At 38.7% G+C, this 60,948-nt stretch overlaps 2 protein-coding genes across 4 annotated transcripts; one reads left to right on the forward strand and one right to left on the reverse strand.

The window, feature by feature from the left end:
* The first annotated feature begins 26,814 nt into the window (after nucleotides 1-26,814).
* Nucleotides 26,815-40,480, forward strand: LOC104594278 (Sucrase/ferredoxin-like family protein). 2 transcript variants are annotated; one of them, XM_010254502.3, is made up of 6 exons: nucleotides 26,817-27,465; nucleotides 35,794-35,879; nucleotides 35,966-36,271; nucleotides 36,439-36,522; nucleotides 39,018-39,467; nucleotides 40,191-40,480. In XM_010254502.3, exons 1-6 carry the CDS (start codon nucleotides 27,094-27,096, stop codon nucleotides 40,249-40,251), a joined length of 1,359 nt encoding a protein of 452 aa, XP_010252804.1. In that variant the 5' UTR covers nucleotides 26,817-27,093; the 3' UTR covers nucleotides 40,252-40,480. The 2 variants fall into 2 exon arrangements, with proteins under 2 accessions (XP_088753009.1, XP_010252804.1); XM_088896883.1 differs by lacking the exon at nucleotides 40,191-40,480 and having other exon boundaries at nucleotides 26,815-27,465; nucleotides 39,018-39,578.
* An 837-nt stretch (nucleotides 40,481-41,317) lies between these two features.
* LOC104594277 (SEC14 cytosolic factor-like) lies at nucleotides 41,318-60,695 on the reverse strand. Of its 2 annotated transcripts, XM_010254501.3 has the most exons (11): nucleotides 60,318-60,695; nucleotides 60,204-60,232; nucleotides 58,818-58,901; nucleotides 58,633-58,686; nucleotides 51,926-52,003; nucleotides 51,687-51,740; nucleotides 48,925-48,984; nucleotides 48,757-48,852; nucleotides 45,609-45,710; nucleotides 45,336-45,416; nucleotides 41,318-41,965 (listed from the first exon to the last, which is right to left on the reverse strand). In XM_010254501.3, the coding sequence occupies exons 1-11, from the start codon at nucleotides 60,370-60,372 to the stop codon at nucleotides 41,636-41,638; spliced, it is 1,023 nt and encodes a 340-aa protein (XP_010252803.1). In that variant the 5' UTR covers nucleotides 60,373-60,695; the 3' UTR covers nucleotides 41,318-41,635. The 2 variants fall into 2 exon arrangements, with proteins under 2 accessions (XP_010252803.1, XP_088753010.1); XM_088896884.1 differs by lacking the exons at nucleotides 51,687-51,740; nucleotides 51,926-52,003 and having other exon boundaries at nucleotides 60,318-60,639.
* Nucleotides 60,696-60,948: the final 253 nt, after the last annotated feature.

Consider the following 60,948-nt stretch of genomic DNA (forward strand, 5'->3'; position numbering starts at 1 on the left):
CAACCCAATAGGGATAGAAGGCTAAGTTAAGATTTCAAAGAATGAAGCACAAGAGAAAGTACCAAAAGTGGAAAGGGTCCAAAATCTGGTGTCTTCCTTATCAGGATTTAGGAAGACATTCTCAATGATGGCTAACAAAGGTAACATGCTGTCTAAGTCTATATCCCTAATTGCCCCTCGCAGGCCAAAGTTCCATCCAAAACCAGAAGTGGAGTCTGAAGGAACCAAGAAAGAAGAGATAGGTTCATTTTTCAAGTTTGACAGAGCATATAATGAGGGAAATTTGTCATTCGGAGGTGAATCCCCAACCCAAAGTTGTTCTCAGAATTTTATTCGGTTGCTAGAGTTTAGACCATACCTGATCCAAGGGGAAAACATCAGAAGCAGATTGTAAATGGATTACCAAGGAGAAGCAACTGTAGCCCTTGCCTTGATTCTAGAATTTATCCCTTTCCAAAGTAAACCTCCACAATCATTTTCCCAGCAAAGTCATATTCCTCTTCTTGATGTTACCAATCCCAAGAACTCATAGTTTTTTACACCTAGTTACCACCTCCCAATTCACCCTATGATTTCTCTTCTCCTCTCTAGTTTCCTTAGAAGCCTATTGTAATAAAATAGGTCTTTGTACTTGTAGGTATGATACAAGTACTCAAGGTGAATCAAATAGCATCAGTGTACATTCTTTAGATGCCAAATATCTTTTGGAAATCCTAGAAGGCATTTTCGATGAAGAAATTAGAAAAAAGTATTTGCTCACAACAGTGCAAAATAATAAAAAAAGGATAAAAAACAAAAATCTAAAAGAGATTTGTTTAAAAAAGAAAACATAATATCATATAATGAGATCATGAAAAGAGCTCAAGACAACACTTCATGCCTTCCTACATTGAAATAGAAAGCGTAGAATATGTGAAATTCATGGGACTGGATGAAGAATTCATATATTCAATTGAAGACATCAAATATAAAAAATGGTACTCAAAGGTAACCATTAAGATTAAAGACTTTAGCTTTACAAAAGTAGCCTTAATTGATTCAGGTGCAGATATAAACTGTATTTGATAAGTGCTTGTACCTTTTAAATATTTTGAGAAAACCTCTCAACAAGTAAATGCGGTAGACGGAAGGAATTTAGGAATTAAATACAAAATTCCTATAGCCCATATTTGCAATCAGGGTATGTGCTTGAAAACTACTTTTCTTATGGTAAAAAACTTAAGGCAAGATGTCATTTTAGGAACCCCTTTCCTCTTATCAATTTTACCCTTGCCAAATAGATCCAACAAGAATAACAACTAATATAGGAGAAATAACAGTCACCTATAAATTCTGTCAAATACCAGAACAACCGCGATAAATACTCTAAAAGAGAGTTTATAAAACAAAGTCAAATTTATCTCCGAATTACAAACAGAAATAAAAGAAAAGCAATTCGATAGATCCCTTGAAGAGCCAAAGACCCAATTAGAAATCGAAAACTTCCAATCAAAATTAGATAATGAAGTATTTGTTGAAACCCCAAGTGCATTCTAGCATAGAAAAAGACATGTAATGGATCTTCCTTATGAGGAAGGATTTAGTAAAGAAAAATTCCTACAAAAGCTAGGCCTATTCAAATGAATAGTAGACTATTAGAAATCTATAAAAAGAAATTTAAAATTTATTAGCTGAAGGTCTAATTAGAATAAGTAAATCTCTATGGAGTTGCCCAACGCTTTATGTGGAAAGCGTGGTAGAAATTGAAAGAGGACTTCCCAGGTTACTAATAAATTACAAACCATTAAATGAAGCCTTAAGATGGATTAAGTACCCCATTCCTAATAAACAGGATCTAATAAATCACCTATATGACACAAAATTATTCTCTAAATTTAACCTAAAATCAGGATATTGGTAAATTCAAATAAATGAGAAAGACATGTATAAAACTGACTTCATAGTTCCATTTGGGCATTATGAATGGAATGTCATGCCCTTTGGCTTAAATAAACACCCATTCCAAATTTTAAAGGATTACGAATGAATTTTTTAATCCTTAAACCCAATTATTATATATAATATATTATATAGTAATATGTAATATACTATATAATATAATTACTATAATATATAGTAACATAGTAATTAAAATATAATATTGTACATGTATACTACAAAACATGCATGGTATATATATTGTCATTATATTGCTCAATAGATGGTACCTTTCTCCCTAAAATGGAACCATATGTGCATTTTACATTTTTATCACTATGTGATCCTTTCATCTACTTAAGGGAATCCTAAAGTTAAACGTCTTGGTTGAAAACGGAATTCAAGAGAAAGCCAAAATTAACATAAACAAGCTTTCCCATTATATTGGTCTAAGTAGTTTTCCTTTTACTTGTGTAATGGTGATCATTATTTTAGTTTGCTCCTTCCCTCTAGAAGAAACTAACCAAGAGACTAAAAAAATCATTATTAATTCACTACTCATGAATGCATTTTTATCAAAATTGAAAACACAATAACATAAGTAATAATATAAACTAGATAAATTTATTAAATCTATCTTTGGAGATCTTTGAAATTGACGAAGTATCAATAAGGATCCAATAGGTCTACAAGGCTAAAATGTTATCTTAAAATGGGAAAAAATGTCAACCTAAAACCTAGAACAAGGATTCCTCTAGAAATTCAATGTGCCCTCAAGTTAATCAAAAGGGTAGCAAACTATAGTGTATGAAAAAAGATTGAACCTTATTTACTACTCATTTTTAAAAAGGAAGATTTCTATTAGTATGCTTAAGGGAATAACACAATATTTCCACTAATTCCAACTCGATGGCAAGGTCATAATTCCCTACATTTGAAAGTTGAAGTGTTAAACCTCTCTAGATTTTCACTGTCTACATGTTAAATTTCTAGCCACAAAGATTTAATAAATTCAAATGAAGCACCTGGGATGTTAAAGATTTGTTTATCTGGGGGAATACCTAGCAACTTCCCCAACTTGATGCAAATAAGAGCACATCGATAAATCATAAGTAAATTACCATGTTTGAGAACAACAACATGCTTGTCATCTAAAACGTAAGGTGAATTAATTACTAGAAACATAAATTAATTATATACCCTAAACAATAACAAATGAGTAAAGAGTGAAAAATAAACTAAGAAAAAATATGCATGGCATGATTGTAAAAATTGACTTTGAATAATGCCACATGGCTACAAAATTTATAATTATAATTGACAAGAGACATTAGCAAACAACCAAAAGAAAATGTGGTATACAAACAAATTTACATTCCCAACCTCTCCTTTGTTGATCAATATCCCAAATCCCTATCACCACGGTAGTCAAATTCCCTTTTCTACTTTTAGTAGTGTAATAGACACATTTGATCACCTAGGCACTTAGGCATTGGCCTAATAACATAAGGACCTCTAGGTTGTCAGGATATTGAGCTTACTAGTATATTCGTATATTGAGTCAATATATTGAGACAACGCTATTAATATATTGACTTAATAATATCATTTAACAACTGTCAATATATTGACTTAGTTTGGTATATGTTGACATCGATATACCAATATATCGACATCACTATTAATATATTGACTTCGTTTAGAAATTTTATCATTTAAGTTCTTAGAAATACTAATGATATGAAGTGGTGTAATTAAGCATGAGTCAATTTGTTAGTGGAAATGTCAATATATTGAATCAACATGAGTTTTCTATTTGTATACAACATGAGTTCTGTTTAAGAATTTTTAACATGAGTTATCTCTTTAAAACATTTTTGTTCCTTTCTATTTTTTACAATTATTGAGTGGTCTATATTCAACATTTTTCATAGAATGAGTTTTCTTCTAGCACGAGGTATGTAATAGAAAATAAACTGAAAAGTCCAAACAAGTACTATTCGCATAATTTGTTAGGCCATGTAATATATATTTGTGTACTTGTTTTATATGAAATTCTTTTATTTTTTAGATATTTACTAAATTTTAAATGAAAAAGAAAATCCATGCTAACAGTGTAATTCTTTTTATATTTTAGATGTTTAGTATATTCTTGCACTATAATCGAAGCATGGCAGACCTAGAACCATTGATCCACATAGGTGGTGATGTTAGTGTTATTAATGATGTGGATGGTGATTGTAAGCAGTGAACTTTTTTCTTTTATTTTTATTTTCCTCTCTCCCTTGTGGGCCCCACCCCCTTTCCTTTTCTATTCTCACCCCCTTCCTCTTTCCCTTTTTCTTATCTCCTCCGGCTTCTCTTCTTCTTCGTAATCCTCTCCCCATCCCTACTTTTTCTCTCCTTTCTCCCTTCCTCTTTCCCCACCAAATACTCCCCTTCCATATGCACCATTTCTCCTCTTACCTTTTGGAATTAGGCCCCAATGTCCCTTTTTCACTTAGAATTTTTATTTAAACCCTAGGGAGTTCTAAGATCTAGGATGTTTTTCTTTCTTTCTCTCATATTCCAACAAGAGCTATAGAAATCTGCAAACCAACAAAAAATAAAGAAAATCCACCAAACTCTACCTCTTTTCGATTAGGGCATCTCACTTCATTTATTTGGTTTCTTTATTTCACTAGGGTAAGCATCATCTTAATCATTCATCCGGTTTCACAACAAAATTGTTTCACAACCCACCATCTCCTAAAACCACTCGAGGTGTTCAAACACGAGATGGACAGAGATGCAACATTGGCGTAACTTGGCCACACTTCCCATCCCACCATTTTTTGCAAGGGGAGGAAACCACATACCAAGCTGCATTGAATGATTGAATCACCACTCTCCTCCAATAAGAGAAGTCTTAAATCCTTCTCATCTATTTTGACTCTTATGAATATGCTACATCTTAATTTTATTCTCATATTATGCACACCATAGTAGTTTAACGAAATTGATTAACACACTGAAATGTCTAAGCCAAATAACTAGAATATCATTAAAACTCAGTTATTTGATTAGTTCATTCATTTTTTAGTTACTTAAATGATATCTATTAATTGGTGAAACTTATGTTTGTTATTTGCAAACTTTAGGCTAGTCTAACATTATGACCATCATCAATACAATCTCATATAAATTGTCTTTTTAGGTTGTTTTTGTCATTTTTTAGTGATTACGAAAAGCTATACAAACTCTTGTTAGTATCTGTAGTTGATTCATAAAGTTTCATTTGCATTTTCTTGGCTTCTGATTACCTTTGTATAGATCTGTCATGTCTTTGTGAAGTTCCATTATATGTTGAGACTTTCATATTAATTCTTTTGTCCTCATTAACTAATTTAACCTTATCTTTCCTATTCTTAAAATCTTTATTGCAAAGATTGCATTGCCGAATCATTATTTCGTTAAAACTACTCCTTGTAGTTCGTTTCCTTCATATTTCTACCTGTAGTCTACTTTCATTTTTATTACTATTTGTAATTTGTTTTCATTATATTTATGTTTTACGTGTTCTCATTTCGCTTCACACCAATTCCAATTCCTTGAACTCAACTTAGAAAATCCCACCTACACCACATTCTCTATCAATCCCCTACTCAACTAATAACTATAGCCAAAATGGAACCCAACTCACCTATAAATCCTCTTTCCACACCTTAGGCACAATTACCTTACTAAATCAATGCTTAGTTGCACTAGCCACTGAAAATTTAAAACTCCGCCAATAAATCCAAAATCCACATTTTACACAAATTGATGGATGTGCGGGGTTGGTGTGTCTGGTTTGATTATGCAAACCTCCTTCATAATTTCATTCAACACAATATAATCCAACACCTACAAATCAAATCAGACACACCAAAAATAAAATTTATAGAGTATACCAATATTGCTACTTCCATCAAACACCCGGACACTTTGTAGGTAACTGTAACACATTTAAATACTTTATCTAAGATTTAGTTGAAAAAAAAAAAACTCTCAATTGACATCCCCCACCTACCACTCACTCTTCCACCACACCACAAAACCAATTAACCCTCTCCTAATCTAGGAATCTTTACAAGCTCATTCCCTCCACATCCAATTGATATAAACATGGATCAACCCTCACCAAATTAACACTTTAGGAATCCATCATCTTGATAGCCACACCACCATATCAGCATCCTTTCACTACTGCCCTTCCCACATGCCTTATTTTTATAGACCCCCAACCCCTTCCCCTAATTCACAATGAACAACCACACATATCCCACTTTTCCAACTCCAAAATTCAAACACCTATAGAATCACTTCTAATGACATCTTAACTCACACACATGTCTATTCTACTTTATCTCCTTCTGATTTACATGCTTTGCTTGAACCCCTATTCACCCTTAATTCCATTACATTTATTCCTACAAAAAACATAAAACATAATGAACCCGTTTACATCTCAACTAGAATTCAAAAACAAATTATCAATAATGCTTTAGTAGATATTCAACACTCAACATTTGCACACTTAATACATTTTACAAATTAAACATAGATACAACAAACATTAGTGAATGCTCTATAGCCATCATCACCTATGACAACACCATTAGATACCTCGTTGGCACTATTTGGCTTCCATTGCCCCTTAATCCATCACATCATTTTCTATATTCTAAACATTCCTAACTACTTCCTATAGCATGCTCTAAGGCTGCCATTGGATCCATGACACTAGTGCCATATTCATTAATTTACATCAATGTATCAAATTTCCCTTTAAGATAACACTATAACCATCTTAGGAGACTCTCCTTTTATCATTAACATTAGCCACATTCAACCTAGGTACCAAAACATAATCCCACACACTAGCACAATTATTTCTTCTCAACCTATAGTTTACCTCCCTTCTATTACTTTATCTTCTCAACCCTTAACCTTATCTTCTACACAGTCCACTCCCATAGCCCCTACATATCTGCTTGCTAATGTTTTCTCTCCAACCCTAATTGCACTTGATACTACTCAACAAATTACATCTCCAACTGATCTAGCTTTTGACCTTTCCACACTCTTTGCCAACTCTCCTCACATCATTCACATGATCCACACACACACACACATATCCCAGTCTACCTCCCCTTCTTCCTCCCTTACATACCCTACTTTCTTTGTCCCTCCCCATCTCTCTTCTTGTCTACCACATGCTTCCATACAGGGCAACCTCTCTCTATTTGCACTTTCTCACAAATAAGTCAAAACCCCATTTCATATAGGTTCTTTGTCACTCACTACACACAGTTAGTGGCAAAAAGAGCAAAATGTAAGCAATAATTTTTTTTTCTTTTATTTTTATTTTCCTCTCTCCCCCTATAGGCCATGCCCACTTTCCTTTACTCTTCCTACTCCCTTTTTCTCTTATGCTTCCTCCTTCCCTTTATCTTCTCCCTTCTGGCTTCTCTTCTTCTTTGTAATTCTCTCTTATTCCTACTTTTTCTCTCCTCTCTCTCTTCCCCATTCCCCATCAAATCCCCCCCTTCCATATGTGCCATTTCCCCTCTTTCCTTTTGGAACTAGGCCCCAATGTCCCTTTTCACTTGGAAATTCTATTTAAACCCTAGGGAATTCTAGGATTCAAGACTTTTTTTTTGTTTTCTCTCATATTCCAACAAGAGCTACAAAAATCAACAAATTAGAAAAAAAGTAAAGAAAATCCACTATACACCACCTTCTTTCAATTGGGGCTTTACACCTCATTTCTTTGGTTCTTCATTTCACTAGGGCAAGCATCATTTCAGCCATACATCCAGCTTCACAATAGGGCTATTTCATAGCCCACCAATTTCTTAAACCACCTGAGATGCTCAAACATGAGATGGACCGATACGCGAGACTAACGTAACTTAGCCATGCTTCCCATCCCACCATTTTCTACAAGGAGAGGAGATCGCTTACCAAGATGCATTGAATGATTGAATTGCCACTCTCCTCCAATAAGGGAAGTCTTAAATCCTTCTCATCTATTTTGACTCTTATGAATCTGCTACATCTTAGTTTTATTCTCATATTATGCACGCCATAGTAATTTAAGGGAATTGATTAATACACTAAAATATCTAATCCAAATCACTGAAATATCATTAAAATTCAATTATTTGATTAATTCATTCATTTTTTAGTTACTTAAATGGCTATCTATTAATTGGTCAAAAACTTATGTTTGTTATTTGTAAACTCTAGGCTAGTCTAACATTATCACCACAATCAGTACATTCTCATATAAATTGTCTTTCTAGTTTGTTTCTATCATCTTTCAGTGATTACAACAACTATACAAATTCCTATTAGTATCTATAATTGATTTATAAAGTTTCATTTGCATTTTCTTGGCTTCTGATTATCTCTGTAATCTAGTGACAAAACCATCGTGACAAGAATATCACGGTGGATGGATGACAGTCATATAAGCGCTATATAATTCAATGTTTTGGTAGCTTTGAATGACAATTGTGTAGACCGCCGACCAAAACATAGTTAGGTTGGCGGTCAAAACTGTCGTTTAAAGTAATAATTTATGCCAAAAAAGGATTTAAATAAATAACACTTTTAATACTTTTAGCAACATATTTGTCTACCAAGAAAAATTTTCAAATGACAATTAAAATTGTCGATATAATTTAAAAATCTACTGGGAAAACTTGAAATAGATGAAACACATTATGATTTTAATGACAAACATGACCGATGGTAAAAGATATTAAATGACAATTAAAATTTGTCAAAATTAATGAAATTTGTCAATAGAAATTAAAATAGGTGACATTTTATATGGGTATCCACTTCATTTTTAACAGTTGGGCTTTCAAAAATTGCCATTAATCAAATATTTTTTAGTCATTGTTCAATTTTACACTTCCATTTCTTCATTTCATATTGCTTGAATGTCCCCAACTGTTCCTTGGCTTCCTTTGGTAAGCAATAGTTTTGTGTCTAATAATAATATTGGAGCCTATACTTTTAGAGAGATGGGTTTCTGTCTACATTGTCTTAGATTTTGATTTTTGTGTCTTGTGGTTTTTCCCCCTAAAATAGTGTCTTCCAAGATGTTCCATGTGATTACTCCATCGCTGTCAGTAGTAACAACACAACCTTCTACATCCAAAAATGTGGTATCCTCATCCTCCTCTAAGAAGGCTGGTCTTCAACTCAATATTCGTTCAACCTACAAATAAAAAATTATAAAAAAATGATTCAGTGACAATAATTAAGCATCATTATTAAATGTAAAAAACTTTTATAATTTAAAACACTTACAAATATGGAGAGCCAAGCAACATGTGCTCTAATTGAACTTCTAAAGTCTTTAAAACACCCATAAGGTCACATTAAATGTTCATCTTTAGCAATCGGAACAATAATTAATACTTCATTCCATCCATGTCCCAATAATATACCTCCAACTTTTTTATGTGGGTCCTCGCTAATAAATATATTCATAATATATTGCCAATGTGGTACTTATCAATATATATTTATGTACATTACCAGTAATATTGTCAATATATACCACACGTGTACATAAATATAATATTGTAAATATTGGTATATATTATTGAAAATATATTTTATATATTTATATAAATATATTGTCAAACATATTTATATACCAATATATATGTTATAGAATAATATGTTATGTATAGCTGTCAACCTAGAAGTCAATATATTTCAAACACTCCTTGGATTAATTCAATGATATCATTACACATATTCCATGCTTTTATTTAGTTTGTTTAAATACTAATGTTTCGAGTGGAATATTCTACATACATATATTGACACAAATAAACATTTGTATTAACAGAGATGGAGGACGTGATTCCCCTGTCTTGTGTAGCCCCTTTTAGTTTTATAAAAACAAGGCTAATCATTTTATTTCTCTTTATCAAAATTGAAATACATTGTGCTCCTACAATGCAAAAAAAACCTAATACTAATAGTAGTACTAAAACTTTTACTTCAATTATTTTACCATTTCCTGAGCCATGTTATCACGTATTAAAACATGGTGAAGTAAAGTTAATAGGTAATTACTTAAAGGTTATTATTCTTAAAACTCAAAGTAAGTAATTTTGCCATTCCAAAGTTTTATGTAGGGCCCTATAAATGGGTTTAATTTTGAATTCTCAAATCATTTTTCAATTCTCTCTCTCTCTCTCTGTGTATATATATATATATTATTTGGTTGCAATGCAATTTTATTTGTACTAGTACAAATGCATGGGAGTGCAAATGAGGAAAATGTCTTAATTTTATTTTGGGATTTACTTTATTATGCTTCATGTCTTAATTTACTTCTGAAATCAAACAAAATAAGCTAAAATTTGAAACAAAAATAGGTCAAAATTTACAGTCAAATCATTTGCACTGCCATAGTTTTGCATTAGCATAAATTTATTTGCATTGTAACCAAGCACAACATTAGGCTTAATTTAAAAGAGTACAAATGAAAACATGTACAATACAAATACAAGGCTTTGCACTCTACATATTTGTATTTGTACTCTTTCCAAACTGAGCTTTAAGAATAATATAAAAGTTGCATGGAATTGAGATGAAAAATAAAAAGAACAAAGAAGAGAAATTGGTAATGCCTTAGAAGAATTAAACAAAGTATCAATAGTAGAATTTGGATTTAATCCTCACAAAATTGTTCTCCCACTGTCCTCACAGCCTTTTGGAGCTATCCATTGGGAGCATCTCATTGTATGTTTTTATTGATGGGAAGATTTTCCTAATGTTATAAAGGGATGTGAGAACAGTGTAATCCTAATTCCCAATAATATGTGTTATGGTTGAAGTCAAATGCCCATTTTTCATAAAAAAAAAAGAAAAAAGTGAAAAGTCTTCAAATCTCCCTTTAGTTCTCTAATAAATGTTAAAATCATTTTCTAATTGGACATTAACCTCCCTCATTGACTAACATGGTTAGATAAAAACCATCCCTGATTTATTTTGTAGTATTAAAGGGATATCAATGCTTTGTTGAAATTTCAATAGTGTCCCTATTTATATTGACTTCAACTTAAATGGAACAAACCGCCTTCTGTGACCTACCTTTAAAAATGTGTAAAATGCTCATCATTTCCTAAAGTCAAAGGAAAATGAGAGTATCTTGTACATGCTTCACCTTTATCACCTATCATCCAATATATGTTCAATAGATTGACTATGTGGCAATTGAAAATTCACATCTTGAAACATAATACACCAAAATTCCCTCTAAAATCCACTCTTGTTAACCACAAGTCATCATCAATTGGGGGTGGCTCAGTTAGTATGTTAGCTGGTTTGCTCCAGTATAGAGGTGAATTCAATTCCCGCTACCAGTAACTTTGGGGAGGGGGTTATTAGTAGTGCATATCACCAAATACCAAGAAAAAAAAACACATCAATCATCCAACAATTCTTGTTTGTTTAAAATTTTAAAGGGTAAATTTATGAAACCTCCTCTAATATTTCTGAATGTTGCTAAAACCTCCCCTATGTTTGATAATTGTAGTCATCTCCCCTAAACTTTCTGACATAGTTGCAAGTAGACCCCCTTTGTTAAGAATTCTTTAAAAAGAGGCATGAAAACGTCCAAAATACCCATGTAGTTACTTTTGACCAAATGTTTATTTTCCAAAATTTCTCCTCATATGAATCACTAGCCCAATCCTGACAACCCTGTGGGCAGCCCCATCCTGACAACCCTGTGGACTTCATCCAACTACAACAGGAATGTTCGGCTATATAAAGGCATCTCTCCCTCGAGGTAAAAGACTTTTGGACTCTCAACTTATTTCAACATCCCTTCCCTTCACCATGGTCCAAACTAGTCTATTCTCCTCAGCTCGTCCTGACCGATCGCCCATCTCCCTTACTGACTTAAGCATTAGAGTGTTTGCCCAGGGAACAATTCCTTGGGCCGCTGATCCTCTCTGTGATTGTAGATTACCTCGGTGCACGTCTTCATCCTTCCACCTCGGCCTCGTCTAGTTGGCATGATTTATCTAATTGCATCCGTGATTCGAAACACCCCAGATTTGACAACATTAGATTGACGTCGTCTGTGGTAAACATACAAAAAGCCTATTCCCTATTCTCTCTCTCCAAGCAACAAAAACAATCATGCCTGGGAACACTCCCGACAAATCTGGAGCCCGTTCCCCATCTTGGGGATCACGTTCACAATGCAACTCCCCTCCGCTGGAAGCTCAACCACAAGCCCAAGTCAACCCCATCTAGTTCAATGCTCTACAACAAAAGGTCAACCGTATAATCACAATGATAGAAGCACTAGGACAATAGGGACAAATCCCCCTGGCCACACTCCCAACTATGTAGCTAATCCTCGAACCGAGGACCCCAAAAGGTGCCCTACAAAATAATCAAAGACTAGGACAAAGCGTGAGCGACCCCAGCCATCTCGGAAGTCCAACTCCCAACCTCAGACCCGAGCCAACAACGCTCACACTCGGTCCCACCACATTAGTACTTAACTCCCAACCAATGAACAACTTGGCCAACACTCTCACCACCAGCAACCGTAAATCTTGCTAGTCGAGTCCAATTCCGTCCGAGACTGACGAGCAAAACCCAAGATAAAGAAATCAACAAACATCAGTCAGGCCATTTGGAACACAAAGATCAGGAGTCTGTGGGAAAGACTGGACGAGCTAATGTGTAGTCAAGTAGACTATAGCGTGGCCCCTTTGACAGCCCGTCTCACAGAGCAGTACCCCACCAAGGAGCTGGTTTTCAGGAAAGAGATCGTGGACTAGCTCCCCCCCACCAGGTGACAACCCCTGCAATTGAGAAGTATGATAGGACCTCAAACTTCAATGACTACCTCGAAGGATTCAAGGTGGTGATGATGCTACATGGCTCTTCTGAAGGCTTCATATGCAAGGCTTTTGTTGTGACCCTCTAATGAGTGACCTAAACGTGGTACGCTACCCTACCACTATGGTCTATCGCCACTCAGGAACAACTTGAAGCTCAATTCCTAGCCCAGTTCACCACTAGTCGAAAACATTGGATGACCTCGGCTAGCCTCATTCAAATGCATTAGAAAGAAGGGAAGACGTTGAGGGACTACTGACAAGGTTCAACACTGATGCCCTCCACGTCCAGTGCCTGGATTAATCAGTAGCCATAGCCACCATCATGAACGGACTACACTCGTCCAGGTTCAGTTTCTCCATGGAGAAGAATCCTCTTCCCACTTTGACCGCATTCATGACGCACGCGTAGAAGTATATGAATGCCAAAGAAGCCTAGGCGTTGCGTAGATGAGAGTAGGAAGCTCAACATGACTGAAAACATTCAGATCGAGATGATGAAAAGACAAACTATGATGGAAAAAGGTTTGACTGTCGTGGAGACCGCATGCCAAGGACCCCACCACGGACATATCGTAACTTCACCCCACTTAACATGTCGCGAACTAAGGTGTTTATGCAAATTTGTGACCACAGCTTCGTCTGATGGCTAGAAAAGATGAAGTCATAAGGTAACAAGAGAAACCAGGATAAATACTATGACTGCCATCGAGATCACGACCATGAGACCGAGAGCTGCTGTGCCCTTCGTCACCACTTGGGAGACCTCATCTAATGGGGGTACCTCGACAGGTTTGTGGGCATCAAAGAGCGAAGACCGAAAGAGAAACATGGCCATGCTGAAGCACCCACAATCTAATCCCCTATGACCAGGGTCATTGCTGTCATCTCAGGCAGAATGGCCTTGGGAGGAGAGAGAAGCTCGACCCAAAAGGCCTATGCCCAACTGCACTAGATCAACAATAGGGAGCTAAAAAAGATGAAGCAAAACACCCCCATCACCTTCGCTGATGACAACCTCAGGGGGGTACAAGTGTCACACAATAACACCCTAGTGATATCGGTGGACATAGCCAATTTTAAAGCACGTTAGATCCTCATGGACATGGGAAGTTTAGAGGATACTGCATCCGATGAGGTGTTCGAGAAGCTCAACAAAGGGAAGGAGCACCTTCATCTAATCAACACCCATCAGGTAGGTTTTTCTAGGGGCTCGCTAATACCGGAGGGGAAGATCACTCTACTGCTAATGATAGGTGACAGCCTGAACAATAGCACGATAATGGTGGATTTCATCATTGACTGTATCTTGTCCTTGTACCATGCCATCCTCGATCGACCAACATTGAACGCATTGCGGGCTTCGATCTTAACCTACCATGCCATAAAGTTCCCAATCGTGCACAACGTAGGCGTTGCACAAGGAAAGAAATGCACCATGAGGCAATGTTACATGACAACCTAAGAGGAAGACCCTACAACAACCAAGCCCTTGCCACCGAGAATATAGACCTTAGGGATGAGCTTTGCACACAATGCATCCAATCCATGGAGGACATCATCCTTGTACCCCTCTTCGATGGTGACTCGGAGAAAACTGTCCAGATAGGGTCTCTCCTAGTGGATGGCCTCCAGGACAACATCGTTCAGTTCCTAAGGGCTAATGTCAATGTCTTTGCATGGTCTGCAGCTAACATGTCGGGGATTGACCCCAAGGTCATAACCCATTGACTCAGCACCGATCTGTGCTACCAATCTATGAGGTAGAAGAAGAGGAGCTTTGCCTTTGAATAGTGGCAAACGATAAACAAAGAAGTCTAGAAGCCACTAGATTTTAGCTTCATCCGAATTGGCTCGGGAATGTGGTGATGATGAAGAAGGCCAATGGCAAGTAGAGGATTTGCGTTGACTTCACCGATCTCAATCGGACTTGCCTGAAGGACAATTTCTCCCTGTCGAGGATAAATTAGCTCATCGACCAACAATGAGGTGAAAACTCCTGAGTTTCATGTATGCCTTCACCAGCTATAACTAAATCTAGATGCAACTGGATGACCAGGAAAAGACAACCTTCATCACCAACTGAGGTCTTTATTGCTACAAAGTGATGCCCTTCAAGCTTAAGAACACCAATGCCACTTACCAAAGGTTGGTGAACCATATCTTCAGAGAATAGCTCGGTTGGAATGTGGAGGTGTGCATGGATGACATGCTAGTGAAAAGAAAAAAAAAAGCGGAGCAATACTTGGCCAACCTAGAAGAGGTCTTCGGTTTCCTAAGGCAATACCGCATGAAGTTGAACCCAAAGAAGTGTGCATTCCATTCGAGGTTGGCTCCAGCAAGTTCCAAGGGTTCATGGTCACAAAGAGAGGATTGAAGTGAATCCAAAAAAAATCCAAGCCATCCTGGACATGTAGTTGCCGCGGACGCATAAGGAGGTGCAGCTCCTCATGGGCGAATAGCTGCCCTGAACAGGTTCATGTCAAAGTCCACAAACCACTGCCTCCCCTGAAGAATGTAAACGATTCTTTCAAGAATTGAAACAGTATTTGAGTTTGTCGTCCATGCTGACGAAGTTGAACCCTGGTGATTAACTCCTACTTTACCTCTTTGCTAGGGACGAGGTGGTCATCTCAATCCTAGTAAAGGAAAAAGGCTAGACTTAGAAGCCGATCTACTACGCCAGTAAGGTCTTCACAGATGCTAAGACATAGTACTCAAACATGGAAAAGGTCATCTTCGCCCTCGTAACTTCAGCAAGGAAGCTTAGGCCCTACTTTCAAGCACACAGCGTCCGAGTACTCATCGACTAACCATTGAAGTAGATATTGCAGGGCCAGAGACATCAAACCGATTGATTAAATGGAGTGTAGAGCTTAGCAAGTTTGACATCGACTATGCCTTGGCGCACCATCAAGGCCCAAGCCCTAGCAAACTTCTAGGCCAAGTGCACCTTTTCGGTTCAAGACCCAATCGAAGGACCCCTAGCTTGGACACTCCATGTCGGCGGTTCATCCAACCAACAAGGGAGTGGTGCCGATTTTATACTCCTCTGACCGGATGACATCATTCTCGAGTACAAACTATGGTTTGAATTCAAGGCCTAAAACAATGAAGTAGAGTATGAAGCCCTAATAACTGAAGTCTACCTCGCATGGGACATCAAAGTGAACCGATTTGAAGTCTTCAACAATTCCCAGTTGGTGGTGAACTAAGTGGATAGGTAGTTTGAGGCACGGGAACCCGCCATGGTGATTTATCTACAGAAGGTGTAGGAGCTAACCAGGCAATTCAAGCACTTTTCCATACAACAAATACCTAAAGCCGAGAATGCTCGAGCTGACGCTTTAAACTTGCAAGCTTGCCACAAATGGATCTTGAGAGAACATTTTAGATGGATACCTTAGCTCACCACAACATCTCTGAAGCGGCTTTGGTAGTTCTTTCGATATAGCAAGAGTCATCCTGGATGGACCCAATCATGCAATATTTGTAGAATGGCACCCCAATGCCTGGACCATAGCATACAAAGCCAGGCTACTTCTAGCCCACCATGAAGCAGGATGCAGCCTAACTTGTTTGAAAGTGCGGCGGTTATCAAAGGCACTCCAATCTGCACCACTAGCCAGTGGTCCTACTCACATCGATTCCTACCCTGTGTCCCTTTGCCTAATGGAGCATGGACATCCTCGGAGCCTTCCCTATTGTGGCTAGTCAGAAGAAGTTCATCCTTGTCATTGTAGACTGCTACACCAAGTGGGTTGAACTGAGCCCCTAGAACACATCATCGCTCAAAATGCTCAAGGCTTCCTATGGAGGAACATCATCTGCCGCTTCGACATTCCTTGGGTGATCATCACTGACAATTGATCACAGTTCATTGACAGGAAGTTCAAAGCCTTCTACACCGAGCTAAGAATAAACCATCGCACAATGTTAGTGCACCAACCTTAGAGCAATAGACAGATTGAAGTGACCAACCGAACCATGTTGCACAACTTGAAGATGAGGCTTAATAAACCCAAAGGCAAGTGGGTGGAAGGTATGTCGAGCATTTTTTGGGCTTACTAAACCACACCAAGGAAAACCATCGAAGAGACCCTGTTCAGTCTGGTGTTTGGAGTCGAGGTAGTGATCCTCACAGAGTGGATCCTATACACTCCAAACTGAGCTCTACAATGAAGAAGCAAACAACAAGGATCTACAGGACAATCTTGATCTATTGGAAGGAGCTCGAGACTGAGCACACATTATGATGGCAACACAACAGCAAAAGATAGCCAAGTATTATGACGTCATGGTCCATAGAAGAGAGTTCAAGAGAGGGAACATTGTTCTCCACAAGGTTATCATACCTAAACTTGGTGAAGGCAAGCTCGGTCCCAAATGGGAGGGGCCATATAGAGTAACAAGTAGGGGTGGCCATGAATCGGGCTTCTTATGAGCTATTTGAGCTCGACTCATGAAAAGATCAGCTCAGCTCAGTTTAAATTGAGCTTCAAGCCAAGCTCGAGCCTGATATATAGGCTTGTTTGCTAATCGAACCAAGCTCGAGCCCAATGAAGCTCGGCTCATGATGCTTGCGAGCCTAATCAAGCCTAGTATAATAAATAAATAAATTTTATTATACATACAAACATACATATACAAATACATATGCATATATATATAATAAATAATTTTTATTATATATAATACTTTTATTTTTTATGTATAATAGTAAATAATTTTTTGTATGTAAAATAAAAAATGTTTTATATGTGTAATTTTTATTTTTTTAGAAAAAGCTTGGCTTGTAGTCAAGCTTGAATTGAGTTGAGCTCGAATATCCAAGTATTCGGCTCGGCTCGGCTTGAATCCACCCCTAGTAACAAGGGTGCTCTGATCAAGTTCTTATAAATTGGAAGATCTAGATGGTAGGTCAATACCGAGGAGCTTGACATCGAGAACTAAAGGATGTACTACTAGTAACTGGTGCTAAGCACTAACGGTGGTCAAACCATTTTTGTACTATGCATTGAGAAAAATAAAGAATCTCTTCTTCCTCAGCCAATTGAGTAGATACGACTACTACACACAACACAGAGGCCCAGCCAACCTTTAATGGCCAAGGACTGAGGACCACATCACACACGAAGGCCCGACCAACCTCTAACAGTTGAGCCCCTAAGACCACACAACACAAAGGCCTAACCGATCTTTAACAGTCAAGGCCCTAGGATCACACAAGAGGCCCGACTGATCTCTAACAGCCTAGGCCCTAGGACCACATGGCACAAAGGCCTGACCAACCTCTAGCAGTCAAGGCCCTAGGATCATGACAGAGGCCTTATTAGTCTCTAATGGCTGAGGCTTGAGGACCACGACATGCACTCAGACCTATCCCTAGCTAGGCACAACTGGAATGGCACCCCTGGTAGTTATGGATAGAGGGCGGCTACTGAACTCCGCACTCATAGTCAACCTCGCTAAAAACTCCCGAGCACCTTCCCACCCAAGGTCAAGACAGAGTCGGCTGAAGACCAAGTGCCATTGAACTCCCCACTACGACGTTTGAGAGCTTGGAAGCACCTTGGCCAGCATGACCTCGAGGTGGTCTAATAGGAATTCTCATATAAGGCACAAAAATAGAGTAAAAAAGAAAATAGTTCTCATTCATTCCAAATCAAGTCTTGTATAAGGAAAAAGGTCAGCATTTTGAGCTGTACATCAAGGCAAAAGAAACAAAAAAAAAGACAAGGCTAGGGAAACCATAGTTGTCACTCCTCGTTAGAAATGTTGTTGGCACGGGTATGCTCCTTGGACACGACTGCAGCATCAGGCTGAGCATGTTGCTCTCTAGTGTTCTCCTTGGTGTTCCATGAACCAAACTTCTCCATGACAGGGTCTACCTTGAGGCACAAGCGTAGGACCCTCCTCTCGCATCGAGCAAACCTGGTTTTCCATGAGTCGGTAGCATAGTCATCAAGCTCAATCTAGAATGCCTTGGATGCCTTGTACTTGCCAACTGCCTCCTCCTTGGCTCAGGCCAACTTCGCCTTGGCCACCTTCCGGGCCTTGTCCAGTGGTCCTTAAGGTTATGCACTCACCTTTTCAGCTTCTTTAAGTCGTCGTCCCTATCCGTCGTGGCCTTCTTCAGCTCAAGCACTTCAACCTTCAAATGGAAGTTCTCCACCTCCTAGGCCTCGACCATCTGCCAAAGACTACACATTCAAGGAACCAACATCATCACAACACAGACAGCCTGCAATGCACTGGAGTTAGCAAACACAACAAAGAAAAAAAGGAAAAGGGAGATAAGGTCAAAAAGGATTACCGCCATGGTCTCGTGGATAGTCGCACTCTCGAGGACCTCGCTCATGTGATTGCAAGCCTCCCTCTGAACCTTTGGCAGTAGAATACCCTAAGCCAAGTTTTCAAGGGCGCCTTTGATCTCTAGAGTGTCCCCCGAGCAGACAATCCAGTTAGGTTGGTGTCCCAACCTCCTCTTCCACCTGAGCTAGGGGGGACTATGCTCTCAAGACTCCCCCAGGGAGTCAGTTGTTGTTGGACATGTTGGGGTGCCCCCTTTGAGTCATTCTCCATAACATTGCCTTCCATTAGACCTTGGGCTTTTTGACTACCAAGGAGTCATTTCGCTAGAGCAGCATTTTTGTTGGGTTGCCACCTCCCTCTGTGCGGCAACATCCTGCATACGCCTTACTCGCTCCTCCTCATTTTCGGTCATAATCAAATCTACAAAGGAAAGACAAAGAGAATGTGAAAAGCTTACACTAAGTCAGGACATACAAACCGTGGGCTCCATTAGCATGACGCGAACCAATATTGCAGACGAGGTGTTGTCCTGTACATGCATCCTTACTATCCGTCGTATGGTTGCTATCTCTTCTCTGGAAAACTCAACCTTAGTAGGAGCCTTCACCTTAGTCCTCTGGACTGGCAATTCAATAGGGAACGGCTAGCCCCCTTGGTAGTGCACGAAGAAGAACCCCTCCTTCCAATGTTTCACTAAGGAGGGGGCCCTGATGAGCACCTTGGTGTTTAGTTGAGCTTAGAAGTAGAAGTAGCCATGCTAGTGCTTTTTTAGGTGTAGAAAATATGTAAACAAGGGCAGGGTAATGTCTATTTTATGAATGGTACAGTAATAAAGGAGCCCAACGAGGTACCTAAAGGAGCTCGGCATGAGCTAAACATGTTGGATGTGATGCCACCTCAACACAGTCACAATTCTAGTATCAAGGGGAAACCTCAACCCGGCTATTAGGCTGTGCTCATAAACACAAGTTCACCAGGACGAGTCGAGGTTGCCTATGACTATCCCAGGACACCTCAATTCATATTCCTCGAGAATACTATACATCTCTTTGAAACGGACTAAAATGGCCACCGAACCTTGGAGGGGTACCAAGCTCCTACTCAGACACTATCTCTACATCGACCTTGTTAGTCTCCCTGATGCCGGCCCCCTAAGGAACCTCGACCTCCTCGGCCTTGACCCCCTTATCTTCAGGTCCCTCGACCTCATCCGTGTTGGCATTTGTCTTCGGGACCGTGAGTGTGGTAATCTTTGACTGAAGCCCTAACTTGGACTCACTAGCCATGGAGCTATTAGAACTGGAAGAAAAAAGGACAAAGAGGAAAAGAAAGACATCTAATCGAAGTAGGGACTACAAAACACCTAAAGCATTAGACGAGGACTGAGCACAATCGAGCACCTACTGAACTCCAAGCTCGCTTTCACTCAAAGATGACAAAGTAAAATGGCTAACCCCTCTTCCTATATGGAGGTAGCCAATGGGCGAGATTAAATCTAACCAACGGCTCAAATGCACCATCTGAGCCATTGGTGCATGCAAAGGATGGGTCAACCAACCTAGTTTGGTCCATTGACCCAGTCTGACAAAGCTTTTATCGCCCCAAAGAAAAGTTGAAGTTCTTTAACCAAGGACTCAGTAGCTCTTCCTCTCCACCGCAACCGAGCACTACACTCCTTGACTTTAGAAGTGCGAGAGTGGTATTCGAGCGGTGCCTTAGTTGCCAAAGCTGCCACGTGTTAAGCCTCCATGGTCAATGTCTTCGGACCACATCAGCATGCCACATCGTAGTCGCATCATGAAAAGACATACCGGAGAGGTGGAGTCCCACAAGGACAAGGAGACACGCCCTATCAAGGAAAGGGGGACCTCTCAGGAACCTCAATGAATGGCCTCATCCCGATAACCCCATGGACCTTATCCAACTACAACACAGATGTTCAACTATATAAAAGCATCTCCCCTTCGAGGTAAAGGACTTTTGGACTCTCAACCTATTTCAACATCCCTTAAATTCACCACGGTCTGGACTAGTCTATTCTCCTTAGCTTGTCCTAATCAATCAGCCATCTCCCTTACTGACTTGAGTGTCAGAGTGCCTACCCGGGGAACAACTCCTTGGGCCTCTGATCCCCTCTATGATTGAAGATTACCTCAGTGCACATCTTTGTCCTTCCACCTTGACCTTACCCAATTGGCAAGATTTATCTGATTGCATCCTCGGTTCAGAACATCTCAAATCGGATAGCATCAGATGGTATGTTTAAATCCAGTAGTGTCAACCCAAAGGTATATTCAAGTCTATTTGAAAAACATAGTGCACATTTAAGTTTGATAATTTTTGAAACCTCTTCTAAAGCTTTTGATCATTGCTAAAATCTCCCCTGAAGTTTGATAATTGCAATGACCTCTCCTTAACTTTTTGACATAGTTGCAAGTAGACCCCCTTTATTAAAACACTCTAACAAGAGGCACTAAAATGTCTAAAATATTCATTCAATTACCATTGAGGCTGGTTTCTACAAAAAAAATAAAAGATGCTGAATAAACAACAAAAAAATAGAGAATTTAAAGTTTTAGCTTTACCTTTTAAGTGATTGATATGAAGGGATGGAAAATATATAAATCAATTTCAAAAAAAGAGATTGAAAGGTTTGGGCTAGCGATTCATACGAAGAGAAAATTTGGAAAATAAACATTTTGGTTAAAACTAAATGTATGGGTATTTTAGACATCTTTATGTCTTTTTTTAGAAGATTCCAACAAAGGGGGTCTAGTTGCAACTATATCAGAAAGTTCAGGAGAGGTGATTGCATTTACCAAACTTCAGAGGAGGTTTCAGGAATTTAACCTTTTTTTTTAACATCATGCTTTGAAAGTTAAGGGTGGAATCCTTTTCATAAGGGATATTCAAGAAATAGGATAACTCTAAAGGGCGGTTTCAATCGTTTTATAGTTGGTATTGACACATGGACTTCAAAGGAGATGGACTTTAATTGGTTAGAGCTTCTGTGTGTGGGAGAAAGTGAACAGAGAGAAGGGTTAAGAAATTTCATGATGAGCTTCCAATCATCTATAAGAAGGGGAAGTATCTAATTTAATTCCTTCTTGTTCTACTAAATTATTTCAAGTTTTCTTCTTGTGTCTTATCAATTTCGTTTGGGTCCCTTATCCCTACTCCTTTGGTTAAGATCCCTCATGTTTCATCATTGACCTCTTGAGTGAGGATGTACATGCATTGTGTGGCTACCCAACCCGAAGGGGGGATGGATTGGATATGGATGGAGTTTGGAGTCGCCACCTAAATTTTTGGAATTGGGAATTCAGGAAAACCTAGGATTTTCAATAAAAACAATATTTTTGTTTTCTTGTTGACTCTTTACCCAATGGGGATGGGATTCTTAGGGTCTAGGGACCAAGGTACAGTGTGGTAAGGTGTTAGGCACCCTACACGCGCCCGGTTAAACCAGCCTCTACTTTATCAATGTTTCAAGGAAGATTTAACAATTTTGGGCATAGATTAAGTATATCAATTTATCAAGGAGAAGAACACAAAGTTGCAATTCTAAATATTCAAACAAAATCAAATGCTAAGAAAAAAACAAGCAAAGACAAAATGATTCAATGAACCAATTATGCTAGCAACTAAGATATGCTATGATAGAAAAAAGTGAGTTTACTAGGTGAATGCACTATTTTAAATCCCAAATGCAAGATGGCAAGAAATGACTCATGAATGCGTGAATTGATGAAGGGTAATTAGAATAGGTGAAAATTGAATACAAATTGACAAATGCAAAAATCTCGAAGTTTGATTGTAAATCAATGTTTATGCATGGACAATGAAAAATGCCCTAACTATCCAGACAATGAGATTCATGGGTTGACCAAAGTCCAAAGCAAAGGGAATTTTATGAAGGCAAGCATATTTCGTTTATCAAAATGGTGATAAGAGGAAATTAAATGAAGTAGAAATGAATTCGTAACTAGACAATAGCTTGAGGAGGGGGCCTAGTATGCTAATGTTGTACAGGTCTAAATGATGCTAACCTAAAAAAAGCCTTCTATTGAAATGAACAAGCAAAGCATACCTAGTGTCTTATTTAAAAGAGCTATATTTCCTACCTTGAAAGGGACTTGAAATGATGACCAATCCATGAGACTTAAAAATTAAAGGAAAAAAAAGGTGGTTCAATGAGACTAGATCAACAAATAGCTAAACAAAGAAATGGTGGGCTACTTTTAAATTCAAAGCTTCCATGTGTCCCACTTAAAATCTTAACAACAAGATTGAAATTTAATGCAGAATTCCTATTATGCCATGGATGAGACCTAGTCTAGACTCTAGACAAGTGGCAATATTTGTTTTTCTCTTTTTTATGCAGAGCATTCATTGTCAATCTCAAAATTTTTCTTAGCATTAAAAGGGATGAAATGAGCAGTGTGAAGAGAAGTAGCAAGACTAAGTTAACTGATTGCTAAGTAAAAAAATGTTAATTATACTAATAAGTAAGACAACACTTTATCTATCTGATTCGGATGCATGCTAATGGGTTAATTCTACTCAACCATTCAAAAGAAATCGGAAAATAAGAAAAGAGATGAAACTTGAATAAGAAGATAAACTAAATTGTTTGAATGGTTAAAAAAAAACTATCATACCTCATAAACGATTTCAGCAACATTAAATTTTTGAATCAACAACTTTAACCATGGTTGCTTCCCTAAGTATGTACTGTTGAATACCCTATGCGTCGAGGATAAATCTCTAGTTATGGGATGAATTCCAAGTCATTTAGGAGGTCAAAGACATTGCTTATGTAGCCCAATTGATGTAGAGTTGCTGGTGTATGCTTATGCGTTCTGTTGTAGTTTGTTTGCGAGAATGCTTCACGCTTCATACCATGGATGTAAGCACGACTTGGAGGATTCTCGGGCTGTAATACTGATATGAGAAGAATCTTGGGAGGTGAGAGATGGTGGAGAAAGAGTGTAGGACATGGGTTAGGGAAACTTGGGACTGCTTGGGACATGGAGGGGGTATTCTCTAGGCTAATGGGGGTAGAGATCTCTCCCTAAGCTAGATTGTATCTATGTTAGATTGTGTCTAGGTTAGATTGTCTGTCTAGAATGTGAGAAAGATGTGGTATTTATAGATTTTTTGAAAGGGGAATAGAGGGCTGAAATGGGAGGCAAGAGAAATCAATGGCTAAAGTTTAAAGGGTTTTTTGGAGGGAGATTGATTGAGAGAATGAGCTATCAAGACAGCTTTGGGAGAGATCCTCACAATCAACCAAGACAGAGTGAAAGATTTCACCAATTTACCTAAATTGGACATTCCAAGTTTAGGTGATTGGTTTGATTGATTAGAGGCTATTAACTGGTCAAATCTTGAATTTTTAAGATGCTTCTAGAGGCTGAGAGGAAGTTTTGATAGTGGGATGCCCTAGGTTCGAAGTTGTGGTGAAGGAGATTCCAAACGGAGGGTTTAAATCGAATCTAAATTCGGGTCACAAGATGGAGGGGCTAATAGTGTTGGAATTGGACGATCTTGGTACCATTGGACTTGGAATTTCGAGTTCCATCCATCTAAAAAGTTGGATTTTAGATTTCATTAGGAATTGGGCTCAAGATCGAAAATGATCCCGATCAAACAATCAAAATCTGTTCCGGCTTTGGGTCTTGAGATGAGGGGGTAAACGATGTCAGATTTGGGTGATCTTAGTGTCATCGGATTTGGATTTTTGGGCTCTACATACTTGTCATTTTGGATTTCTGATTTGATGTGAAATGAGTTTTATGATCAAAATGACTCCGAGGATGATTGGAATCAGTTCCCACTTTGAGTCTTAGGATGATAGGATAAACGATGTCGGACTCAAGTGGTCTTAGTGTCGTCGGATTTGGATTTTTAGGCTATATGTACCTATGGTTTTGGATTTCTGATTTGACATGAAATGAGATTTATGATCAAAATGGCTCTGATCAGACGATCGAAATTGGTTCTAGCTTCGGGTCTTAGGATGATGGGGTAAACGGTGTCAGACTCAAGTGATCTTGGTGTCATTGGATTTGGATTTTAGGGCTCTACATACCTATGGTATTGGATTTTGGATTTGATGTAAAATGAGGTTTAGGATCAAAATGACTCCGATCGGACGATTAGAATTGGTTTCGGCTTCGAATCTTAGGATGAAGAGGTAAACGGTATCAGATTTGGGTGACCTTGGTGTCATTGGGTTTAGGTTTCTAGGGTCTACGTACTTATGGTCTTAGATCCTTGTGGCCCCAACTTTTGTAAAATTTTAAAAATACCCCCGAGTCGATTGAAAGATTAATTGAAGTATGCTTGAAGCTCAAAATGCAAGACTAAAGAGCACAAAAATGGGATGTCTATACATTGTAAATCCCAAATTTTGGCCACAAATTCCAATTTTTAATATTTTTATAAATAAAATTAAAACATATAAATATAAATTAGACATAAAATAATACACGTATACATACACTTTTTTGAATATATATAAAACACTGGTTTGCATTAAGTGGTGGCGTGGATGTTTATGCTGACCGGATGTTTTGCCATTCACACCAAAGAGTAATTGAGGATACTTGCTTTGCTAATTGCTACATAGCAGTAAACATTTCATTCAAGATTCAAATTGATGAACACCAATTGTCATGCCCATTAATTATATGAAGCATATGCTCAATAAGTAGAACCAAACCACCAGAAAGAGAAAATTGTGATGCTTCCTGTATTAATAACGAGAATTGTTCAATGGCAGCTATTGTTAGGAATTACCTTTGAAGAGTTATGGATATTAAAGCCTCCTATTTAGGGCACTCAATAATAAACATGGTTAAAGCTTGGGAAGCTCATAATTTGATTTTGAATTTCAGAGACCATTCTATCATCATTGAAGGTGATTTAAAGTTTGCATCTTTTGTTTGTGGAATTTGAGAAGTGCATTACCTTTAGACTTTTATAATCTCAACATCCTGGATCTGTCTTGGACATTGGTTTATATTCATGTTAGCGATTTTTGGGGACGTGCTACCCCCAATTCTTTCTAGACCATAATGGCCGGATGAGTTGGGCTTCAGCTAGTATAAAGCCCTTTCGAACAGTCTTTACAGCCTTGCATTGAAAATATCTCTATATTTATTTAATTTATTTCATGGGAAGATATTCTCAATATAAAGTTGCAAGGGGTTGTTTGAACGGTGTAGGCACCAGGTTGCACTGACTGAAGCCGAATTCGGGGCGGGTCTGTCTGTGCCGGTTATGGAGGTTTTCAACTCCAGAAGGCAAAAAGTGGATTTCTGAAATATCATGACATTACAATAACTAAGAACCGAATGTAACGGAATAGAGGGGAAGTGTTTGTGATGTTAGAAGAAATTACAAGATATTTAATTAATTCCTTAAATCAGGGGGCATTTTAAGTATTTGTCAGAAATTCTCAAAAAAAAATAAGTATTTATCAAAACCCTTAGGGGCAGTTAAAGTAATTTTCTTATTTTTAAGTCAAAGCATTCTTTTTTATACGAACCCTTGGATAACAAGTGTCATAATAATCACGCCTGAAACTGAAATGAACCAAATCCCAATTCAATCCCCACATCAGTGGAGCGAGGGAACTACGCCAGTCACCGCATTCACTCCTCTTTTTTTTTTTAAGAAAAACATCTCCATTAAAAAAACAGAATCAAAACAGTAGAAAACAGAAATTAAAGCAGGGAATCGAGATTCGAGAGTGAAAAAATTGCATATCCTCCACGGCTCCACCTCCAGAACAGCGTCTGCTCTTAGCCCCTTCGCCCCTATCTCAATCAAGTAGAGTAGAATAGTAGATGTGAAAAACAAAAAGCCCAGAAATTCTTGTTGAGGATTTTTCGTTCCCTCACTGCCTCCAACCACCCCAGCTTATTTTACTTCGATGGCAAGTAGCAGAGATGATCCCCTCTCCTTCATTAATCCCTCTTCTTCCCCCATAGCAGTCTCAGAAGATGGATTACTTATTGACCCCAACTCCCAGATAGGCAGCGCCTCCGGGAGCTTTCAGAACGATGGTTTGCTTGCTGGCGATGGAGGAAGCGGAAACAACAGTGATGTTGAGTTTGGCTTCCTGCGCTCTGAATTCCGTCAGAGCCCTCTGGTGGGAACTGTTCAGATCTACGACCGCCATGTCTTCCTCTGCTACAAGAATCCCCAGGTGTGGCCTCCCCACGTTGAAGCAGCTGAGTTTGATCGGTTGCCCAGGCTCTTATCTGCTGCTCTCTTGGCGAGAAAAGGAGAGATGAAGAAAAAGGTGCCAACCCGCCTGATATATTTCTTTCCCCCTTTCTCTTTCTTTTTCTTACGAATATTTTGGCCTTCCTCAAATTGGTTCGGTCAACTGATATCTGATGCATCGTCTGGCCCTTGGTTGGGGTTTTGGCGGGAGTGCAGATAATTGTGGATTTTGGTGATAGAATGTGGATATGGAGTTCCATTATCCAGGATGTGGATTTCCTTGAATATCCTTTTTCTTATTTGTTTATTTTCAATCTACAAAGTCTTTATTGATAGGGTTTTCGGGAGTTGGTTCAGGTTGTTTGGTAGGGTTTTCGGCAGTGAATCAAATTTGGTTTTAGTTTGGATGAGACATAGGGTTTTGATGTTTGATATTTGAGAACCATTACCCTCCCGCTCCTGAGTAATGGGTGAATATCCCATTAACATGGGAAGAAAATAGTTTGTAGTTCTAGAGCTTTGCAGAAGTTGTTCTATGACTTAGGAAACCTGCCTTGTTTTTTTCAGGGTTTTATATTACGGACGAAAGGAGAACTTAATTAACTCCTGCTCCTTGAACCCAGAGTCAGGCTCAGCCTCTATCAGGAATCTTATTAGTCCTTAGCTCATACCAACGAGATGAGAGGAAATCACAGTCTGGATCCCATTTTCCCTTACCTTACAGTTAGGGTCCTTGTGTTGAGTCAGTTATGCACTAGTTCTTTTGGTTGTATTTGTGAAGTGGATCCAACCCTTGTGCTTACTTTGTTTCATAATCATAAATTCATGATTACTCTTTTTTTTTTTGATCAATAACACTTTCATTAATTCATCAGAAGAAAATTTACAAGTGGAAGATAAATGTGTTTATCTTCCAAGAGTCACAAAGAACTTCAAGAAATGAAAAAAGAAAACACAAAGATACAAATACACTAACGTTACAGCTTAGCCCAAAACAAAGAATCCCTTTCTGCCCCTTGTTTTGCTAAACCGTCAGCTAGGGAATTAGCTTATCTTTTAATCCAACATGTCTTAACTTCCATCTCCCGCACCAGCCATTTGAATTTCCTCTTCTCATTATTATAATTCCATAAATCATTTTGATCTTTAGTCAGCCACCCTATCATCACCTCTGAATCCCCTTCAATTATAAGTTTCTTGGTGTTCAATTCCTTGGCTTTTCGGGCTCCTTCCATAACTGCACATATCTCAGCTCTAAGGGAGTCGTCACCCACTCCAATTGGGCCTGAGAATATAGCGGAGATGACCCCATTTTCATCTCTGAAAACACCCCCGATCCCCGATTGTCTCGGGTTTCCCCTACTGCATCCATCAAAGTTTAATTTCAAGAATCCACTAGGTGGGGGGGGGGGGGGGGGTCCAAGCCACACTCGTTACTGACTTGGCCTGCGTGCAATTTGCAATTTCACCCCACTTCCTCAACATGTCATCCACAGTGTAATCTGTGAATATTTCCAAAGATTTTAGCCACTGTACCGCCCTAAAATATATGATAGCCCTCAGATCTGTTGTTCCTCTCTAAGTTTCTGAGAATATCCTGGAGTTTCTTTCTTCCCACAGTGTCCAACATACTGTAGCCCTTAGTCCTCTCCACATTGTCCTTCCCCTTTTTAACCGCCACCTGAAAAAGGAAGGTGAGAAAAGGCCCTGCATGTTTGATGGGGGATTCCAACTGCATCCAAATAAGGAGAAAGCCCAATCCCACAATGACCTCGCGAAGTGGCAAGACACCATTAGGTGAAAACCAGTCTCCCCATCTGCTTTACACAGAACACACCACTGAGGTGACAAGCAAGTATTGGGTTTCTTCTTTTGGAGTAGATCACCAGTGTTGATTCTTTCCAGATAGGCTTCCCAACAAAAACTACCAACCCTAGGAGGTATAGCTCTGCACCAAACCTCACCAACAGGGAAAGGGGACAAGGTAGGACAGGTGGACTGACTTAAGACTTTGAAGAACGAAGCACAAGAGAAAATGCCATTGGGGGTAGGTGCCCAAATTCTAGAATCCGCCCTAGTGGGGTATAAGACAACGTTATCAAGAAGTGCAAGAAGGCTCGAAATACAGTCGAAGTCTGAGTCCCTCAAATCCCTTCTTAGACCCAAGTTCCACCCAATCCCAGAAGTGGAAGAGGACGGGGTGGTGAAAGACGAGATCGGCTCATTTTTCAAATCAGAAAGAGCATACAAAGACGGAATACTTGCCACCCAAGGAGAATTGCTTGTGATCCTAGCTCTAATTCCAGCGTCCCATCCATTGTGCTCCAGCCCATGAATACTTGCCACTATTCTAGCCCATAGCTTATCCTTCTCCATAGGAAACCTCCACAACCACTTCCCCAACAGAGTCATATTCCTTCTCCTAATACTCCCAAGCCCCAAACCACCACACGACTTACTCCTACACACTATCTCCCAGCTAACTCTATGATCCCTCTTCTCTTCTCTCGGCTCCCACAGGAAATCTCTCATTATCTTCTCTAATCTATTAGCAATCTTCACTAGGATTTTAAACACCGACATGAAAAAGATGGGTAAGTTAGCAAGTGTGGCCTTAATTAGTGTAATTCTCCCACCAAGAGAGAGGTAGTTCTTTTTCCAGGATACCAATCTTTTTTCAAACCTTTCCATCACCGGGTTCCAGAAACTCTCTCTTGGGATTATCACCTAATGGTAATCCTAAGTAGTTCAGAGGCCACCCCGAAACTTCACACCCCAGCACTTCAGCACTCTCCCTGATCTCTCCCTCCAAATTCACCCCCACTACACAGCTTTTCCCAAGGTTAACCTTCAAATTGGACATTTGCTCAAACAGTTGTATCACCGACTTTAAGTTCCTGATAAACCTCACATTACCACCTTCACAAAACAGAATCGTGTCATCAGCAAACTGTAAGTGAGTGAGGGGGGTTTCCACCCTCCCAACCCTCCAGCCTCTAATGAGCCCCCTAGAATCTGCTCTGTGAATCAGTTTCCCCAAAACCTCCGCAATTAAAATGAACAAGAAAGGAGAAAGGGGGTCTCCTTGTCTTATACCCCTACTGGCTGGAAAGAAATCTACCACTGTCCCATTCACTAGCACTGAATAATGACAATTCCGGACACAGCCCATGATCCACTTACGCCATCTAGCCCCAAACCCGAATTTAGTTAAAACTTTCCTCAAGAACTCCCAGTCCACCAAGTCATAAGCCTTTTCCAAGTCCAGCTTACAGACCACTCCCTTCTTCTTATCCCTCTTAAAGTTCTCCACACTCTCATTAGCAATTAAAATCTGGTCTGTAATTTGTCTTCCACTCACAAAAGCTCCTTGATAGTGTGCAATGATATCTGGCAGTACCTTCTTCTACCTCAAAGATAACACTTTTGCAATGATCTTATACAAGCTATTAACCAAGCTTATTGGCCTAAAATCCTTCGGGTGGGATGCATCTTTCTTTTTTGGAATTAAGGCTATAAATGTAGAGTTCACACCCGGATTGACAATTCCTCTCCTGAAAAACTCCTCAAACACCCGCAAGAGATCATCTTTCAAGATATCCCAACAATCCTGATAAAAAGCCATTGTAAACTCATCCGGCCCTGGAGCTTTTGTTCTATCCATAGAAAACACAACCTCCTTGATCTCTTCTATATTAAAGCTTCTTTCCATCCTTCTCCTGTTCTCCACCCCTACATCTGGCCAATCCAAACCTTCTACCCACACCCTTCTACTCACAGGCCTTCTTAGAATAGATTTGAAGTGCTCCACATAGGCCCTGGCAATCTCTTCTTGCTGTATTAACTCAACTCCATCTACTACCAATTTGGAGATAAAGTTCTTCCTTCTCCTGCCATCTGCTAGAGAGTGGAAATACCTAGTGTTTCTATCTCCCTCTTGCAACCATTTACACCGAGATTTTTGCCTCCAGCTAATTTCCTCCTTGTGCAGGCAATCCTCTAACTGTCTTCTCAATTCTCTCTTGAGGTTATTGTCATCCTCTCCAAATTCTCCCCTTTCCTCTTTAAAGTCAAGGCTTTCAATCTTCTTCATCAAGTCTCCCTTTCTTTCTTCTGTCCTCCCGAACTCCATCAAATTCCACTCCTTGATTCTTGCTTTCAAGAATTGTAGTTTCTTATGGAATCTCATGCCCTCCCACTCCACCAACGGGTTACACTTATGTCACCACTCCCTCACTTTGTTAGGAAACCCTAGATGAAGTAACCACATATTTTCAAATCTAAAGGGGGTAGGACCTCCACACCTTCTTTCCTACTTACATAACACTATGGGCCAGTGATCTGATGTCACCCTTGGGAGAGCTCTAGCATCCAAGGTTCCCCAATGTTCTTTCCAATCCAAAGAGAACAGGAATCTATCCAGCTTAGAGCAAATGGGTCTAGATTGGAGATTTGACCATGTAAATGTCTTATGTCCTAGGGGAATCTCTTTAAGCTCAAAGGCATCCACAAAACTGTTAAACTTCCTCATGCTTTTTGTCACCCTTTGGTTAACCTTGTTGGACTCTTCCGAGAATCTAATCACATTGAAATCCCCACCCATGCACCAAGGCCCATCCCACAACCCTCTAACATCAGCCAGTTCCTCCCACAACTCCTTTCTCTCTTTGTAGTCATTCGGTCCGTAAACATTTGTGAGCACCCACATATAATCATCCTCTTGCTGCTTAAACTTCATGGAAACCAAATACTTTCCGATCAACTCCTCCATACCTTCAACCACATCCCTCTTCCACATTGTTACAATCCCCCCGGAAGCACCCCACGATGGAGACGCCACCCAGATAATCCCCCTGGCTTTCCATACACTCCTTGCCCATTTGTCATTAAACTCCATTCTCTTAGACTCTTGCAGCAGCACAATGTCTGGGTCATACCGTCTTATTACCTCTTTTATTGTTGCTCTCTTCTTCGCACTCCCAATTCCCCTCACATTCCAACTAAGAATCTTCATTCCGCTTCTTTTTTACAAACCCCTTGCCACCTACCCACTACTTTCCCCCTTTCCTTCTATCTCCTTTTACCTCGAGCTTCTTGTCTCCTTCTACATCTCTCTTTAATCTCTCTACTTCACTCAACCTCCTCTTCTTTGTTATGATTTGCATCTTCCTCTTCTGTAAACTTTCTTTCAACTCGTTCAAATCTTCCAGCCTACAGCCCAACTTCCCTACAAATTCTGCTATCGTGTCTTCTCTCCCCGATTCCACCACCCCTACCCTTCCTACATAATCCCCTTCATCTCTGTCCACCTGCCTTTCCTTCCTCTCCTCTAGTCCCACCTCAATTCTTTCCTCTCTAACCTTCCTCCCCTTAATGTTACCTCCCTCCTTCCCTGCTTTCTCCCCGTAATCCTCTCCATCTCTACCCTCATTCCTTTCCCTCCTCTCCACTAACCCCTCCTCTCTTCCTTCCTCCCCTTCCCTCCTCCAAATCAGCTTCCCTTCCACATCCTTAAACACTCTTTCAATGATTTCCCACACTTTTCCACTCCTATACCTTTCTTCCCGCACCTTCCCACAATCCTTCCTTCCCCTCTCCCCCTCCTCAGAGAGCCTGCCTACTAGCTCGGCTGCATATTCATGGGCTACAGGACATGGTACAGGAACGAAATTTGGAACCAAAGACACAGGAGACACATTAGTAGCACAAACCGAAATCACATGGTTACCTGGGACTGATGGACAAGCTAGAATAGGACTGCTCTCGGCCTCCTTCTCTTGTTCCGGAGGTTGGTAAACAATTATCTTCCTGAGTTGGTTGGGAAGTACTTCTGTCCTGAGTTGGTAAACAATTATCTTTCCACTCTACCCCTAGGTCACCCCTAGATGGCGTATTCCTGCTCTGCTTTCGGTTCTCCCGGTTTTCCCCTTTTGATAAACCTTGCGCACTCTGTGGTCTTGGGAGTGAGATAAGCCGATTGCAGTCTTCACCCTGGAATAATCTTGCAATATTCCACCCTTCCATATCACCTCCAGCACAGCTGCCTTCATCATTTACACTGCCCACGCTAGAGCCATCAACAGAAAGGTCCTCCGATTCATCATCGCCTTCACCGCACTGCACCCATCCTTCAAACTTCTCTTTCTTCTTTTCAGTTCTTCCCCTAGTGAAGCTTGGCTTCGACCTCTCTGAGAAGCCGCGCACGGGGCTAAGCTCCTTCAAACTTCGTCGGGAGACCCACTGTAACGCCCTCTTCTTTTCTGGTTTCCGACGCTGCGCACATTCCCCCTTTTGGCTTGCGGCTGGGGACGATGATAGACCGTAACCGATGTCTATCATAGTCGAAACCCCAGTCACGTGTTTCATTAAAGGCTCACACACCTTTTTAACAAGCTGGGTCAGGCCCGCTGACCTGTTTGGGCCTTTACAAATACCATTAGCAGCCCACATGGGCTTTTGCTTTAGCCCATTCTTAAACACCCGCGAGCTCACGTGACTTTTAAGAAGGTCACACACGTCCAACCCCGGCCCTGGTTTGGTTTTAACAGGTCTAAGTTCGGTTCTTCCTTGGACCAACCCCTTTTCCTTGTTCAAAAAAGTCTTGGTGCCGGTTACAACCTGTGCAAAGGACCTACCACCCTCCAGACTGTTCACTGCTTCCACACGCGAAAATCCCACCCCCTGCCTGCTACCCTTTTGTTTCTCCAGCAAATGTTTTTCCATTTTAGTGAAAGTGCTTTTCTTGTTTGAATCCTCCAACCCTTTCTTGCCACGCAGCTCTTCATCTTCAACCTTCTCATCTCCCTCCCTACGAGCCTCTTTCCAGAGCATCGATTCAGTGGATGAAGCCAGCCACACAGAGTAGCAATGCCCTTCGACTAACACCTCTATCTTCCGAGGAATCTCCTCAGGTTTTACTCCATTCAATAAAATGGAAGCTGAACGAAGGTCTCCCCAAAAGGCACCTCCTAGTGATCCTCCACACATCAAAGCAATGGCTTCAGCAGTTTCTTGCTTCCACAAGTGAAAGTGAAGACCTAAAAGGCGCACCAACACTCCATCTTCAACAAAGAAATCTTTGGAGTTTGATCCCGGACACCATCTTGATATTGTGAAATTTCCAAGTTTAGCTTGAATATTTAAAGCCTCAACTTCTACTCTGTTCTCAAGCAGATCCAGCAAAGCCTTGTCCTTCTCAAAAGGTGTTAAAATAAATGTGCTCTTCAACTTTAAACTTGCTGTTAACAGATCTGCAACTTTCCTCCAGTCAAGAATGGGAGCTGAATCTTTAACTATCAGTTTACTTTCCCAATCACCTCTCTGTATGTTTACTCCCATTCTGTATTTACCTGCCCCAGCTATCACTAAAAAAGTCTCTTGCTTAACATTGTTCGCCATACTGCTAGAACTGCTTATCTTCCTTTTTACTATTGCTTCTCTTTTAACACTCAGGCGTTTCAGCAGTTCACATAAGGCGCCATGAACTGCCTTCCAGCCCTGACTCTTCCTTCCTTCTGGAAAGCAGATCATCTGCTTTCTACCCTTGCCAAAAAATTCTGTCAAGGAGATAAAATAACCTTTAAGGTTTCTCTTACACTCTACAACAAACCTTCTTCCAGTTTCTGAGAGAAGCTCTTTCCAACTATTTTGCTTGCCTTTGTTACTTGCACCTTCCACAAACTCCTTGAGCCCTTCAATTACCCCCACCCCTTCTAACAGCACCATCCCTCTCTTTGCTTCCCTGATTTTCAAGCTCAGCTGACCATTTAATCTCAGTTCCTCAAATAGGAGCTCCTTAGATTCAATCTTCAAAGCTTTTTTCCAACGGCCTACCTCCACAAATTCTCCCATCTCAGTTCCTCACCCTCTCACCCTCTCAGCAACCCTCTCTTTGCTTCACCCTCTCACCATCTCAGACAATGACAACAGACGAAAACACAGTTCCTCACCCTCTCACCCTCTCACCAGCTCAGACAATGGCAACAGATGAAAACCCAGTTCCTCACCCTCTCACCAGCTCAGACAATAAATTCATGATTACTCTTGGTAAGTGGTTAACTAACCATTAGCTGTAAATGATTAGCTAACACCGGTGTTTTTCCGATTGATATACTTGGAATGAATGTCAAAAACTCTAAAGAAGGAAGTTATTCAACTATTTAAAGGATCTTGTACATGTCTTATATTTAGAAAGAGAACTCAAGGTATATCTAGGAAGCCTTGGTGAAGTTTAGCAATGCTTTGGTGGGACATTTCTGGTGTTCCAAGGAGCAAAATGAGTTATATGATATGGTGTGTAATCATAGCTTATGCTTTCACATTTAGTTGAGTTCTGGTTTCCTTTAATTTTATTTCTTTTTTTAATTTCTTGGAATTCATTTACTGTTTTTTCTCCCTTCCAAAGACTCGCTTAACAATATGTGAGGGACACGATGGGACGGAGACATCAAATGGAGATGTATTGATCTTTCCTGACATGATCAGATACAGGTCAGATTAAACCTATTCATTTCCACTTTGTAAGAAACATCAGAAACACTCTTTATTTCAGATTATGATCAAAGTTGGGCTTGTAGGCGGTTGACACATTTTGATGTTGATACATTTGTTGAGGAAGTGCTTGTGAAGGACAATGAATGGCAGCCTGGAACCCCTGAAGCACTAACAGGATCATATGTCTTTGTTTGTTGTCATGGGAGCCGGGATCGCCGATGTGGTGTTTGTGGACCTGCTCTAGTTACAAGATTTAAAGAAGAGATAGATGCACGGGGCCTTCAAGGTCAAGTTTCTGTTAGTCCTTGTTCACACATTGGTGGGCATAAATATGCAGGAAACGTAATCATTTTTGGTCCAAACATGAATGGCAAAGTGATGGGTCATTGGTAAGAGGGTGTTGTTTGTTGATCCATATAGCTCTCAACCTGTTTGTTGCATATACTTTTAAGTTCTCTTTTACCTGTTACAAAAAGTAAAATAAAAGATATTCTTTTTACATACTATCTGCTGTTAAATGTATTTGGAACTGAGTCGTCTTTTATTTCCTCTGAAGGTATGGGTATGTCACCCCAGATGATGTAACTGTTTTGCTAGAGCACCATATTGGGAAAAGGGATATTGTTGATCAACTATGGAGGTAGCATCTATTTTCTCCAAAAATACATATTTCTTTTTTTTTCTTTTATTTCTCTAGTGCTTCTTTTCTGTTTAACTGAACTAAGCCTTATTCCAATTATATAGGGTTGAGCATAGTTGTCAAGGCAACGCCTAGGCGACAAGGCGCCCTTTGAGTGTCGCCTCGCCTAATCGCCTAGCAGTTTTGTACTATGTATTGTAAAATACTTTTTTGTTCTTTATTTTTTGACATTATAATTATAAAATAGTCACTATTAAACTAAAATACTCATTTTGTGTGTTTATATACTAATTTGTTTTTATTATTTTCTTATTTGTTAGGATTTAATCAATAGAAACATTGCTAAATGCTGTATTGAACCCTCAAAGACTTTAAAACCTGAACCAAGAACTTAAAATTTTGTCTAATCAACACATTTTCTACTACTACTACTAGCAGTTTCCTTCTTTTTTTTTTCTTCTCATGAATATGTTGATTTTCTATACTTTAACATGAACTCCATACTTTTCTTATGAAAATTATGAATAATTATTAAGGAAATATGGCTATGGTACCTAGGGAACTACCCTAGGATCTATATTTTTCTATATAAAAAAGTCCATCGCCTAGGTGCCTAGGCACCCCCCTGATGCCCAGCCTCGCCTTGGCGCCTTGAAAACTATGGGGTTGAGTACATGTATCCTATTCCACCATTTCACTTTGTTCAGTGCCATATCCATTGTTATGGGGCCTTAAATCATTTCTCATTACTCGGAACACGTCCTTTTTTGTCTGCCCAAAGCCCTTCTAGACCCTTCAATTTTCAACAAATCAATTCTCAATGCTAGTGTAAATGGTCTTGCCTGCACATGACTGAACCATATTAATCCACTTTCCTAAATTTTATCACCTATTGGAGTTAGTCCTAGGTTCCTTTAAATAAGTTCATTTCTACTTTCCCACTTATCCATCTTAGCATTTGTATTGTTGTATTGCTCAATTTTTTACATGTTTCTCACTGCTCAACCCATCTCCATAAAACATTTCTGGCCTTATGACTGTTTTTATGAAAATTTCTTTTTAGCTTAAGTAATCTTCTATTATGACATAGGATTCCGTATGCAACCTTCCATTTTGACTATCTTGATTTAGTTCCATTGGCTACAAGCTCCTTAGTCTCTCCCCTGTTGTGGATCATTGGACCAAGGTGCCAGTCTGCCAGAAGAGGTCATATTGAAATATCTCTTGGTGTCTGGTGATTTGTGTACCCTTATATCTATTCTTATTATTGTTAAAATTACATTGCCTACATTCCTTTTTAAAACGGAATGGCATATATTCCTTTTTAATCTAACTTATTTTAAAGCCTTTTGTTTCTAAGGCATTTGTCCATAAATCCAACTTTGTGTTTAATCTCCCTCTAATTTCATCAATTAATACTATGTCATCAGCAAACAACATACACCAGGGATTGTCCTTTTCAATATGTCTAGTCAATTTATCCATAACTAGTGCAAATGAATAAAGGCCGAATGCTGAGACTTGGTGAAGTCTATTGTAACTGGAATCTCTAGTTTCTCTTCCATGGGTGTTATAACATTGGTTGTTTTACCCTCATACATGTCCTAGTCAGGTCCATATACCCATTTTATACTCTTTTCTACCCCAAAAACATGAACTCTAAGGCATTGGTTGTCTTTCTAAGAACTCTATCATGTGCTTTCTCTAAATCAACGACTACCATATGAAGATCTCTCTTGTTCTCTGTGAACTTTTCTATGAGTTGTATCGATAACAAGGTTGTTCATGGTTGATTTCTCTGGCATAAAGCTAGATTGTTTCTAATATACTTGTTTCATGTCTTAGACTCTGCTCAATTATTCTCCCAGGGTTTCATATTATGATCATTAGTTTAATCCCACAATAACTATTGCAACTTTGTATATCACATTTGTTTTTAAACAGATGCCATGGTGCTCTTTCTCCATTCATCTGGCACTTTCTCTTTTTTCATTGTCTTATTGAATAGTTTAGTTAGGCATATACCTTTTCAGACTTTTCCATGGTTATTCTAGTCAAGAAGCAAACCTATTACTCAAACCAGAGTTGATACAAAGTTATATATACACTTCGATCTTCTTACTTTTTTTTGCCTTATTCTCCATTGTAATAAGAGCTCATAATTGCACTCCAGATCTGCCACCCACAAACAGTTCCCATGTCCCTGCTCACAGAACACCACTGCCATGTATTAGGAATATCTCCTCGTGAATGATGAGGGAACAGCTTGTGGGTAGCAGATCTGAGCCCTCATAATTGACTGGTCTATTCTTTATCGTCTCCTCATTATAGATCTAACTGTGGTGGACGTAAGTACCATTTTGTTAGGATGTTGCAGGCCATATCTCTTATCAGTTTATTTGAGATAATGCAATTGAAAATTAATTTAAACCTGCATACAATTAATTTATCTAGGCATACATCACTTTGTAATGGAATGTTTGAATGACCTTCAGGGGTCAGATGGGCTTATCAGAAGAGGAGCAGAAGAGAGCTCAAGAGCTAAGGCTTCAACTAGACAATGAAACCAACGGAGAGAAAACCACAAAAGATCGTATAGAGACCAACAGGGCAGATTCCTCTGGAAGTCAAACTCAAATTGAGGTCAGAGGTTGTTGCCAGGGCAGCCAGAACTTCGTATGTTGCCAGAATCCTTCGTTCTCAGAAAAGATTGATGAAAATAGTCATGTTGTGAATGAGGGGGAGGTGAAGGCAGCAGTAGAGAAGAAGAAAAGCAATGACAAACAGGTTTCAAAGGTTGGTTCTAAAGGAGGTTGCACACGCAAAGCCTGTGCAATGCCAACGTGGTTTGAGAGTTGGGAGCGTGAGGATACATATGCTGCACTGGCTGTTGTTTGGGCTGTTGTCTCAATTGCCATTGCTTATAGCTGCTACAAACAGTTGAGGTGATAACATCTTTGCTTTTAGTCTTTTCCTAATTTCTGTAGTGTGCAAGTAATGCCACTTCATTTTCTGGATACATAGGAGATTATATATTTGAGTCAGTGTTTTCAGTATCTGCATTCCTAGTTCCTACTGCATCTATGGAAATTACTTGGTATTTAAAAATAAAAAATGAACAACAATTTTACCACTTCGAGCTTAATATTTTAAAGCCTTAACAAACCCTAGCTATAATTAGTTAATTTCTCCAACCATGCTTTTGACTCTTCACTGCACTTAAGAACACCCATAGCATTTTAGTTTTTCTTCAGAAATTAACCTAAATGGCAGTGGTTTTTATCTAATGTCAGGCTATGAGAAATTGAGAAGAATTACTTTGTTCCTGTTACCGAGTACCATAGCCATAGGACCACAGCTTTTTCCTACAGAATCATACAACTTGGTTATTGCTTCATAGTTATTCTCTTTTACCTTTTGGTTTTGCATTTTATATATCAATCAGCTTGTTGATGTGCCATGTAAAAGCTTGGATTAGCACAACCAGGTCTTATTTTGACCTTTGTCTCAGTTTGGATACAAATATGTACAGTGCAAAAACATTGTATTTGCACAGTACATATTTGTATTTGTACTCTTTCCAAACTGAGCCCTACGTGAACAACAATTTCTTCAAGAACTAGGTGCTAATTTGGAGTAAGAATGTTTTACATTAAATGTGTTTTCAGTTGCTTTCAAGCTCTAAAGCGCTCACGGCTCATCTGTGGCCTCGGAAATCCACTGTGGTGATGGTCGAGGTGGTGGAAATGGAGGGTTTTGAAAGCATTCAATCAGCCAACTTACAAAGACCGGACGAAACCCTAGGGTGGTCCCAACTCCGAAGTTTCGTTATTCAATTCACCCATTGGATGCAATCATGGCCAAGGTTTGATTACAATTTTTGTTAAAATCCCTCAGAAATATTAGTTGAAAAGGAAAATAAAATTAGACAATAAAAAAAATAGAAACAAAAGACGATTTGATAATGAGGCTTTCCGGGGATTTTAATGGAGAGAGTTGAGAATCGAAACTACAAAATATGAGCCATTCTACGAAATATTAACGGAGATCGGATTAACGTCATAGGTGCCAGTTGGGGCTCATCACCATCTGCTCATTGAAAAAGTTGTGATTCCTCCCCTTGCAGCAGCACAAGCCTTTGATCACCAGTCAACAGATAAACAATAAAGAGAAAAAAAAAATGTTGGCTTCCCTTGTGGCCTCCTGGGACCGATTGTTATTAGAATATGCGATTACAATTTTAGGTAGAGGACCTAACCTGCCTAATGGCGATTTACCATGTCCAAATTCTGCTGCTTCATGTATTGCCCTAGTTTAGTCCCGTATTATCATTACTGGTAGAGGCACAATACGAGACATTCACATTATTACTTCATTTTGACAAGTGTATTACATGATTATTGGTATGCATTTAAAAAAAGAATTACAGTTTTCATTTTCTTAACGTGAAACGGAGGGGATGTCAGTGCCTCTATTCCCAGCCAGAACACTCGTTTTAACCAGAGAAATTAAAGAGAACCTTCTCCAAGTTATAAATTTACAATACAGGAGTGAAAGGTGAAATATTGTCACCAGTTTCACAAAACCAAATTTATTTTCAAAACTTCCAACCAAAAAGATGTATGATGCATCATTGTAATCAGGGTGCCTTCTGTTCGATATAATTCATCATATTCTAGTCACAATCCTGGCTGCTGAACTTTCACTGAGATGTTTGCAAGCACAGAATGGCCCCTAAATGACAAAAACAATAGCCCTGCCTCGTAACAGTTAGTAGTTGATGATCACTCAAAGCTTTGAGGTGTATTTGCAGTAATATCCTCACCATTCAGCAAGTATTGGCAGGACAAATTAGATACTGCAGCTCGTATTATATTAACTACAAGTTACAGACTTACAGTTCCTATTCAATTTCTGGCCAGGAGAAGGTTGCAAATTGGCTCAACCTAAGGGTGATACGTCTTGTTACATAAAACAAAGTTGGTCATTCCTACAAAAGCCTGCATCAAGATGGTGCAAGCCGTTGCTATAATAATCCAATTTCAAATGCCCACGGATTGAGAGGGCTCAGTCTATAGTCACCAAATGATTAAGCTCAAGAGCTTACAGATCATTATCCATTCTGATTCCGATTGCTGTTTAAGTTCAAATCACTTGGCAAACGATTGATCCCATTCCGATCTAGTTTGTGGAGCTCAGTCTCTATAGTAAGAGCAATCTTAGTTCCTTCAGGATCTGGCTCTGGCAGATCAACATGGAAAGATCCCATCTTGATTGGTGCAACAGGTTGCAAATTCATGGCTTGTTGATTAATGTAGTTGTACAGTTGTTGATGAAAAACATGGTCTAGGGAAAAACAATCATCAGCTCCGTCAGCAGAATGCCGGGATGAACCAGAACCTTCTCTTCTGCAGAAATGTGGGAGGGATGCATAGTCCATTATCTGCATACAAGATGCGGGCCAACAATATCAAAGATTCTGTTTTTGTATTCTTTCTGGGATAGGCAACCCAATAACATCAAAGCTTCTTTTTATTTATACATAATACACGTAAATTTTGGGGTGAAAGATATGGCTGAGGCAAAGGCCATCTAAAGGAAAGACCAACTCTTTCAACTATATGCTTTCACTAGAGTAGTTAACATTTTCCCCAAAGAAAGTAATTAAACTGCTGACATTTCTGGCCATAAAACCTAGCCACAAACTACACAGTTCCTTCTATCAAAAAAAAAAAGAAAAAAAAAAAAAACTACACAGCTCCTTCACAAGTTTTCCATGGAAAAAATCTAATAAAAAATCCCATCATTTAAAATTAGCAATTTTACTGCTTGGAAATGGAGATTTTGGTCATAACAACTATTTTATAACAATCAATATGCAATAACAAGAGTTTAAAGTGAAGAGAATGGAGATATCAGAATAATAACTTATGTAAAACCAAACATTAAGCCTTGGCGTCAAGGTAAGTGCAATTGTGCAAGTTCATTTTAAAGACTAGCCCTGAGCCACAAGCTATCAATGCAGAGATTGGACATGTAGAAATATGATACCCCTGTTAGGGAAAACACAGAGAAGTTTATAAATCAATTTTACCTTAAGCTTTTCAGAGAGAGAGAAGAGCACAAAGAAGGGGTTAACTGGAAATTAAAAGTTCAAGAGTCGACCAGAAAGGGGGTCTAACTCTCACTAAAGATGGTATGAGGCCAAAACGGGCTCCAGAGATGCTTGAGTTGCACTCCCAATAGTTTGTTTTGAAGTATATTCTAGTTGAGGACTGGTTTTGGAAGGAGCTTTGCTCTATCATGTGGGATTGGTTGTTGCTACAGTGTTTTTCTTTCTTCTTGATGATTCTTTATCACCTGCTATTAGGTTTAAGCAAAAAAAAAAGTCTGTTCCCAGACTTTTCAGAAAGGAGTTTCAAGATGATATTTTAAGGATATGAAAAAGAAAATTACATCTTGTGTAAAATTGTTTGTGGAGAAACAAGTCTGTCTCCAGTACTAGAACCACATCAAGGCATCAAGTCCATGTCCTACAAGAAGAGGTTTTAGAGTGTGTTGTTTGGAAATGCCATTACTTTAATTGGTTAGATTGGAGAGACATATATCGTACGCATAAACACTCCTAGAAAGCCTAGAGGTTTTAAACTTGGCCATTGGCATAGGATATATTATAAATTCTTCGAATAAAAATGGGTAAAAGTAGAACTTGTATATTGACAGACAGAAATTCTCTTAAGTATACATTTCTGTAGACTCATAGATTTGGAAATTAGAACTGGTGTGTACTTCAGAATCAGGAGTGTTGTACAATCACCTCATACTACAATACATGGGACATATTCTAGAATGACCTGTAAGGCCAGCAATGTTGCGCAATTGAAAATGACAATCATAAATTAAGTACAGAAAAAAATGAGGATTTTGAGATTAACTAATGGTATCACTAGGAAAGTCCAAACGCAGTACGATAACAAAGAGAATGGAAGCATAAGTAAGGAGTTACTTGGTGCAAGTTGAAGTATAAGGCAAACAACAACAAGAAACCAAATGAAACATGAGCCAATTGGAGGGCTACCCTTACTACCCCTTGGAAGGCTATACATGGTATTCTCCCTCGCTTCCTCAGATTCATCAGGTATGATGCTTGTTCTAGTAATGCTATTCTGTTCTGGGAGGATATTTGGGTGGATACTCAACCCCTCAAAGATTGTTTCCACTCGCTCTATTCCATTTCCCTTCACAAACATGAGCCAATTGCAACTTTTCTCCCGAGCCTGTTAAACCCCTTATCTTTAAACTGGGACTTTGGATTTCGTAAAGGGTTAAGGGATGGTGAGTCAAATTGTGTTATTGAGCTAATTCATTTACTTGAATCCGTTTGCTTGGACCCCACTTCTTCTGATCAAAGGGTTTGGACTCCTCTTCCAAAAGGTACTTTTACTTGCTCTTATTTTCTAAAATCCCTCAGTTCTAACCCCTTTTCCCAAGGATTCCCTATCAAAGAAGTCTGGGCGCGACCTATTCCCTCAAACATTGTTGTATTCTGCTGGGAAGTCTTCTATGGGAAGGTCAATACTTTGGAAAACTTACAGAAAAAGAGACCCTCGCTTTGTCTTTCCCCAAATTGGTGCTCCTTGTGTAAGGCCGAGAATGAGGACTGTGTCCATTTGCTGATCTCCTATTCCTTTGCTACAGCTATATGGAGGTGGAGCCTTTGTTTATTTGGAGGTAGGTGGTCTTTGCCTTCTGATTTAAGCTTGTTATTCAACCCATCTGTCTTTGTTTGGCACACTAGAAGAGGTAAGGTCATGTAGAAATGTGTCAGGGCAGCCACTCTGTGGACTCTTTGGGAGGAAAAGAATGCAAGAATTTTCTTAGAGAAGGAAAGAGGATTAGATGAAATGAAGGATTGTATCCTAACAAGAGCAATCCATTGGCTAAAAACTGTGGATATCTTTGATGACTTCTCCCTTGATGATTTGTGGAGAAATTGGCTAGTAATAGCTAACACTTCAACAAAGAATGATAAAATTCTGTCAGAATGGATTCCGCCTTTGGAAGGTGTCATCAAGCTGAACTTTGATGGAAGTAGCCAAGGCAACCCCGGGCCTTCAGGTATAGGGGGTATCCTGAGAAATAAGGACAGCAACATAATTTCCCTATTCTCAGGAACAGTGGTAGTGGGGGATTCCACAAGGGCAGAAATCCTTGCTGCAGTACAAGGAATTCAGATCGCCAACCAGCTTGGGGTGGAGCATCTCCTAGTTGAAGGGGACTCTCAAGTAGTAACCAGGTGGCTCCTAAACTTGGATACCACCATTTGGGGCTACAAAGATCTCATCAAAAAAGTAAAGTGGTTAACCAATAATATGAGAGTTGAGGTAAAATGGGTTAGTAGGTCGGCTAATTCTTTGGCTGATGCTTTAGCCAAACAGGGGGTTTCTAGGGAAGATTTCTTTTGTGCTTCTATGTAAGTTGTTATTAATTTGGAAATCTGTACTTAACAGGTTGCAACTCGTACCTTTCCTTGAGGACTTTGTACTATTGTCTATTGCTGTTTTATAAAATCATTTCAATTATCAAAAAAAAAAAAAAAAACAAGAAGCCAAATGAAACCATGCATTGTATTGTAAAAAGAAACATGATACAGAGGAGCTTCTAAGGAGTCTTAACAAAAGGACATGTGATGTAACCAATTGAGATTCCAGGCTTGTACTGATTTCAATGTCAACTTCCCCCCGCTTACATCAGACCATTATTCCAAAATATTCCATGTACAAAAACAATGTGTAGAAAAAAAAGGCATTTACCTTCAACAACTCATCTTTTCCACAACCTTGCAGCACCTGAATTTTCCTTCTTGTCCTCTCTTGCAAAAGAGGCTTCACAACCTGCCAACATTTCATGAAGAGGCTATTGGCACGCCAGATGGTGGACCATTAATTGTTGACGCAGAAACAAATAAAGCTTGCTTTTGGTAAAGCTGTGATAATTATGCTGATTGCTGAGAACTTAGACTGGATATGCAGAGAGAAACTATAATATAAAGGCCAAAGGGAATTAAAGAAGATGATGAATGCTACCTTCCAACAAGCTGAAAATATATATGGAACATTTACAATGTAATATGTATCTGTCTTCTCTGGATAGTTCATATCATCAATGGTAGAAATGACAGTCAATAGCTGCAAGAACAGAATGAAGTATAAAAAATTTTAGACTCCCGAGTAAGAATTAAACTCAGTAGACTGTATATAAAATCCATACACAAAACTATGATCACACGTATGACCACAAAGTTTTAATGAATTGTAAATGTTTCATACATATTCAGGTGATACCTTATCACCTGAATTTGTATTTATTTTCTTTTTCTTGTAAATGAATTTTTCTTTACCATCATGGAAAAAACTTCGTGATTACATATTTTTACAGATAAAGGTATGACAAATGAGGCTTTTTCTGTTAACAGGAATAAGCATAGAAAATTAGTTCAGCAATTTTTTTGATGAATATCAGTTCAACAATTGTTCAAATTTGAGATATGTAGATTACAACGCTCCATTAGGGATCTCAGCTGGCATAGGAATGGATTGTGCTCCCCATCATATATTATGGACATGTATAGATCAAAAACTATGAGATTTATATGTTCAGAAACATGATTGCTTGTCACTAACAATACCTACTACTTTTGTTGAGGCAAAATCCTTTTGCATCCACCTACACAATTTGCTTTGGTCTTTACTGTTTATTTTTATCTTATCAATCATGTTTTTTATCAGTTTATCTTATCAATCATGTTCCTTTTTTTTTCAATAAGTGCAGGATGAATCAAGTTCTCGTTTTTCCACTGTTAACCATATTCAAGGAGCTCAGTGTAATAAACAATACTACTTTTGGTAGCTGATCCTCTTGTTTTTGTTCAGAAATTTCACACAGCTGGGACACTTCTTTAATTTTACAGCATATAATAATATAAAAAGACCATTACTCAATGTTGGTCCTAGCCATCCGGGGTCTTGGGAGGAGTGGACTGTATATTGTCCTACTGTTTGGCATTTTTTGCACAAAGTGGCTGCTCTCAGACTCCAACCAACAGTCTCACGCTTGCCAGCCTGAGACCCTATATTACAACATAATATAACACCTCTATATCTAAAAATATCAACATTTTTCAGGCAAAATGTGTAATCACTTCATAGGGACAAAATGGTTCCTTTCAAATGGTTATCAGTATTGTTTATATGTTGGTTTAATTATCCTTGGGGAAGAGAGTGAAGAGGTTTAGCCAATAGAACTAAAGTTGGGCCAATAAAGTGAAGCTTGCTTCAGGAGTTCTTTCACTCTCCATGGGGAAGAGAGTGAAGAGGTTTAGCCAATAGAACTAAAGTTGGGCCATAAGTTGGGAGCCTGGATTTATAGACAGCCCATAAGGGAAATCCATAATACAACAAGGGAGATCGGTGCATGCTTCAAATGGACAAGGAGATCAGCTAATGGTTTAGCTGACACGGCTAAACAAGGAACTGTGAGGGAGAGTATGTTCTGGGCAGTTTTGTAAGAAAGATAACTGGGGCTCAACACCTACTCGGGGGTTGACAGCTGTACTTAAATCTGGAAAGTTATTTAATGAAGTTACCGTTTCCAATCAAAAAAAAAAAGAAAAGAAAAGAAAAAGAGGTTTAGCCAATAGAATAAAGTTGGGCCAATAAAGTGAAGCTTTCTTCAGGAGTTCTTTCAGTCTACACACAGCTAGCTATGCCTTTGGAGCAGAGTTCTGGGTAATTGAGAAGCAACACATTAATAAATTAGTCACAAGAGGAAGGCATTGAGATGTATGTGCAATGAAACTAGGACATTTTTTTAAACAGCTTTGTATTTATTGTGTATATGTAACAAAAGATTACACTAACACCCATGTGCATCAAGGTGCTATACACTGGGATTGTAGAGGCCACTTGCACCATTCACGCTTCTCACCGACCTGAAACAACATTTCAGCATCAAAAAAGGAATTATACCACACCTCTAAACTCTTCATGTATTGACAACCAAGAGAATAATAATCCTTGGATCCTATTTGCTGTAATACCATCAGATATGGTTTTGTTTTAAAAAATATGCGCATTTCTTTTACCCCTAGTAATCCATGTGCATCAATGTGCTATACACTGGGAATGTAGAGAACACTTGCACTATCCATGCTTCTGACTGGCAAACAACATTTTAGCATCAAAAAAGGAATTATACCCACACCTCTAAACTCTTCATGTATTGACAACCAAGAGAAATAATAACCCCTGGATCCTATTTGCTGTAATACCATCAGATCTGGTTTTCTTTAAAAAAAAATATCTGCATTTCTTTTACCCCTATTAACCCACAAAATTGCCAGTGGAACCATCCCACCAGTCACCGCTCATACTTTTTTCTCAAGGATGACAAATTAAAAAGGAGTACATCCAAGGGGAATCAGAGATTGATGTTGTCAAATTAAGGCAGAAATGACGATCGTGATAATTGTTAGTTTTGAAAATTTAGCAGTTTCCCTTGAGATTATTAGAAAATGAGAAACTTGTCAATGTCAGGTATCAGAACATTGTAAGCCATATCCCGACAATATGGGGTCAGCTACATGAATCCTGTTTCACCATTCTGTTTTGTTTAATGCCACATCCATTGCTAAAATATGAACGCTTAAATTGTTTCTTACTATTTCAAGCCATCCCTTTTTAGTCTGTCCCTATACCTTCTAGCACCTTCAACTTGTAACCCATTGTTTTTTTCTTACAGGAACTGTTGTAGGACATCCGTTGTTAACTGAACCATCTGAGTCCACTTTCACTCATTTTGTCACCTTTTGGAGCTACAACTAGGTTCTTTTGAATGACTTCATTTCTGACCCCATCTTTTCTAGTTTTTCACTCATCCATCTCACATACACATTTCTACCACATTCAATTTTTGGACTTGTTTCTTGACTTTCCAACATTCTGCACCATACAACATTGATGGGTTTACAACTATTTTATAGAATTTTCCTTTTAATCTAAGTGGTATTAACCTATCACATAAAACTCTGGATGCACCCATCTGTTTTGTCCATCCTGATTTTATTCTATAGGTGGCATCCTCATTCTCTCCCTTGTTATGAATCACTGAACCAACGTACTGGAAAAGATCATATTAAGCAAGTTTCTAACATGAATTTACCAACACAGGATATACCTTTATTTGGCTCAAAGCTGAAAGCTTTAGACCCGTCATATCCAATACCTTCACGCAGGTGCCAATATGCCGCCCATACTTTTTTGTTGCATGAGGCTGCAAAACAAAGCAATAAGACAGGAGAAACAAGGATAAAACAAATATGCAAACTTTTGATACTATACTCACCAAAATCACACGGTCTCGATATTCATTGATTTGGATATGTGATTGCACATAGTAGTGGACCTAATGAAAGAAAAATATACAAGTAAATTTTACACAGTAGAAAATTATTAACATTGATAATGATAAAAAAAATTACTATCATTAAGGCTATGTTTAGTTTGATAGAGAATAAGAGAGAAATAGAAAGTTAAAGTTCTTAAGAGCTTCTTAACTTCCATAAAATTCCTTAAGTTTCCCTCAGGCCTCAACATTCTGTTTCTCACTTATTTTCTATCAAACCAAACACAGCCCAAATGGAAGGTATAGATCCCATACTTTGCCCAAAGATGATGCTAAAAGTGCACCATTACATTTACTTTGGTAATAAAATAAAATTTACTAAAATAAAGAGAAATACATACAAGGAAGGTGACCAGCAACCATAGTTGTCAAGGTGACACCTAGGCGAGCACTTAAGTGACTAGGTGGTTTTACAGTGTCGCCTCGCCCAAACGCCTGTAGTTTCGTATACTAGGCGACCACCCAGAGACTTAGGCGGTTGCCTAAATAAATTTAAGAATTTTTTTTTTCATATTTATTTTTATTGGCTATTATGTTGTTTTAAAATACAACTGGTTACATGTTAACATTTTATTATTAAGCCACACTAATAGAATACATCTCATTTTCATTTCTTTAGTTCATTTGTTGTCTTGAAAGGGTTTTTGCTCGACTGAAGAGGGAGGAGAACCGAAGGCTTCTAGTTCCAGCTCCATCTCCAGCCCAACTTCAAGCGTCAGTTGGTAAGCTGCCGCTTTTTCTTCTTCTTCTTCCAGCCAGCTTCAGTTCTTTTTTTCTTCGAAAAAGCACCCTATACTCTTCTTCTTCCAGTCCAGATTCAATGCTTTTTTTTCGAAAAAAACAGGGGCTTCGTCCTTATTCTCCTCCCTTCTTCTTCTTCTTTAACATATTATAGTATAAATATAGATTTTATATTTATAGATTTCATCGCCTAGCCTCGCCTAGTCACCTTGACAACTATGCCAGCAACCACCCAGGAGAAAGAAACAAACAAGACAGAAACCTTAAACCACCCACATCTCAAGAAGTAATTACTATGGAAATGGATATGTTAATCAGATTGTTTATTGTGTTCTCTCTAAACAACCTAAGAAGCTTCCACATGGCAACATAGTTTGGGGCCCAGACTCCCCAATTTCCTCTCCTCATTCAGCTTACAGACCTTGTCAAATGTTCAATTTTTTATGGGCATTTAACTAAAAATATCAAAGTTTGGATGGTTGTTAGTTGGACAAAACCACAAATTTGTGGTTGGCTTAATGTTGATGTGGGATGCAGGATAAAACACATGGCTAATCCAGCATGAATTGCCTTTTTTTATCAATAACAGAATTTCATTAGAAATAATTAAAATTACAAGATTGGGAGAGATAAACTTTCTTAACTCTCCATAGACAAAAATTTATTACAATTGAGCCCAAAACAACTGGTTCCTCCCCACCCCTTGTTTTGCTAAGACATAAGCAAGACCATTTGCTTCCCTTTTAACCCAACTGAACTGCACTTCCATATCTTGAGTCATCCACTTGAATCTCTTTTTTTCATTATTGAAAGCCCAGAAAGCATTTTCTTCCTTTTGCAACCACTCCAATACCTGCTTTGAAACACCTCCTACAATTAGCTTTCTCACATTCAGATCTTTTGCCCTTTGCAATCCTTCCATGACAGCCATAACCTCAGCCTTTAGGGAGTCACCTAGTCCAATTGAGCCTGAATATAAACCAATGATCTTTCCTTCACTGTCCCTAAAAACCCTTCCAATACCAGATGGGCCTGGATTTCCTGCACTACTCCCATCAAAGTTCTGATACAGTCAACCGTTGAGAGGAGACCAAGCAGGGCTTATATTGGATTTGTGGCAATCAGAACTAGCCACTTCCTTCCATTTGTTCATGATATCACCTGTTGAGAAATCAACAAACATCTTCATAGATTTTACCCAACGGTAAACTTGCCCACAAGTTCTTCAATTCCAATCTTCTCTTCTCTCCACAAAGTTACCATACCCCCAGAAGATCCCCATCCAGCACGAATTATCTGATGAGTGGTTTTGATTTGGCCATCATGGCAGAAATAGGTGGGGTCATCTAGGGAGCTTGCCCACTTGATCTGATTAGAAAACTTTTCTCCAAATATTATTGCACCTTTAAAACCTATCTTTTCATTTTATTTCCAATAACCACTAAATAGCAAAGAGAACTACAACAGAAACAACCGCTAATACCCTCAACAAAAAGAAAATGAAATAATATTTTCTTTAACTTCTTGGAAATTTGTTGCTTTATTAAATTTAGAACCACTAGGTATCCTTTTGGGTTCCACCTTTGACACTTTACTGAAGTTGGAAAAGCTATTTGTGTACTCTTCCCAATTTCCACCGGATCATTTCAGGGTTTAACTCTCTCTCTAATGTTTTCACACAACTTGTAACATTGCCAATATGACATATCTTATATTTTCAACATGCTTTCATTTCAAAATGACTCATCTATCGACAGAAATCAATTTTTAAAACCTCTACTCAAGTGAAGATGATGGTTTACCATGAATAGTGAAGATGTCAAGCCTATTTGATTTCCACATTATATCTAACAACTTTGTTACAGCTGTGTAAGAGATATGTATTAAGAATTCCGAGGGAGAAACATTTTTTCTTTTTTTTTTTAGGTAAAGAGGGAGATTTTTAGCAGCTTAGTACTTACAGATGCTTTATCAAACGAGCTGAGACCTACACCAATAGCAATGACCGGAAGGCCCTGACACCCAAAAAAACAAAGACCCATAAGACAAGAAAATGAGTACCTTTCAAAAAAAATATAAGAAACAATGACAAACTATGTTTTACTACATGGATTTTGTTAACAAGTCCAAGAGAACAGAACACGCCAGGAACAGGAAGCAAAGATTAAATACAGGAAGAAAATGGAAATTGTAGGCAGACCTCTTTTGAGTAACCTGATAATCCTATGAGCTGTGAATCACGTACTGCTCTATATAAGTCTGTAGGAACTATGGGTTTCTGCAACAAGAGCAACACAATTATTAATAACAATGCATTGACCACTATTGCCTTTTGTTTTAACTTTTAATAATTATTTGTAGTTTCTAAGGCATCTCAAATTGTACAACAACACAATTTAGTCAATCAACACAAAATACCAAAACATATATGTAGTCGTATGAGACTACTAACAGCCCAAGCTGTGGTGTATAATCAACAGGAAATTAAGAGGATGAGAAGAGAGAATGAGAGGAGAAAGAGAAAAGAAGAGAAGAAGATTTCGAAGGAAGGATTTCAGAAAAGAAGAGGATGCTTAATCTGCTGCCCCCCCTCTTTCTATTTATATTAATTCTGAAGTAAGAATAAGACTACTTACATGGCAAAATTAAAATCCTAATAAAAGACAACAATTAAAATCCTAATAAAAGACTAACAACTAATCATGGACTGACACTTAAAACTAGTAATTGTATACGAGTACAATAGAAAGAGGTGGGGACCACATCAGTGGTTTCTACACTCCCCCTCAAGTTGGGAATAGATGTTTGTCATTCCCAACTTGCATAGATCTGCTTCTAACTTCTTCTTTGAAACTGCCTTGGTGAGAAGATCAGCAAGCTGCATGTTGGAGCAGATATATAGAAGACAAACTTCTTGAGATGCAACCCTTTCCCTAATAAAATGTCAATCTACTTCAGTGTGCTTGGTTCTGTCATGTTGTACCGGGTTATGAGCTATATTAATAGCAGCCTGATTATCACAGTACAACATTAGAGGTTTCCCATAGGTAATACCCAATTCATCAAACAGTGATTTCAACCATAGTATTTCAGCCACACCATTTGTCATGGACCGATATTCAACTTCAGCACTGGAACGAGAAACAACATTTTGTTTCTTACTCCTCCAATAAACAAAGCTACCTCCTACAAAGGCACAATATCTAGAGGTAGACCTTCTATCATCAACACAACCAGCCCAATCTGCATCTGTGTAAACTTCTATCTTCATGTGATTATTATCCTTGAATAGTACACCTCTACCTGGACACCTCTTTAAATATGCCAATATCCTCTCAACAGTAAGTAGGTGGGTAGTTCTGGGAGAGTGCATATACTGACTAACAACACTGACTGCATAACTGATGTTTGGTCGTGTAAGACAAAGATAGAGTAGTTTACCAACTAATCTTTGGAACATAGTTTTATCTTCAAGGGGCTCTCCACCTTCTACACTAATCTTGTGATTCTGTTCAATAGGTGTATCAGCTAGCTTAACACCCAACTTTCCTGTTTCTTCTAACAAATCACGGACATACTTCCTTTGAGAAACAAAGATTCCATGCTTGGACCGAGCTACCTCAATACCCAAGAAATATCGTAGCTCTCCCAGGTCCTTTACCTCAAATTCTTGATGGAGAAGTTTCTTAAGAGACTTAATTTCACTGTTATCACTCCCTGTTACTACAATGTTATCCACATATACAGCAAGTAGAGTCAAGGAAGTATCCACTTTCTTAATAAACAAAGTGTGATCTGATTGAGCCTACACATAGCCAAACTTTTCAAGGGCTTGTCTGAATCTATCAAACCAAACTTTGGGGGATTGTTTTAGTCCATACAAATCTTTATTCAACCGACAAACCTTCTTACCTGTCTCTATACTATAAAAACCAAGAGGTAACTGCATGTACACTTCTTCTTGCAAGTCTCCATTGAGGAAAGCATTTTTAACATCCATTTGGAACAAGGGCCAAGAGTAACTTGCTGCAAGAGATAATAATACTCGGATAGTGGTCATTTTTGCTACCAGTGCAAAAGTCTCCAAGTAATCTATACCATAAGTCTGAGTAAATCACTTTGCATCTAACCGAGCCTTATACCTTTCAATGGAACCATCAGCATTATGTTTCACAATAAACACCCATCTACATCCAACTGGTTTCTTCCCTTTGGGTTGATCAACTAGCTCCTAGGTATTGTTTCTCAGAAGGACATCCATTTCTGCCTTCATTGCATCCTTCCACTCAGGAATGGCCAGGGCTTCCTATATTGTTCTAGGAATGAGAATATTAGCAATGGATGTAAGAAAGGACTTGTAAGAGGGAGACAGGTGATCATAGGACAAGAATTGTGAGATATAGTGAGTTGTGGATGAGGTGCAACGGCGTTTGCCTTTACGGACTGCAATGGGAAGGTCAAGGTCATTCAATGGAAGTGAGGGCTCAGAAGATGGAGAAGGCTCAACAGCAGAAGGATCATCTGTAATGGGAACTGGAAGAGATGTAGTACCTAGATCTAGATCTTCAGAAGGAATTGGGGCTGGCCTGGACTACTGATGACCGAAATCAACCTACCTCCATCGTTTGTGATAAACTCTCAAATCCTGACATTTTTGACAACCCTCCCCATTACACCCCTCTTCACTCAATGGAACAGGTAAAGGGACTTCTGATGTGTTAACCCCAACCGTACAAATCTCCCCCTGAGAAGAAACCCTAGAGTAATAAGGTACATCCTCAAAGAAAGTAACATCTATGGATACAAATCTCTTTCCTGAATTATTGATCAAAAAAAAAAATCTCTTTCTTGAAGTAGGTCCGTAACAGCAGTATCCCTTTTGAGTTTGTGCATAACCAAAGAAAATACATTTTGAGACTTTAGGGTCAAATTTGGAACAGTGAGGGCCAAGAGTTTGCACGAAGCAGGTACAACCAAAGGTTTTAAGAGGGATAGAAAACAACTCTTTATTAGGATATAAAAGAGTGAATGGAGGTTTCATGTCAAGAACCCGTGAAGGAATTCGGTTGATGAGATACACAGCTATGAGAATGGCATCTCCCCATAAATGTATAGGCACATTGGAGTTGAATATGATACTTCTATCTACTTCCAATATGTTCCTATTCTTTCTCTCAACCACCCCATTCTGCTGAGGGATATGAGGGCAGGTACTCTAATGGATAATCCCATGGTCAAGAAAATAAGAGGCTACTGATGTTTTAAAGTATTCTCTCGCATTATCGGATTTGAAAATTTTGATTTTTACCCCAAACTAGGTTAAATCATCTGATGAAAGGTCTGCATTAGGGTAGGGACCTCATCTCGAGAACACATCAAGTAGACCCAAGAAAACTGGGTGTAGTCATCAACAAACAGCAAGAAGTATCTGTACCCCCCCATAGCAGTGATGTGATATGGTCCCCAAACATCAGTATGCACAATGTCAAAAGGAACACTACTTCTCTTATTACTTAATGAATAGGTTGTTCTACAATGCTTTGCAAGCTCACAACTTTCACACTTTAAACTGGACATCTGGATAGATTCAAATAAACTAGGAAACAAGCTTTCCAAAGACCTAAAGGATAAATGACCCAATCGGTTATGCCAAAGCATGACTTGACCAATAGACTGAGAAACAAAAGACCCTCTAGCTTCACTACCTTCCCACTGTGAACTTCCTCCAAGCAGATAGATTTCATTTGTCTCATGGCCAGTTCCAATCACCTTCCTTGTCTTTAAGTCCTAAAAAACACATCGATCAGGAAAAAATGTTACTGAGCAATTCTGGTTTTTAGTAATGCTGCTAACGGAAAGTAAATTGGTGCTAAGTTTAGGAACATGCAAAACAGAAGACAGGGAAATGGCATTAGACAACTTGATGTCTCCCTTGCCAGAAATGGGAACAAGTGATCCATCAGTAATAGACACCTTGTCTTTACCAGAGGATAAGTGATAGGTAGTAAATAGTGAAGGCAAACCAGTCATATGATCAGATGCACCTGAGTCTATTACCCAATAATGTTCAGTGCTACCTGGAGTTGAAGCATGATAAGTTGAGGCCCGTGTACCTGAATGAGCAAATGCTAAGGTGGGAGGAGCTGATGCTGTGACTGGCTAAGATGATGATACTGAATTATCAACCTCCTTTTCCAACTGAGTCAAGGAAGCTCAGGTAGCAGCTAGAGTGTCTAGTGGTGCTGCTCTTGTGCCTGATGAGGTTGCACAATGCTTAGGTTTCTTGCAGTGTTCACATATTAGGTCCTTCTTGTCTTCCTTCTTCATATCTCTCTCCTTATCCCCCCCAAACTTGGGTTTAGTTGCTGCCAAGGCTGATTCAAGTGGCAAATGCTGTAACATAACTTTCCTTCTACTTTCTTCACTGTGCACTAGAGAGTAAGCTTGTGATAGGGTCACACTATCTCTTGTTAGAAGTTGTTGTCTCAAAATGTCATACTCAGAATTCAGAACAGCTAGAAACTCAAATACCCTATTGGTTTCAACCTGCTTTCTGTAGGTCTGTGCATCCTTTTGGCTTTCCCACTCAATTGTTTCTAAGTGATCAATCTCATGCCACAAGGATTTCAAGGTGGAAAAATAAACCGAGACTGGCTTCTCTCCTTGCTTAAGGTTATTCACCTTACACTTTAGCTCATAGGCCCTAACAACATTGAGGGGTTGGGAGTAAGTTTCTTTCATGATATCCCAAATTTCTTTAGTTGTCTTTGCCCATAAATAATTCCAGCTGATATGTGGCTGCATGGAGTTACACAGCCATGTCATATATTTGGTCCTCCTTGGCCGGTTCATTGACATCTCCCAGTAAATAACTTAGCTTTCCTCTACCCCCAATAGCCATCATGGCTGATTGGGCCCACTCTAGGTAGTTTGACCCACCAAATTTTACAGTAGTAATCTGAAAACTATTCTCAGGTATGCTACCAGCACCACCAACCCCTAAACAGTTTTCCCCTTGGCTCTTAAACTCCATTCTTTGTCAAGAAAAGATTAATAAATGCCTTTTGTATCACTGAGAACGGGTAATTACACCCAACATTTGCTATCAGCCGAACCTACTTTATCCTTTTAGGTCAGCAATCCACCCAAAAAAGGTAACCTTCCAAATACAACTTAGAGTGCAAGGCTGAAACTAACTGCAGCCCTAGAATTGGCAACAGTCAAGAAACTAGAATCTTGAACCTAGAACCAATCAAAGGTCAAGAAACAAGCCAAGAACACAATTAATGGCTAGGAAAGGAGGGGATCTCTCAGCTGCACCTCTTAAAGTAACCAAAAAACTATTCTTTTAATGTATCAAGAACAGTTCAAGAGGAAAAAACTTTCAGTCGAACCTTTGAAATAACCAGAAAAGGTAATCTTTTTAATAGAAAAGATTGACTTATTTCAGCAAAACTCTCGCCGCAACCTTCAAAGATAAGTCTGGACCCTAATCTTGAGGGTTCTTCCTTCTGACTTTCTGGCCACAACCTTCAAAATCAAGTCTGAACCCTAATCTTGAGGGTTCTTCCTTTTGACTCTTCCTGATTTCTGGTCATCCTCTGATGCTTCACCAACAATCTCCAAGACTCAGCCGATGAACCTTTTTGCTGGAAATTTTCCAACCCTAGGAAATTCTTATGCAACTGGCCATGTCAGACTATCATAAGATTTCCTAGGTTGGCTCCGATACCATGTAGTCGTACGAGACTACTAACAGCCCAAGCTGTGGTGTATAATCAACGGGAAATTAAGAGGACGAGAGGAGAGAATAAGAGGAGAAAGAGAAAAGAAGAGAAGAAGATTTCGAAAGAAGGATTTCAGAAAAGAAGAGGATGCTTAATCTCCCGCCCCCCTCTTTCTATTTATATTAATTCTGAAGTAAGGATAAGACTGCTTAGATGGCAAAATTAAAATCCTAATAAAAGACTAACAACTAATTGTGGACTAACACTTAAATAACTAGTAGTTGTATACGAGTACACTAGAAAGAGGTGGGGACCACATCAGTGGTTTCTACAATATAAATTTGGCTGATGAAATAAATGCATACAAAGAGAGGCCCAGAAATCACTTAGGAACATGTACCAATACATAGAAGAGTTGTTTTACCTTATTTTTAATCCATATATACTATAACATACCTAAAACAATAGAGTTCTAGATGTGGAGATGGATGCGAAACTAGGTATTCTTGATGTGGTTGGGACACTGGAAAGTCAACAGATCAACCATTGTTTTATTTGAAGAGATTGGAATAGGGTGGCACATCATCCAGCTTCCATGGCTGCATCAGCATATGAGGAATGAATTGGCTATCCTCTGCCAAATTTACAAGATCTTTCTCTCAGGATTTGATGAACAGTTTAGATTAGTTTGTTAATATTTAGTAGTTGCGTTTGGTTTGTTTTTATTTTATTGGGGGTTTTCTTCCCAAACTGGTAGTTGTTTTCTGTTGGTTTTAATGAATATGCTGCTTTCCAAAAAAAAAAGAGCTTACTACTTGTACATTAGGAGCCTAAAATGATTTTTTTAATTGTTTCTAAAGGATATTAAATGACCTAAATAAGTCATTTTCTGGTAAGGGCTTTAAAACAAGTCTCTCTTGATAAAACTTAAAAGAACTAATTCTTAACTGAATTGATTCAAATCGCATGAACCATTTAAATCATAAGATTCATGGATCAAATGGTTGGGTTGAAACAAAAATAATAAGATTTTTGCAGAAAAGGGCTAAGACCTAAGATACAAATCAAAGCCCTTGGGGTTCATGAATTAATCTTGAATTATATTGTAAATCATAAGCATTTGACAATCAATTAACCATAGAAATGGAATGCAGGTTTCACATATATGATAAAAACTCACCGCTAATATATTGTCAATCTCATTTTGTATTCTCCAATTTAAACAATCCACCAACTGGAACAAGATAAAGACATTTCAGTATTTTGAGAGAGAGAGATAGAGAGAGAGTTAATTTAAAAAAGTAATGAGTTTTAGGGATATATCCATAATTGATTCAATGAAATATTTCAATCACAGTAACCAACCATTTTATGTGCCTTGGCAACATTCCACTCCCTCGCCTTAAGAAACCGAACTAAATTTTCAGCTGGGTATCCTTGATGAATATTCTGATGATCAGAAAATAAGTTTTCAGCAGAAACTCCAAGAAGATTAATATGATTTTACAGCTAAATGGAAAAAGTATATCTTTAATGAAGAACATTGCAGCAAATAGAAAGAAAGCAGTCTTTCTGCAAATCTAAGTCATTTTAGCATAAGCCTATAAGATGAAATTTGGAATTGAGAGAATGTACATTCAAAACAAAAGGATAATAATTACTTGAAATAAAGCATTTACTTCATTACTTGAATCATATTTTCACTGAAGGGGTGTGGTAAATCTTCCTACCAGTCAAAGGTCTTGGATAAAACCAGAACCGCAATCAGGTCTACACCGTGCAAAACTGCAAACCTTGTATGTGTGTAGGATGTGGACAGTGTACCCTGGCAATTTAATGCTTTCTATCTCATAATATCCCACTTCTTTTATCGTCCTTAGGCCAATTCATTTGATCTTGCTTCCTGCTGCTTTTGGTTACCATAGGTACAATTAAAATTGCATATAACAATTTCATGGATACTCACGTTCAATAACACACTCTGTCTTGCTTACCCAGAAAGAAGAAAGATGAGGTCCAAATCTAGTCTGCTGGGTTTGAGAATCAGAAATTCATGCATTGTTTTATCCTATAACTCAGCTACTTCAAGTCAGAGAATATCTAAAGAAAAAGAAATCATGCCAATGGATCAATCTGTCAGAACAGACAACACCCTGACACCGTGGATTCAACTTGAAACCATAGATCATATCAGACAATCCAATGGTTACACTATTTTTATTTATTTATTTACAAATTACAAGTAATAGTTACACTGAAATTACTTAAACTAACAACAAGGGAAGAAAAGAATTTTCCAATGGTTACACTAAGTTACATAGATCAAACAATTTTGTATCACTAAGATGTTATGACATAATATTCCAGTAATGATCGTATAAACAATTAAACTACCGCCTGAACTTTCAAGGAGTACACAATTGAAACCCATGTCACAACCAAACCAGAAAAAAGAAGAAAAAAAAAAAACAACAAAAAACAGTTGGAAAAGAAAAATAAATAAAAACGCCCACCAATTCACAGCAGCACTTGAGCTATTAACCAATCTAAAAGAAATTTTTAGAACCCAAACAATTACGAAATGGATCAACTTAAGAGAACCCCAAAACTACTATATAACTATAGAAACAGATCAGGGTGAACCAACCAAAATAAATATAAAAATAAAAACTGTCACCGAAAGAAAAGGAGCACATAGATCGGAGAAACTAAAAAACACAAATAAATCGAGAGAGAGAGAGAGAGAGAGACCTGAAACGTAATCTTCAATGGCTCGTCTACTGCAATAATAGCCAAAAAAACAAGAGTTAGGGTTCGCCAATCGAAAGATCAGTGGCACTAAAATGGGAGATCGAAAAAGATGACCTTCATCCATCAAAGCTTGGAATTGCTTGATCGCATCCTCGAAGGCGATTCCCATTTGTGTCCTTCCGCCAAAATTTCCGTAGAGTAAAATTAGTAGGTACTGAATGTAGCTATTGTAGTTTCTTCAAAAATATCTGTTTCCCTTCCTTCGTTGTTTTCGAGAGTGGGCACGACAGGGGAAGATCGATAGAAGCAGAGCGAGAGAAAGCATACAAGACAAATAGGTGCGAAGGAGGAGAGAGAGAGAGATCAAGAAAAGCGAGTCTTCCCCTTCCCAGCTTTCTCTCCCTGCTGCAATTGAACTTCTCTCCCTCTCATCATTATTAATTAAAATTTCTAAAATTTTCTTTGTAGTTCGGCATTACAGAAAAAGACAATAATACTTCCTGTAGAAACTGGTTCTACTTCTGCTTATTAATTATATTTCTTATTTCTTTTTAACAGAAAAGAAAAAAGTGAAAGGTAGAATTAAAAATTAAAAAAAAAAAAAGTTGCTGTATTAAAAGTGCCATTTCTGTCCGTACAGAGACACGTCTGTCGTGCTCGGAGAGGAGAGACTGTACAGTTAAAATCGTAGATTCCAATCGGAGGGCATGTGCTGGAACCTCACTGAACTCGTTAAAACTTAAAA

This window comes from Nelumbo nucifera, chromosome 1 (assembly GCF_055504915.1).
Source record: "Nelumbo nucifera cultivar China Antique chromosome 1, China Antique-T2T, whole genome shotgun sequence".
Lineage (NCBI taxonomy): Eukaryota > Viridiplantae > Streptophyta > Magnoliopsida > Proteales > Nelumbonaceae > Nelumbo > Nelumbo nucifera.

What these genes read in the sequence shown, in the direction of transcription:
- LOC104594278 (XM_010254502.3), top strand. Translation starts at nt 27,094, where the DNA reads ATGGCAAGTAGCAGAGATGATCCCCTCTCCTTCATTAATCCCTCTTCT. An exon ending in ATTGTTGATCAACTATGGAG is followed by an intron (nt 36,523 to 39,017) that starts GTAGCATCTATT and finishes AATGACCTTCAG; the next exon opens with GGGTCAGATGGGCTTATCAG. An exon ending in AGCTGCTACAAACAGTTGAG is followed by an intron (nt 39,468 to 40,190) that starts GTGATAACATCT and finishes ATGTGTTTTCAG; the next exon opens with TTGCTTTCAAGCTCTAAAGC.
- LOC104594277 (XM_010254501.3), bottom strand. Translation starts at nt 60,372, where the DNA reads ATGGGAATCGCCTTCGAGGATGCGATCAAGCAATTCCAAGCTTTGATG. An exon ending in TTGCCAAGGCACATAAAATG is followed by an intron (nt 58,687 to 58,817) that starts GTTGGTTACTGT and finishes ATCTTGTTCCAG; the next exon opens with TTGGTGGATTGTTTAAATTG. An exon ending in AGATTGACAATATATTAGCG is followed by an intron (nt 52,004 to 58,632) that starts GTGAGTTTTTAT and finishes CTCTTGTTGCAG; the next exon opens with AAACCCATAGTTCCTACAGA.